The following is a 72,089-nucleotide window of genomic DNA, read 5'->3' as shown; positions in this document are numbered from 1 at the left end:
TTATTTGTTCCTGAAGAAATTATTGGGCTTTCCCCAATTTCTGGTTCATAATAAAAGGAAATATTAAAAAGTCAAACAGTGTTATCCTATCTGACAATAAAAATGAGTTACACACCATGGCAGTGCACTGAATTTCAATAGAAACTTAGTATGTGCCCTGGGTTGGGGTATTCCTGATGCCATGAGAGAAATGTTCTAATATGATATAATCAATCCAGATAGACCCTAGTAGTATCTTCTAGTCATATAAATCCCAGATATCTCTTAGCCCTGTTCAATCCTGGTTGTGCATGCAAAGAAACAGGAACCCAACTAAATAATTAAGAAGCAATTTAAGACTGTATTAGAGTCATTCACATAAAAAAGTTATGTTAGATTCATAGAAAGCCATTAAAAGCTTTGAAACCCTTCTCTTCCTATCTCTCTCCAGCAGTTTATCCCACCCTCCCCAATACTACCTTAAAGTTTCTCCTATTCCTCACTACCAATGTATTAGTCAGAGTTCTAGCCAAAAGCTGATGGCACACTTTAAAAGAGTGATGGAATAACATTTAATGAGGAGACTAAAATGTGTAAATAATGAAGAGAAACCAAGAGATGATGAAGTACCCAGAAGCTAGCAACTGAGAAGCCAGTATTAGAACCACTAGGTTTGAAGGGGCATAGAGAGATAGTAGTTCCTGCAACCCCAAATGTCTTAAGAGTTGTACTAGAAGTCCACCCAGCAAGAGCTATAAACTGAGAAAATGGCAGCCACTGCCAATCCAAAGTTTTGGAGAGGGTGCGTCATAGAAATGAATACCCTTACTTTCTTTCCTCCTGACTTCTAATCTTTTGTCAGTAGTTCACATTAGCCAAATCTAATCTGAAGGACTGATGCTGAAGCTGAAGCTCCAATACTTTGGCGACCTGATGAGAAGAACCGACTATTGGAGAAGACCCTATTGGCCAGTGCAAAAAATTTTCCTTAACATTTTCCATCCTGGTGAGAGTACATATTATAACCTATAGCAATAATCATAACTTTGTACAATGTGCAACCTGTTCAAATACAGGTAGTGTTAAGTATAAAGCTGCTCTAAAAATTTAAAGTCAGAAACATCACTGACCTTTACTTTCTATGTGACTTGCTGGTAGCCACAGTATTTGCACATAACTACAAAATATAAATGGGGAGTGGTGGTGAAGTTTTTAAATTCACCTTTCAGCTAGCATATTTTTCACACGGAAGATATATATCTGCATGGCCATACATGAAGACTTAGGTCAAACCTCTGAAATTGACATTAACTAATACTGAAGGCAATGGCAACCCACTCCAGTGTTCTTGCCTGGAGAATCCCAGGGACGGGGGAGCCTGGTGGGCTGCCGTCTGTGGGGTCGCACAGAGTCGGACACGACTGAAGCGACTTAGCAGCAGCAGCAGCAATACTGAAATTTGTTTGAATATTCTGATTTTTTATTAAGCATTTCTGATACCAGGTGTACTTCATCTACTGTGAGTAGAATAATTGTAACAGTACTTGGTTTTAATACTATCCTAACAGGTTTCAGTCTTCCAAAGGATGGTAGTTGCTTAATTAATGCTTCAGTACATTCACATACACCTTCTGTGGTTGACAATTCTAAGATGACACCTAATGTTCTCGAAGTAGCCCCTCCCCTTGAGTATGAGACCTGTAAATGTGATGGAGTATCGCTCCCATTATTAGATTATGATAAACAGCACAGTTGATTGGGAAATTATCCAGAGTGAGCATGTCCCAATCAGGTGAGCACTTAAAAGGCACAGAGAGGACTTTGAATCCATATAAGATGGTTTATGCTACTCTTTCCCTGCTCCCCTTTTATAAGCCCAACGATATATCCTGGAAATAATATGAGACAACCAAATGTGAGCTCTGAAAGGTCTAAAGAAGGTGAATTGGCTAGGGACCCTTAGAATGACTGAGCAACTTCATGCTGGGGCACCTTATCACCTCTACCAAGAAGAAATGTGAGCGAAACCCAGCATTCCCTCTAAACTTAGTAACAGGAAGTGGTTCAAATGGGCTCTTCCACCATCACATCAGATAGGAATCCCACAAATACCAAATGAGCCCTGCAGAATCTAAAAGAAGGAAAAGTTGAAATCCCTGCTGACAATAAATGCCCAGATAAAGTGATTTTTCTCCCCACTTGGCCTGAGATTCCCCTTCACCACTCCCCATACACACCAGTGGCTCCTTAGCCAGAAAAAGTGATCCCACCACAAAAAGCTCACACTTAGAAAATGTTCTCCTCCTCAGAAGGGCCTGAGACTCCTTTCCCCTATCCAGAGACATTGGGCAATTTGCTGGTACCTCCACAGAAAGTTTTCAACCTGGTAAGTACCCTTCATTCTCTACAGTCAAGGGAGAACCTGCCACAAGTGCCTGGCACAGGAAGTACTCTTCATCAAGTGGTCCAGAGATTCCCTTCCCCCACAAGTTGCACCAAGTGGCCTATCCTGGGGCAGCTGCTTCTGACCCCATAAGCAGCATGAGAAGGGACAAGAAGTAACTCCACCTGCACAACACAAAAGGTACCTTAAAGGTTCTGAAAATTAGATTATCATGGAACCATGGTCCACAAAAGTTGAGGAACTATGTGCCAAACCTATAAAAATGAAAGGCCTGCTAAAATGAAAACAAAACAAAACAAAGAAACTTTAAATAGGGACCAAAGTATCCTAACATAATAGCTAAAATGTCCAAAAAACAATAAAATATCACTACTCATATCAAGAACCTGATATATAACAACTTGAATAAGAAATGACAAATGATACCAAATCAGGATGAGGTAGATGTTAGAATTATCTTACAAGGATTTAAATGCTGATTTCGGACCTTTAAAACCTTGAACAGAGAACCAAGCCACTCCATGGCAGTATCCCAACCTACAGAGCTGTGAGCTATTAAAGGGGTGTTGTTTTAAGCCACAACATTTGTACTAATTTCTTATGCAGCAAAAGAAAACTAGGACAATGTCTTATCTAGGATCCATCCTGCACCCAGAAAATGATTATGATGAGTCCGAGAGGGTCACAAAGAGTCGGACACGACTTAGTAACTGAACAGCAACAAGACAAGTAAATGCCTTAAGGTCTTAGTTGTAGGCCTATTATGACATTATAATCTACCATTTTTCCCGAGAATGGAATCCCTAATTCCTGCTACTGAAGCTCTTAAAAGACAATACACTTCCTGTTCAAACAACCACCAATACCTCATAGCTCTAACTTGACTTCATATTACCCTCACTCATTCTACCAGTGTATGCTGCTTTTATCATAAACATAACTTAACACTCTGACTTTCAAACTACGTAGCCACTTAATTTGTCTCAACACAGTTGCTGAGTAGTATTATTAATATAATAATAATAATTATTATTATATATTGATCTTCCAAATCATATTCCTTTCTATCTGCCCTGACAAATCAGAAATTAAGATTTATACCAGAATCACCTGAGCTCCACCTGCCCTGTTGTTTCCATTACAGTGTATCAGTTTAATACACAGCATCAATCACTGTGATTGTGAACATTAATATTTCTATCTTAAGAATTTTCTCTGTATTTTCTCTCTAGGTTTTAAAATATTTATTTATTTTGGCCTAATTCCAAAAACAAACTAACAATCTTATCTGAATAACAAATTCTTTTTGAAAGTAGTTGTAGCCTATGGATAGGTTTTTGATAGAAATATTAAGTATAAGTGTGTGTGTATGTGTGTGTGTATATATATATATATATATATAGGCTAACAATGAAAATATTTGTCCTCTCAATCTTCCATGAAGAATTAAGGTACAAAATATTCTTCTGTAAGTGTAAACAAGCCTGAGCACTTAACAATATGAACATCAAAACACTGCATGTATTGGAAAGTTCACAAAGAAATGGAATGTTTCTATTTAGTACTATTACTTGTTTTCAATATACTTTAAGATTTTCAGTATTTTCATTTTTGTTAATCTTCTTTACTATAATTAACCAAACATTTCATGTCTTTTCATTATTTGAGAAGTGAATGTGTAGTCCCTTCAATGAGAAGTTTCCTGGTATGAGAATTTCAAGTGGAAATGTGAACTGTATTTCTTTTCTATGACTTCATTTAAGATTTGAAAATTCTTTCTCATCCTAATTCTTGCTTTTTCACTATGAAATCAGAGGCTCTCCTTTCTGTCACATTCAAAACTATCCATTTTTAATCATCAAGCAAGCATCTTTAACCTCACTGCAAAAAGTAGGGATTTGGAAAAGCATTTTGAGGAAATTTCTTTTTCTCTCATGCACCATTCATACAGGACAGACACTAGTAATCAGCCAATTCTGGGTTCTAGGTTATACATTCTGACATCACTAGTCACAACACAGCTATCCACCACCACTGCCCTTGTCATCGTCTATTCTGGCAGTGTATTTTGTTTTTCTTTAGTAGCACTTGTGACTATCTAAAACATATTTCTTTATTAATCTTGTGCATGGTTACTCTCCAAAACGTGAAAGTGAAGGTGGATCAGTCGTGTCCGACTCTTTACAACCCCATGGACTATAGATTTCATGGAATTCTCCAGGCCAGAATACTGGAGTGGGTAGTCTTTCCCTTCTCCAGGGGATCTTCCCAACTCATGGATTGAACTCAGGTCTACGCACTGCAGGTGGATTCTTTACCAGCTTAGTCACCAAAGAAGCACAAGAACACGGTCGTGGGTAGCTTATCCCTTCTCCAGCAGATCTTCCTGACCCAGGAATTGAACCAGGGTCTTTTGCATTGCAGACGGATTCTTTACCAACTGAGCTATCAGGGAAGCCCCTATCCAAAATAGAAGCTTCTAAAGGTTATTTTTTCATGACTATTACATTTCTAAAGACTAGAACAGTTACTAGATACACACACACACCACACATTTTCCAAAGAAACTTCTTAGTTCAGCTTCAGAATTTTGGGCCACTGGGAGCAAGCTATACTTATTTTTAATAGATTAGTCTGCAAAAGAATATTCATTTTAATATTGTTACCTAGAATCCTGGATGTGATCTATTTCAGCCTACACCTCTCTCACATATTTAACATATTTGTATGGGATTTCTTGCCTATAAAGATATAATATCTGCCAACCCCATTCTAAACCCATTTCATGCATTCAACACTTACCTAGAATGTGCCACACCCAATGCTGGGTGCTAGGGTTATAGTTAAGAACTGTAGCACTTATTTTTAAGAAATGTATTGAATTTTAAAGAAGGCAGGTGAATAAACATACAATGACACACTGTGTGATGGACATCCTGACAGAGCTTTAAATACAAGATATAATGGAATGATCAAGGAGGAGTAATCTAAACTAATAAGTCAAAACTCATTAACGTTGGGTTATGTCTGAGTTATATACTATCTGAGTTATATAACTATCTGAGCTATAAAACTATCACACAATTGCATTCACATGCTATCAAGTTCAGTTCAGTTGCTCAGTCATGTCTGACTCCTTGTGACCCCATGGACTGCAGCACACCAGGCTTCGCTGTCCATCACCAATTCCTGGAGCTTGCTCAAACTCATGTTCATCGAGTTGGTCATGCCATCCAACTATCTCGTCCTCTGTCATCCCCTTCTTCTCCTGCCTTCAATCTTTCCCAGCATCAGGGACTTTGCTAATGAGTCAGTATTTCGCATCAGGTGGCCAAAGGATTTCAGCTTCAGCTTCAGCATCAGTCTTTCCAATGCATATTCAGCACTGATTTCCTTTAGGACTGACTGATTTGATCTCCTTGCTGTCCAAGGGACTCTTAAGAGTTTTCTCCAACACCACAGTTCAAAAGCATCAATACTTCAGTACTTAGCTTTCTTTATGGTCCCACTCTCACATCCATACATGACTACTGGAAAAATCATGGCTTTGACCAGATGGACCTTTGTCAGCAAGTAATGTCTCTGCTTTTTAATATGCTGTCTAGGTTGGTCAGCTTTTCTTCCAAGGGACAACGTCTTTTAATTTCATGACTGCTTTCACCATCCGCAGGGATTTTGGAGCCCAAGAAAATAGTCTGTCAATATTTCCATTGTTTCTCCATCTATTTGCCATGAAGTGATGGGACCAGATGCCATGATCTTCATTTTTTGAATGTTGAGTTTTAAGCCAGCTTTTTCACTCTTCTCTTTCACTTTCATCAAGAGAATCTTTAGTTCCTCTTCACTTTCTGCCATAAGGGTGGTACCTGAGGTTATTGATATTTCTCCCGGCAATCTTGATTCCAGCTTGTGCTTCTTCCAGCCCAGCATTTCTCATGATGTACTCTGCATGTAAGTTAAATAAGCAGGGTGACAATATACAGCTTTGTCATACTCCTTTCCCAAATTGGAACCTGTCAGTTGTTTCATCTTAAGGTTCTAACTGTTGCTTCTTGCATGTTTTTTTTTTTTTAATATGCAGGTTTTTTGTTTTGTTTCATGTCATTTGGGGGAAAGCTTTCTCCAAGGGGTGGCAAGAAAAATGACCAGTAGCAACTCTATATATTATCAATTTAATTAACCCAGGCAAAGAGAGAGACTTTATACAACAAGGGGTCATATCTCAGCTTGATCGTGCATTGGATTGGATCACCATCCTTGGACCACCACTGGGATCACCATCCTTCCTGGCTTCATTGTTTTTGCCTGCAATCCTGTTCACTTGGATTGTACTCTCTAATTAAATAATGGCACATAGACTCTTGGCCTAAGGCTCTGCTTTCTGCGGAACCAAGGCTGAAATATAGCTGGTAAGCCACAGCACAGAATGGCAAAGAGGAAACCTAAAAAACAATTTGGAGGAAAGAAAGAATACCAAATAAAAACAGCAATTAGACTGTAGCAATCTTCTCATCAGTAACAATAGATGCCAGAAGATAACTGAAAGACAGCATCCTTAAAGTGCTAATGGAAAAATCACTCTTAACCTAGAATGTAACGCTTAACTTACCATATTAAAAAATGAAAGAAATGACATTTTCAGACAAAGAGAGAAATGTCTACCGAGAGACCCTCAATAGTAAAACTTCTAAGGAATAGGTTTCTTAGTGAAGGAATTAAATGCACTCTGAAGAAGTGGAATTAAAGAACAACACTGAGGAAAGAAACTGATATACACATTGATAAATCCAAGAAAGATTAACTGTTAAATACAGTAAAATTGTGTGACTAATTTGGAGGCCAATAAAAAATAAAGTGCAATTAAAATATAGATGATAATTACATGGAGATGACATAAAATACAATCAGAACCAATGCTTTGAATTTATCAATTTTGCTTTCTGTCAGGGACAGAGCTATTAAATATAAGACTGTGATCACTCAAGTAGGAATGTTAGCCCTTTGATTACTAAAAGTCTAAAATTCCAAATCTTTTGAGGGGAAAAACATAACACTGAATGAAAAATGCAAGTTAGAATAGGAAATATATTATTTATGCAAGTTCATAATATAAACAAAAACTAGAATATTATTTCTAACTGTAAACAAAGGTCTTAATTAATAAAAATATTGATGTTAAAGTATAGTCAAACTTTAGACATGGTGTAACTAAGCAGTAAAAAAAATGCCATGGACTTAGAGGGCTCTCAAGTATATCTATAATATTTTATTCTAAATCAAAAATATACCAATCACATATGGAAAAATCATATCTTGAACCTGGAGTTTCGGATATACTAGTGATTCTATACTGTTTTGTTTTGTTTTGTTTTGTTTTATTTTGTTTAGGTTTAAATAGCTGTAAATGGTAAAAGTTAAAAGAATTATAATGGATCAGTGCCCTTTATTAAGTCCTTGAATTTTAGGCCATGCTTTCTACTCCTCCCTGAGGGAGTCCTTCTCTCTTCCTCCTTTTCCTTGCATCTCTAGTACATAACCTTGTACATGGATCATAGTAAGTACACATTAAACATTTGTTGATGTGGATAATTCACCTGAATGAGCTTTGCAAACTAAAGCCATTATCATAAATATAAACTCCTCACAAAATAGCACGTTTTCCTTCCAAGAAGTGAACCACCATAATAAATTGTGTAATGTTCTACAGAGTACCTCAAAATTTAAAAATGTGAAACTAATATATACCAAATTTAGAAATCTATCTTAAAGAACCGTAAAAACTAAAGGAGCAGTTAACTAGCATCAGTGTATTAGGTAAAACTTGTTTTGTTGGATGTCTTTCCAGAAAATTGCTTAACTACAGAAGATTTTAGACTGGAGGATTTTCTAAATATGATTCTGACATGAATCCTGTAGACTTATTTTTACAAATAAAAGTTTCTATAGAAAAACTGACATCACATAACACTGGTGGAACCAAAGCATTTATGAATAAAGGATTTACTGGTGCATAGCTAGGTGGGAGACTATTAAATACCTAGCCTGCAAAGGTAATCTATTACTCTATGATTATAATTTACTAGAGAGGTGAGAGTAGACAACCAATTTGTATGATAGCATAAATGCTATCAGAATTGCACTTGAGATAGTATTATAAAGTAGTATACTCACTGGGACAGAAGAATAGATTTCTGAAGAATAGAAGGGGAAAGAATAATTAAAATTTTAGCTTTTTTAACATAAAAGTATGAAATACACACATTAGTAGTAAAAATGAAATTACAAAATATTAGTTTTCATTAAAAATATTTTCTTTCCAGTTACTAGGTCTTGCAAGAATACTTTTATTTTTTTTTATTTTTTATTTTTATTTTTTTTATAAATTTATTTATTTTAGTTGGGGGCTAATTACTTTACAATATTGTAATAGTTTTTGCCATACATTGACATGAATCAGCCATGGGTTTACATGTGTAAACACGCAAGAATACTTTTAAACAGATCATTTAATTTTCATTTCAATACAATCAATGTATCCAATTTGGTTACAGTTTCTAAAATAAATGTGTCTCTCCCCATTGTAATATTAAACATGATATAAAAATAGAATATTCGGTAATATTACTGTGAGATTAAGCAAAACCTATAATTATTCAGTATCCTCATAATGAGATTTCATAGTATAAAAAGAACAAAACATAATTGAAGTGATGTATGAATATCCATATGTTACTGTTAGCTCAACTTGGGTGACACATTATATAATAGTTTCCTTGAAACTAATTAGAGATAAATGGTCTCAGGAGTTGAAAAAAATCCCAATTTAAAGACATTAATCTACTCTAGTATTAATTTTATCACAGTCCTTTAAAAATACTGTGAACATTTCTTGAAAGACTAAGCTAAGCCAAACTCTCTTTCATAGTCAACTATGATTTCTCTACATTTATTCTATGGACTCAAGGAGAGAACTGAATGCTGATATCAGAATGTCCCTTGTAACCACAGAGAGACTCACTGAGAATAGACTATACGTGTAATGGGCTTCCCCGGTAGCTTAGATGGTAAAGAATGCACCTGCAATGCAGGAGACCTGGGTTCGATCCCTGGGTTGGGAAGATCCCCTGGAGAAGGGCATAGCAACCCACTCCACTATTATTAACTTGGAGAATCTCATGGCCAGAGGAGCCCGGTTGGCTACAGTCCATGGGGTGGAAAAGTGTTGGACATGACTGAGAGACTAAGCACACAGCACACATACATGTAACAAAGAAGAAAATGAGATGATACTCACTACACACAACACTTTTGCTATTCAGACATACATTGTTTTCTTCAAATTGATGTTCCATGGATCTCTGGTATAAAATTATTTATGGAAAAAAGATAAAATATTAAAAACTTTCAGTTCAGTTCAGTTGCTCAGTTGTGTCCGACTCTTTGCAACCCCATGGACTGCGGCACACCAGACTTCCCTGTCCATCACCAACTCCCAGAGCTTACTCGAACACATGTCCATCAAGTTGGTGATGCCATCCAACTATCTCATCTTCTGTCATCCCCTTCTCCTCCTGCCTTCAATCTTTCCCAGCATCAGGGTCTTTTCAAATGAGTCAGTTCTTCACATCAAGTGGCCAAAGTATGGGAGTTTCAGCTTCAACATCAGTCCTTCCAATGAACATTCAGGACTGCTCTCCTTTAGGATGGACTGGTTGCAACTCCTTGCAGTCCAAGGGACTCTCAAGAGTCTTCCCCAACACCACAGTTCAAAAGCATCAATTCTACAGCGCTCAGCCTTCTTTATAGTCCAACTCTCACATTCATACATGACTACTGGAAAAACCAGAGCTTTGACTAGATGGACCTTGGTTGGCAAAGTAACGTTTCTGCTTTTTAATATGCTGTCTAGGTTGGTCATAGCTTTTCTTCCAAAGAATGTCTTTTAATTTCATGGCTGCAGTCACCATCTGTAGTGATTTTGGAGCCCCCCCCCAAAATAAAGTCTGTCACTCTTTCCACTGTTTCCCCATCTATTTTCCATGAACTGATGGGACCAGATGCCATGATCTTCATTTTCTGAATGCTGAGTTTTAAGCCAACTTTTTCACTCTCCTCCTTTCACTTTCATCATGAGGCTCATTAGTTCCTCTTCACTTTATGCCATAAGGGTGGTGCCATATGCATATCTGAAGTTATTGATATTTCTCCTGGCAATCTGGATTCCAGCTTGTGCTTCATCCAGCCTGGCATTTTGCATGAGGTACTCTGCATGTGAATTAAATAAGCAGGGTGACAATATACAGCCCTGACATACTCCTTTCCCAATTTGGAACCAGTCTCTTGTTCCATGTCCAGATCTTCTTGACCTGCATACAGATTCCTCAGGAGGCAGGTAAGGTGGTCTGGTATTCCTATCTCTTGAAGAATTTTCCACAGTTTGTTGTGGTCCACACAGTCAAAGACTTTAGTGTAATCGATAAAGCAGAAGTAGATGTTTTCTCTCGAACTGTCTTGCTTTTTCGATGATCCAACAGATGGTGGCAATTTGATCTCTGGTTCCTCTGCCTTTTCTAAATCCAGATCGAACATCTAGAAGTTCACAATTCACACACTGCTAAAATCTTTACAGCTTCATAAATACACATATGCTGATAATGTCTACAAGCAATTAACCCAAATTTTTAATTTGTATTTTATTTTTTGCATTTTTGTGAGAAAAGTATCAAACTCAGAGAAACATTGAAAAGCCAGTGTACTGAATTAATGTACCAACTATGAATGTACAAAATTCCATGGACAGAGTAGCTATAGTTCATGGGTTCATAAAGAGTCAGACATGACTAAGTGACTGAGCACAGGACAACACATCAGTGTACCACAAGGCCAGTTCTCTCTCTCTCCACAAACACACACACACATGCCTATCTCTCTGTTATCAAACAATCTGATGTTAGCTTGAGAATATTATATTTTACCTCTAAACATTTCATTATGTCTCTCCCTGTAATAGGATACAAACCCATATCAACCCCACCACACTTACGAAAAGTAACATTAATTCAATTCTATCATCCATTATACAAAATAGAGCAAAATTTTTTACCTTAAATTATGCATCTTTGGCTTAAGAATTATTTTAAACTGGTTATTTTAAAGAAAGAGCAGTCACAGAAGAAACTCAGAAAACCAAGTAGAAGTTGTGTGTGTGTTTGCACTGTGTGTTCAGTCATGTATGAATCTTTGTGACCCCATTGACTGTAGCCCATCAGACTTCTTGGTCCATGGGATTCCCCAGGCAAGAACACTATCATGGGTTGCCATTTCCTTCTCAAGAAGCAGAAGTTACCCTTTTGTAAATGACATTTACATTCATACGGGCAATCTCCATTTCTAAGGATGTCTCCCCATCTATATCAGAAAAGGAAGGATGACCTTAACGCTATAGAAACTCTTATCAATAAAGAGGACAATGACTTAAATCTACATAATAAACATATCCTTATTTACTGTGCTTTGCCTCGTGTGTGTGTGTGTGTGTGTGTGTGTGTGTGTGTGCTCACTCCTGTGCACACTTTTGCGATCTCATGGACATAACCACCAGGCTCCTCTTTCCATGGAATTTTCCAGGCAAGAATACTGGAGTGGATAACCATTTCTTACTCCAGGGGATCTTCCCAACCCAGGGATCCAACTGGCTTCTCTTGCATCTACTGCATTGGCAGGCAGATTCTTTACCACTATGCCACCTGGGAAGCTCTCTCTGCCCAGTAACTTCCCATAACTGCACCCCACACTGAACATCTTCATTGTCTCTAGCTCAAGGTAGTATATAAGATGGTGGCTCGGGTCATTTTGGGGAGAAACTCAGTTTTCCTGGGACCTCCCACATATACAGGAGGTATGTTGTTGTTTAGTCGCTAAGTCGTGTCAACTCTTTTGCGACCCCATGGACTAGAGCCTGCCAAGCTCCACTGTCCATGGGATTTCCCAGCAAGAATACTGGAGTGAGTTGCCATTGCCTTCTCCAGGGGATCTTCCTGACTCAGGGATCAAACCCACATCTCCTGCATTGGCAGGCAATGCCTTTATTACCACTGAACCTTTACAGGAGATATACCTGTTATTAAAACTCTGTTTGTATTCCTGTTACTATGTATTTTTCTACCTCAAAGTATGTCTTTTTGGCATAAAGATTATTTTGGCCTAAAGGCAATCAAAACCCAACATATTCAGGAAAAGTCCTTTACCTCCCCCTCAACAGCCTAAATTTTACACTGGAACAGGAACCTGTACTAGGAAGAGAGCTATTAGCAGAGATAACCTTTTACCTATGAAACTTATTTGCATAACAGGACAAATTTTGGTTTCTAAGCACGTCCTCTAACTTCCTGTGAATGGCTTTCCTTCACTTTGCATCTTCAGACCCCTAACTCCTTTTCTTAGCCCAGGATGTTATATAAACTTCAATTACCTGACTGTCTTTTGTGTATCATATTTTATGGGACTCTCATACGACTGAGGTGGCACTAGTGGTAAAGAACACACTTGGGGGCGGTCCTAAGATCGCAGAGGAATAGGACAGGGAGACCACTTTCTCCCCCACAAATTAATCAAAAGAACATTTGAACACTGAGCAAATTTCATTAAACAACTTCTGAACACTGGCAGAGGACACCAGGCACCCAGAAAGGCAGCCCATTGTCTTTGAAAGGAGGTAGGACAAAATATAAAAGATAAAAAGAGAGACAAAAGAGTTAAGGACAGAGACACATCCCGGGAGGGAGTCCTAAAAGATGAGAAGTTTCCAAACACCTGGAAATCCTCTCACCGGAGGGTCTGTGGGGAGTTTTAGAATCTCAGAGTGCAACACAACCAGGAGGAAATATAAATAAATAAAACCCATAGATTATGTGCCTAATGGCAACTTCCAGTGGAGAAGTAGCCCAGACTCTTGCATCTACCACCAGCAAGAGGGGGCTGAACAGGGAGGCACGGGCTGCATTGCTTAGGGTAAAGACTGGGCCTGAATGCCCTGAGGGCAATATGAGGGAGCTAAGGTGAGATGGCAACCCAAACCCTGGAATAGCCAGAGAGAGAGAAAAAAAAGAGAGAGAGAGAGAACTTTCTTGCAAAAAGCCCTAACCTAAGGCACTGTAGGGCTCGCTCACAGAACAAAGGACTGAGCGAATACCAGAGGAGAGCTAGCCGGCAGCAGACTGGCCCATCCCCCGCCAGAGACATGGAGGTAGGTGGGTGGCAGCCAGAACCAGAAAGGGGCAATCTCGGTCCCAGAGACGGCATCCTCTACCTAACTGCGAGCAGGCTCTCAACTGATAACCAAATCTTCCTGGGATCCTGGATGGTTGACATCTATCTGGAGGTTTGCAGTCAGAGATCAGCTCCCCAGAAGAGACACACAGCACACCTGAGACGGTGCTCCCACTGCACACCCAGGAAACTGAGCGGCTGGGATGGGGGAGGCAATAAGACACACCGCACCTGGGGAGTGTGCACTTGCCAAGCACCTAGTTGCCTGAGCTACTCGGACCTGGGAAGGGCACAAAACGCAGGCCCAACCGAATCTGAGCCTTTGGGGAGTACCCAAGAACCTGAACTTGAGCGGCTTAGACCTGGGAAGTGCATGCTACCCACAGCCCACTTTTGACAGTTCCCCTGCAGAGCAACCTGGAGCCTGAGCTATGTAGACTGGGAAAGCACACACGCAGTGAGCAGAGGCAAACCCCGTGTGGCCGAGACCCTGCAAGCACTCCCCACACATGCCAGTGATATTTGTTTGCGGTATTCCTCCCTCCCCACAGCACTACTGAACAAGTGAGCCCAAATAAGTGACCACCTTTGCCCCCTTGTGTCAGGGCAGAAATTAAACACTGAAGAGACTTGAAAACAGAAGAAGCCAAAATAAACGGAGGGAAAACGCTTAGGAAGTCACAGGTGTAACACAGTAAAACCCTGTAGTTAGCACCAACTACATTGGAAGAGGGCCTATAGATCTTCAGAAGTATAAGCTGGAACAAGGAATTATCTGAAACTGAACTGACCCGACACTGCCTGCAACAGCTCCAGAGAAATTCCTAGATATAGTTTTACTATTATCATTTTTTTAATTTTTAAAAATTTCTTTCCTTTTTAAGTTCTCTATTACTCCTCTAATTTTCATTTTTATAACCTACTATTACTGTGCAAAAAAAAAAAAATGACCCTATTTTTAAAGCAAGCTTCATATACACTTTTTATAATTTTTGTGATTTTTTTTTTAATATTGTATCTTTGAAAGCCTAACCTCTACTCTACATTTTTAATCTTTGCTTCTTGGTATTTGTTATCAATTTTGTACCTTTAAGAACCCAATCTTCAGTACCCATTTTTACTTAGGAGTGTGATTACTAGCTTGGTTGCCCTCTCCCCCTTTTGACTCTCCTTTTTCTCCCCTAGGTCACCTCGATCTCCTCCCTCCCCCTTCTCTTCTCTACCCAACTCTGTGAATCTCTTTGGGTATTCCGGACTGTGGAGAACACTTAGGGAACTGATTACTGGCTACATCTGTCTCTCTCCTTTTGACCCCCTTCCTCTTCCTGGTCACCTCTATTTCCTTCCTCCCTCTTCTCTTCTCTATGGAACTCCGTGAACCTCTCTGGGTGTTCCAGGCTGTGGAGAGCACATAGGGATTTCATTACTGGCTAGATTACTTTTCCCCCTTTTGATTCCCCGTCTTCTCCTCCTGGTCACTTCTATCTCCTTCCTCTCTCTTCTCCTCTCCATGTAACTCAGTGAACCTTTCTGGGTGTCCCTCATTGTGGAGAATCTTTTCTCCATTAATCTAGATGTTTTTTCATCGGTGCTGTATGGATGAAGAAGTCTTGAGGCTATTGTAAGAATAAGACTGAAAAACAGAGGCAGGAGGCTTAAGTCCAAAACCTGAGAACACCAGAGAAATCCTGACTCCAGGGAACATTAATTGATAAGAGCTCATCCAAAAGCCTCCACACCTACATTGAAACCAAGCTCCACCCAAGAGCCAACAAGTTTTAGAGCAAGACATACCATGCAAATTCTCCAGCAATGCAGGAACATAGCCCTGAGCTTTAATATACAGGCTGTCCAAAGTCACACCAAACCCATAGACATCTCAAAATTCACTACTGGACTCTTCATTGCACTCCAGAGAGAAGAAATCCAGCTCTACCCACAAGAACACCAACACAAGCTTCCTTAACCAGGAAACCTTGACAAGCCACATGTCCATAAAAAATGTCCTTAAAAAACTGGACATAGAACTGCCATATGACCCAGCAATCCTACTGCTGGGCATACACACCAAGGAAACCAGAATGGAAAGAGACACGTGTACCCCAATGTTCATCGCAGCACTGTTTATTATAGCCAGGACACAGAAGCAACCTAGATTTCCAACAGCAGACGAATGGATAAGAAAGTCATGGTACATATACACAATGGAATATTACTCAGCCGTTACAACGAATACATTTGAATCAGTTCTAATGAGGTGGATGAAACTGGATCTTATTATACAGAGTGAAGTAAGTCAGAAAGCAAAACACCAATACAGTATACTAACACATATATATGGAATTTAGAAAGATGGTAACGATGACCCTATATGCAAGATGGCAGAAGAGACACAGATGTATAGAACAGTCTCTTGGACTCTGTGGGAGAATGTGAGGGTGGGATGATTTGAGAGAATAGCTTTGAAACATGTATATTATCATATGTGAAACAGATTGCCAGTCCAGGTTTGATGCATGAGACAGGGTGCTCAGGGCTGGTGCACTGTGATGACCTTGAGGGATGGGATGGGGAGGGAGATGGGAGAGGGGTTCAGGATGGGGAACACATGTACACCCATGGCTGATTCAGGTCAATGTATGGCAAAAAGCACTACAATGTTCTAAAGTAATTAGCCTCCAATTAAAAAAATAAAGGAAGAACACACCTGCCAAAGAGGAGATGTAAGAGACGGGTTCGACCCCTGGGTAGGGGAAGATGCCCTGAAGGAGGGCATGGCAACCCACTCTAACATTCTTACCTGGGGAATCTCATGGACAATGGAGCCTGGCGGGCTACCCATGGACAGAGGAGCCTGGTAGGGTACAGTCCATAGGGTTGCACAGAGTCAGACACGACTGAAGCAATTCAGCACGCACACACAAAATTATGCTAAAGATATTTAGAAATTCTTTTAGGAAATAAACTATTGTTTAAAGTGAAATCTGAGCTTTACCTGAGCCACATATCTTGTTGTTGTCTTGTATCTATGGATTACATACATAGCATGTGTTGTAAGAAATTTTAACTAATTGATTTATAAAGTCATAGTTCTAGTAATTTTAAAACCTCAATTAGATGTCAGTATTAAAATTACCAATTTTAGAAAGGTAATCTTGGAATTTAAGTGCAAAATTTTTTGTCATAAGACATTAAATTGGAAAAAAATATGACCCCATCCTAAAAATGTATTCTATCTTATTTGATGAACTGTTTTTCAAGCATAGATTTAGGTTGAAATAAGAAAAATGACATTAGAATAATATTATAAAGACCCTAAGGTTTTCCTCATTTTATATTTTCTTATTTGTATTTTTCTGTGTGTGTATGTGTGTATACATATGTACTTATATGCCCTGCTGTAATTCTTTGTCAATATATCCTAGTAGATTGAAAAAAAGCAAAACAATCCAAAACAACCAATATGAAATAAATTTTAAAATCTCATTAAAAATATAACATAAATTTGAAATGAGTCATGCCTCACCACAGAAAAATATATAGATTGGAAAACAAGTCTGTGAGACTGTGCAAGTATGATAATCAAATTTTCCATTATCTTTTGCATAGAAGAAGAAAATGGATTCTATGTCATCTCATGGCAAATCTAAGGGCTGCTTACCATCAAGTTCAAATCTCATCTGTTTTCAATTTCACATTTCAAAAAGACTCTGGAAAAAATTTCTAAATGACTGTGAACGCTCGTAACATTTGTTAAACCACTTTTGATACGTCTAAATTATCAAATCAATGCAAGGCAGTGCTTATTAATGTTACCCACTCCTTGGAAATTTATTTTTTCATAAGTATTCATTTTAACTAAAGTAAATATGATCTGTTAAAGCTCCTGGGAGGAAAAGATTTTTATTTTCCCCATAAGTCAGTGAAACAACTGCAAATAGAAGCAATATTATGACCTAATATGACCAATGATCAGAGTATTCAGTGTCCACAAGTCTCCATTTACTTAGCAATAAACCAGTGTAATCTACACTGTAATCTATGGTGTTGCTGTAGTAACAGTAAAAGCTAAAAGGCTAGCTTTGTTCCTTTTGCTAGATTCCTTAATTAAAAGATGAAATATAGTGCTTTAATGGTTTAGTAAAAGAATGAAAAGAGATCAAATTTAAATTGCCCCATGATCAATTTTGAATGTTTTATATTTAGAATTCCTTAAGGGACACAAAGGGGACTTCCACAAAGAAGGGACCACCACAAAGGTGGTGTTATTGGTAAAGAACCCGCCTGCCCATGCTGGAGACTCAGGTTCAATCTCTGGATGGGGAAGATCCCCTGGAGGAGGGCAGGGCAAGTCACTCCAGTATTCATGCCTGGAGAATCTTCCTGGACAGAGGAGGCTGGCGAGCTACAGTCCATAGGGTTTCACAGAGTCTGACACAACTGAAGCGACTTAGTATGCATGCGAGGGACACAAAAGCTGCATAGTACTTGGACACAGAACACTTATTCACTTGGATTCAGCAAAAAAAAATTTGAGATTCTATTATAATAAAGGAATTGGGCTAAGTATTGTGGAAATGAATAAAAAGGTAAGAATCTTGCCTATATAGTGCTCATGGAAGAGTATGTTAGAAAAGTATACGTAAAATGACTCTCAAGCAAAGTTTAATGGGATAAGGGCTATGGAAGAATCTCAAATTGCTAATATAGGCAGATGATAGAAATATTTATTTTGCCTCCAGAAACTGCAAAAGAATTCATAAAAAAAGGTGGTACTTAAGGGATCTTTCAAAGACTGAAAACACTTTGACAGGAGTAGAAGAAACAGCTATGTAAAAAGATACATTTTAAAGTATAATTACTAAAAGGTACAGGTGTTTTCAGAACATAGTGAGTCATTCTCTATGCCTAGATTATCATGGGAAAAATGAAAAACAATGTTTGTAAGGCAGATGGCACATCACATTTAGAAAATGGCAATTAATTGTGTATAGAGTAATGAGAAAGCAATATAATTCAAGGAAGAAATGGATATTATCAGAATCCACCTCAAGATTATTCTCACACTAGTGCTTATGGAATGATGATATGAAAAGTAAATCCATTCCCCAGCAAAATAATCATAACTGGTGAAAATGATTTTTTAAAAAAACCATTTAAAGTCTCTACTCATAGACAGAGGCCTATAACAAAAGAAGCATAAAATTTATACTCTGAAAATAACATTACATTGCTGAAAGAAATTAAAAAACTAAATAAATGAAAAGACATCATGGGTCAGAAGACTTCATATTTTTAAGGTAGTAATACTCCCCCAATTTATCTTTACCTAAACACAATATCCATCAAAATTCCAGTTAGTTTTGCAGAATTTGACATACTGATCCTAAAATTATATGGACAGTCAAGAGACCCAGCATAGCAAAAACAACCTTGAAAATGATAAAAGATGGAGGACTCGCACTCTCATACTTCAAAATGTAAAACAAAACTAAAATAATCAAGCAAGTTTGGTACTGGCATAAGGCTAGACATATAGATCTGTGGAATATAATGGATAGTCCAGAATTAAATCTTCATATATACAGTTAATTGATTTTCAACAGCACTGCTAAGTCGATGGGGGAAAGAAGAATCTTTTCAACAAATCGGACTGAGATGACTGAATATTCATATTCAAAAGAATGAAGTATGACCCACCTCTCATATTATATAAAAATTTAACTCAAAATGGAAATGTAAGAGCTAAACTCTTATAAGAAAACATAGGGGTAAATCTTTGTGATGTTACATTAGGCAATAGCTTCTTAAATATGACACAAAAATCACAGCACAACCAACAAAAGAAAAAATAAATAAATTGGACTTTATAAAAACTTTTTAGAAAAGATTCATGCTTCAAAAAAATCATCAGGAAAATGAAAAGGCAATCTACAGAATGGGAGGAAATATTTACAAAGCATATACATATAATAAAGGGCCTGTAATCTAGAATATATAAAAAATTCTTATAGATTAATAAGACGAGCAATACAATTATAAATGGGCAAAATATATGAATAAATATTTTTCCAAAGGAGATATACAATATAAGCTCATGAAAAAAGATGTTTACTCTCATTAACCATCAGAGAAATGCAAATTGAAACAACAAGATACCACTTCACACAGACTTACATGACTATCATCAAAAAGACATAACAAGTGTTGGTGAGGATGTGAAGAAATTAGAACCCTCACAGACTACTACTGGGAATGCAAAATGGTGCAGCTACTTTGAAATAATCTCACAACTCCTCTAAAAGTTAAACATGGAGTTACCGTATGACTCAGAAATTCCATTCCTGGGCATATACCCAAGAGATACAAAAATGTATGCCACATAAAAAAGTATATGCAAATGTTTATAGCAGCCTTATTCACAGTAGAAAAATAAAATATTGTATATCTGCAATGGAATACCATTTAGCAATAAAAAGAAATGAAGTGTTGATATATGCTACAACATGGATAAATCTTGAAAAGATCATGGTAAGTGAAATAAACCAGTCACAAAAGACCACATATTCTATGTAATCATTTATATGAACTATTCAGAATGGGCAAATCTACAGACAAAAAGATCTGTGGTTGTCAAAGTCTGAGGGAGTTGGGGGTAATAGGGAGTGACTACTAATAGGTACAATATTTCTTATAGGGATGATGACAACATTTTAAAATTGATTGCTATGGTAGCTGCACAACTAAGTGAATACACTAAAAGCCATTGAATTGTTCACTTTAAATGGGTTAATTATATGGTATGTGAATTATAATCAAAATAAAGCTGTCATTTAAGAAAAGAAGAGTATATTTACATCAATATAGAAAGTGGAGGGGTACAAGCTTGACATAAGAGAGGCCGTGAGGATAATAGTATATATATTTTTTCTGGTGAGACATACTGAAAATCTGATCCAGGAAAATGGAGAAAAACTAACATGTATCAGACTTATATTTCTAAAAAGATAAAATATGTTTCTTCTTTAAGAAATCAGAAATGAGTTTTACCTTGGTATTTTCCTATAAAGTAAGTAAGTGTTACTCGCTTAGTCGTGTCCAACTCTTTGCAACCCCATGGACTGTAGTCTGCCAGGATCCTCTGTCCATGGAATTCTCCAGGCAAGAATACTGGAGTGGGATGTCATTCCCTTCTCCAGGGAATCTTCCTGACAGGGATCAAACCCTGGTCTCCTGCATTTCAGGCAACTTCTTTCCCATCTGAGCTATCAGAGAAAGAAAGAATCTGTGCCTCTCATGATAGTTCAAAGCTGAATTTCATCTTTTAACACTTTAATTTCTAGAATTCACAAAGTTTTAGTCTGTGATTATCGCATTATGATTCTGATGCTATAAAGTTTGAGCTTCACACAACACAGCATCTTGGTTGTGTTTCCTTTTTCAAGTTCAGGAATGAATCTAAAATTTCACAGTTAAGTTCTTTTCATCTGAATATTCAAATAAAATATGAATTTGATATTTCAGCAAGAACAAACTTCGCATTGTTTCCATAGTGAAAATTAAGGGCAAAATTAGATGAAATTGAAGTTCAGAAAAGATGAACGGAATGTTGTATGCTTGGAATGATTTATAAAGAAATATTAAACAAGGGAGACTAAATTTTGGAAAACTTGGAAAGCAGACGACTAAGTGGAAGCATAATTATATACAAATATCTGATAGATGTCAAAGGAAAGAAAAGCGACACACAGAAGCCAAGAATATACAGAAATAATTAACAATGCCATGTTGATTTAAAAACAGAAAATCAAAATGAAAACTAAAAGAGGAGGATAGTACAATAATATGATATTGAAAAGGTTAGCTAGATAATAAGATATCAAAAATGCTATTGTTATGTGTTGGTATAAAGAACCAAAATTATGGTAACGATTACCTTTGAGATACAACATTAACATTCTCCCTAATACTTTAAGAAACAAATAATGGGGCAATTGAGCAAAGAGATGGGACTCTACACAGATAATCACTTTTCAGAAATAGACTTTTTGAGATATTTTCAAACAATCTCAGCAGGTGTATTTTCAATAGCCTTATCTCTTGATAATTGACTTCCATGACCAGAGTAGGATGGATATAAGATGTTGATTTTCCTACCATAAAGTAATCTCTTTCATTTGAGTGAAGGGAGTTCTGAAAGCATTATTTCAACCACATGATGTGGATTTATTACATTTCAGTTGATAACTATAATAATGGGTGTGTGTAATTTCAGTTGTACATCTCTCCTCATATGGAAAAAGTATACACCATATAACAAAGTGGGGAGATAGTGAACTTTCAAAGGTATTTGAATATCAGATATTTCATAACTGGCCATTGACTGTAGCCAATTTGCTAATCATTTTTTCTTCTTTAAATGAAAATGGCATGTTGTCCTTGACCTAAGTGGAGATAAGTCTGCCTGTGCTTCATATAGCAGGGAATAATAATACCAGCTACAAGCAATGAGCACTATATTAAATCAAGTTCTCATTGAATGATGGTCCCATAAATTTTTATTCCTTTGCTTCATACTTTAAGCTTCTGACACACCAATCAGGTCATCCTGGTTGTGCTGACACATTTAACTCAACTGTATTGATTTGCAATCTTAACCTGCCCCACTCAAAACTTACTTAGAAAGAATATACTTCAAGGATGAAACTTGAACAAAATCTCTGAAATAATTCATATGACAAAATTTATTTCATCTGGCAAAAAACGATCAAAATTTTATTATAGGAAGTCATAGTGTTTGTATCTTTAATTGCAATAGTTTGAGGATACAGCAAACTGTCTGACACAAAATGGGAACTTAAGAAATGTGTGCTGAATAAATGAATCAATGAAAAACAGATTTTAAGATACAAGTTGCAGCACGGGTTGAAGAATCACATCTACTATGTAATTTGTGTATTGGAGTATTATTGACTATGGCAAAAGAAGTGCTATGCTGCACCAAAATTGTAAAACATCTAATTTTGTATGCTAAGGAGTTTAGTATTTATTTCATGGATTTTAAAGTAAATAAATATCATGAGTATTAGGGGAAAAAGAAAAATAGAATGGTATGATGTTAAGTGACAACTCTGTTTCAATAATGTAAGTGTGATCTATAAATTCTAATGATGGAGATCAGTAAGAATATAATAAGGCACAGATCTTCCTCAACATATGACAGGATTATGTCCTGATAAATCCACTGTAAGTTGAAAACTGTAAATCAAAAATGCATTTAATAGATCTAACCTACCAAACAGCATAGCTTAGCCTAGCCTATACCTTAAGCAGACTTGGAACAGTTACAATCATATTAGCCTATAGTTGGGCAAAATCATCTAACATAATGGCCTGCTTTTAAATAAAGAGTTAAATATCTCATGTAATTTATTGAATATTATACTGAAAGTGAAAAACAGAATGGTTTATGGGTACAGAATGGCTTTAAGTATACCAGTTGTTCACACTCATGATCGCATGGCTGACTCAGAGCTGTGCTCACTCCAGCTGCCCAGCATCATAAAAGAGTATCATATCACATATCTCTAGCCTGGGAAAAGATAAAAATTCAAAATTTGAATATAGTTTCTGCTGAATGTGTTCTACTTCCACACCATCACAAAGTTGAACCATGGTAAGTCAGGGACTGTCTATACTTGATGGTCTTTGGTGACCTTTGAGAAGCTACTAATAGACTGACAAATTGGTGGAGACAAAGCAAGAAAAGATAAATCATATTTTCTGTTCTGGCCAAAACAGAGTAACAGGGATAAGTGTTACCCTCTGGAACACCTTTAATTTTTTTTAAAAAAAAATTTAATGGTATGGAAATAATACAACAGTTTGCAACACACTGGGCATTATGGAGCAGAAACTGATCTCTGAGAGGCAGGAAACAAATGATGTGAGCCTAATGATTACTTCATATAACCTGAGTTTCAAGGCTGCAGCTCAGGGACAGGGATTGTAGGCAGACCAGCAGTCTCACTAAATTGAGGAGAAAGGGCTGAGAGAATCTAGAGAACAAAGTGGGTAGAGTTCTCAAGATAGAGTATCAGAGAAGAGAATGATTCACAGAGTGGGAACTCTAGAATTTTGCACCTCCACAACTGTTCACCCAATTTGTTGTTGTTCAGTAGCTAAGTTGTGTCTGACTCTTTTCGACCCCACGGACTGTAGCCTGTGGGATTACTGATCAGCTTATGTCTGTGAACACATTACTAGAGGCCAGGAAAGGAAACACTTAGATGGATTATAGAAAACTGACTTTTCCTATCAGCCAAACTGTAAAACCAATATTAATAAGTCAGTGGATAATATACATGGAAAGGTCTTGCCTCAGTGGTTAATATTTAACCATTTATAATTAATAATGCAACAACATTTTTTAACCATATAACAGGAGACTGTTATATTTGTATCAAATCTTAAAAAGGACCTAAAAGGATCAAACCGTTTCAAAGCAACTTAACAATACCCCAGAGAAAAGGTAAAAAATATTTGTAAAGATACAAAATTATCCAGCACCCAAAGTAAAGTTTACAAAGAGGCAGTAATCTCCCTTGTAATAAAGAAATGAAGCAATCAAAGCCAGCTCATAATTGACACAGATGTTAGAATCAACAGAAATTACCATACAACAATCCTATAACTATACTCAAAATGTTCAAAAAGTTAAGTTAGAGACATGGAATGCATTTTTTAAAGTCCTAAATCAAACTTCTAGAAATGAAAAAATTCAAAGTGTAAGATGAAAAAAAGAATGCAGCAAATGGCATTTAATGACATATTAGACACTGTAGATGATTAGTGAACTTAAAGACTAAGCAAGAAATAATAACTAAAATAAAACACAAACAACAAAGAAAAAAAAATTTAATGAGCAGAGCATCAGTGAACTGAAGAAAACTTTAAACAATCTAATCTCTAGATTAGAGACTCTAAAGAAGAGAGAGAAGGCAGAACAGAAAACATGTTTGAAGAAATAATGGCAACTTTCCCCCAAATCTGATGGAAACTATAAATCCCCAGATCCAAGAACTTTGACACAATTTAAGCAAAAGAAACATAAAAAATGGCAAATCATATCATAAGCAAATTGTTCAAAAATGATGATAATCAGAAAACTTTTAAAAGAGCCAGAGGGAACAAAGACACATTACATACAAAGAAACAAAAATCAGGATGAAATCAGACCTCTTATCTGAATAAAGCAATTAAGAAAACAGTGGACAGGCTTCTTAAAGAAAGAAAGGAAAAAAAAAAACCGGTCAACTTAGAATTCTATACACAGTGAAAACACCTTTTTAAATCAAGGAAAAAATAGGGATTTTTTTTTTAGTCATACAGACTATGAACAAATTCATTACCAGCAGACATAAAGTATCCTTAAAAGAGTAGAATGATTTCATTTAGGAAGAAAGAAAATTATACCAGATGGAAATAAGTGTTTAAAGGAATAAAGAGAAGTGAAATTGATAACTACATGGGTAAACACATAAGATTTCCTATATATTAAAATCAGTGCTGATGCAGTATTTAAGCAAAGGTAATTTTTTTTAAGTAGTGTGAAATTTAAAAGACATTTAAGAGCAAAATTGATATCAACAGTAGAACAAAATTGGGAGAAGAATTCAAACAGAAGACAGGAAAAAAAGGAGATAAATCAATGAAAGTAAAAGCTGATTCTTTAAGACCAACAAAGTATATTAACCTCAAGCCAGTCTAATTAGTGGGGGGGAAAAAAGACTATTAAAATCAACAATTAAAAAGGTGACATCACTGTACAGATTCCACAGATATTTAAAGGACACAAGAAGTAATACAAATACTTTGACTAAAAGTTTGACAAGATAGATGAAATAGATATATTCCTTAAAATATACAAACTAATCAAGTTCATTCAAGAAGAAATAGAAAATCTAAATAAACTTATATCTATTAAAGAAGTTGAATTCTCCTTCAGGTTCATCAATATTGATCAACTATGAGACCAACATTCATATACACTGTTCTCACATTTTTGTAGTACTGTGAGAATTATACTGTTATATATCAATTAGTGATGAAAATGAAGCCATAAATAAAAGCAGAATTACTCTTAAAAAAAGAAATGATCTAGTTAAGTCAGTACACCATGGGAGGAATCTCAAAATAATAGTGCCAAGGAAAGAGAATTGTATAGCTTCACTTACTAAAATTGTAGTGAAATAATTATGACAATTATGTTGTTAACCAAAAACTGAAATTTATAGTCAAAACAATGTTAACTCTCCTTAATAATGAAATTATCTCCCCTTTTAAGATTCCATCGAGCCCTCCAAAACCAAATTGAAAACTACTTCCTTAAATTATAGGTAAAACTTGAGTCATGCCAGTTTATCATATCTCCTAACTGAATATACTTGTTAAATTTTACAATATTGATAATAATTTACCACAAAGGAGTCGCTCCATATTATATAACACAGATACAGAACAGCAGGCTGCTTCAAGTCCCTGGCAAATCTAGTTTGCAAAATACATATGTGAGCAAAACTACAGAGCCACATCAAATATCCTCACAAATCTATTCATATTCTTTGCATTTCATGAATAGCAATTTAAAATTCACTCATTAATTTAATATAAGAAATCAAGCAACTCCTTTACATTTCCAAAATAACAATTAAAACTGTCTGGGACAGGAAAATTTGTAGCTAGGAAAATTTATAGTGCAGATCTAGAATGTATTTCTGCTTCCATTACTGGAGGAATTCATCTATAAATGGAAGTGTATGTATATATTTCATCCTTATACAAGAGGACATCTGTCTATGTGCAAATTTTCTATTTCAAATGAAGTTTGCCTGTGACCATCAGGTGCCTGAAGAACCAGGTCTTTTCTATATAGTTTTGTAAACCAAAGCCTAGAATTTCTTTCTAACCTAAAATTTCTTATCATAACCTTAAATCTGTATCACTGTTGTATCTTATTTACACAATGATTTCCAAGTTAGTCTCTCTTCTTAAGCATATTTTTCTAACATGCAAATCTGATCAAATGCATATGCTTATTAATTCTCCAGGCTCATCTAAACTTACCCATACGCAGAAACACATCTCTCTCTCACACACACAGAGCCAGATTTCAGTCGACATGTTCTTTTCATACCTCTCTGGCTTAGTACATGATCTTCCCTATTGTTAGGACTTCACTCAGACCACCGTGATCCTGTTTAAATGCTCTTTCCTTCAAAGCCAATTTTATGGTTGGCTTTATTAAGATCCTATATTTTTAGACAAGGACTCTCATTCGCCAGTTGTCTTCTACTAAAGAACTCACTCTAATACCCTAGAGAAATGAGTGACTTCAAAATCTAGAAAATTGCCAGACTTATCTATTCAGACATCAAAGAGGGCATTATGTCCTCTGGCTCAGCATTACCTGGTTTCTGTGGCTTTCCATTCAAGCCTTGGACATTCTGTTCCATAAAATCTGCTTTTCCACATTTTGGTTAAGTGACCTTACATTTCACAGAACACGTTTTCTCATCTATAAAATGAAAATCACTTCATCAAACTCAAATTTTGGTTAGAATTAAATGATTACATAAGTGCCAAATATTACAAGCATCACAGAACGATTTGTTGTTTGTCACTGTTTAGTTCCTAAGTAGGGTCTGACTCTTTGCGACCCCATGGTCTGTAGCCCACCAGGTTCCACTGTCCATGGGATTCCCCAGGCAAGAATACTGCTGAAAGTGAAAGTGAATGGTGCTCAACCGTGTGCTACTCTTTGCGACACCATGGAATTCTCCAGGAAAGAATAGTGGAGTGGCTAGCCATTTTCTTCTCCAGGGGATCTTCCCAACCCAGGGATCGAACCCAGGTGTCCCACACTGCAGGCGGATTCTTTACCCTCTGAGCCACCAGGGAAGCCCAAGAATACTGGAGTGGGTAGCCTATCCCTTCTCCAGCAGATCTTTGTGACCCACGAATCAAACCGGGGTCTCCTGCACTGCAGGTGAATTCTTTTCCAGCTGAGCTACCAGGGGTTGCCATTTTCCTCTCCAAATGATCTTCTGACCCAGTGATCAAACCCACGTCTCCACATTGGCAGGTCGATTCTTTACTACTGAGCCACAAGGGAAGCCCTCATAAGATACTCAGCATATATTTGTAGAAGAGTGGAAGGAAAGAGAGTTCTAAAAAGGAAGAAAGGACCCAAGACACAAAAAAGTGTTAATGGTGTTTATCCCATGTGATAGCCATCAATTAAAGCTCAATCTCATCTATCAAGATGAAAATAATGTATTAGCAAAATGAGAGTCACTAGTAAAGCTTTCTTTTGATTATCGGTGATGGCTCAGTTCAGTTCAGTCGCTCAGTCGTGTCCGACTCTTTGCGACCCCATGAATCGCAGCACACCAGGTCTCCCTGTCCATCACCAACTCCTGGAGTCTACCCAAACCCATGTCCATTGAGTCGGTGATGCCATCCAGCCATCTCATCCTCTGTCGTCCCCTTCTGCTCCTGCCCCCAATCCTTCCCAGCATTAGGGTTGTTCTCAATGAGTCAACTCATCACATGAAGTGGCCAAAGTATTGGAGTTTCAGCTTCAACATAAGTCCTTCCAATGAACACCCAGGACTGATCTCCTTTACGGTGGACTGGTTGGATCTCCTTGCAGTCCAAGGGACTCTCAAGAGTCTTCTCCGACACCACAGTTCAAAAGCATCAATTCTTCGGCACTCAGCTTTCTTCACCGTCCAACTCTCACATCCATACATGACTACCGGAAAAACCACAGCCTTGACTAGACGGACCTTTGTTGGCAAAGTAATGTCTCTGCTTTTCAATATGCTATCTAGGTTGGCCATAACCTTCCTTCCAAGGAGTAAGCGTCTTTTAATTTCATGGCTGCAATCACCATCTGCAGTGATTTTGGAGCCCCAAAAAATAAAGTCTGACACTGTTTCCAGTGTTTCCCCATCTATTTCCCATGAGGTGATGGGACCAGATGCCATGATCTTAGTTTTCTGAGTGTTGAGCTTTAAGCCAGATTTTTCACTCTCCTCTTTCACTTTCATCAAGAGGCTCTTTAGTTCTTCCTCACTTTCTGCCATAAGGGTGGTGTCATCTGCCTATCTGAGGTTATTGATATTTCTCCCGGCAATCTTGATTCCAGCTTGTGTTTCTTCCAGCCCAGCGTTTCTCATGATGTACTCTGCATATAAGTTAAATAAGCAGGGTGACCATATACAGCCTTGACGTACTCCTTTTTCTATTTGGAACCGGTCTGTTGTTCCATATCCATTTCTGACTGTTGCTTCCTGACCTGCATACAGGTTTCTCAAGAGACAGATCAGATGGTCTGGTATTCTCATCTCTTTAAGAATTTTCCACAGTTTATTGTGATCCACACAGTCAAAGGCTTTGGCAGAGTCAATAAAGCAGAAATAGGTGTTCTTCTGGAACTCTCTTGCTTTTTTGATGATCCATTAGATGTTGGCAATTTGATCTCTGGTTCCTCTGCCTTTTCTAAAACCAGCTTGAACATCTAGAAGTTCATGGTTCACGTATTGCTGAAGCCTGGCTTGGAGAATTTTGAGCATTACTTTACTAGCGTGTGAGATGAGTGCGATTGTGCGGTAGTTTGAGCATTCTTTGGCATTGCCTTTCTTTGGGATTGGAATGAAAACTTGCCCTTTTCCAGTCCTGTGGCCACTGCTGAGTTTTCCAGATTTGCTGGCATATCAAGTGCAGCACTTTCATAGCATCATCTTTCAGGATTTGAAATAGCTCAACTGGAATTCCATCACCTCCACTAGCTTTGTTCATAGTGATGCTTTCTAAGGCCCACTTGACTTCACATTCCAGGATGTCTGGCTCTAGGTGAGTGATCACACCATTGTGATTATCTGGGTCATGAAGATCTTTTTTGTACAGTTCTTCTGTGTATTCTTGCCACCTCTTCTCAATATCTTCTGCTTCTGTTAGGTCCATACCATTTCTGTCCTTTATCGAGCCCATCTTTGCATGAAATGTTCCCTTGGTATCTCTCTAATTTTCTTGAAGAGATCTCTTGTCTTTCCCATTCTGTTGTTTTCCTCTATTTCTTTGCATTGATCGCTGAGGAAGGCTTTCTTATCTCTCCTTAATATTCTTTGGAACTCTGCATTCAGATGGGAATATCTTTCCTTTTCTCTTTTGCTTTTCGCTTCTCTTCTTTTCCCAGCTATTTGTAAGGACTCCTCAGGCAGCCATTTTGCTTTTTTGCATTTCTTTTCCATGGGGATGGTCTTGATCCCTGTCTCCTGCACAATGTCACGAACCTCCATCCATAGTTCATCAGGCATCCTGTCTACTTCCAGTGAAATAAACTTTCCTTGGAGATATTATGTGGGTTTTTTCATTGCTGTAATTATCTGTATTGGTATTAGTTATCATATAGAAATAAAACAAGAGCAGTGTTTGATTTTTTTTGGATTTATTTATTTACTTAGCATCAATGAGACTTTAAAAAATAATCTGACCTCAAATCTGTAGTTTTTAAGACAGAGAAATCAGGAGAGAGTTATGTATCTGTGTCAGTGTAGCCTTCTAAAGTTTTCAAAGCCCATTCACAATCTTTGATTTTTTTTTGAGGTTTACAATATAGAGAAACTCAAAATTATTGCTATCATTTTTATAACTGAGAAAACTTCATATAACTTGAGTTACCTTAAGTGTGAAATCCAAGTCAATGTCTTCTAATTGTGTATGTTATTTCCACACTGACATTCAGCAATATAATGAAAAATGAAATATTCATCTTGAAACCTTGGACCCTAACCACTGAAACTAGGGTAATAACATATGTACCAGAGCCTCTAATAAAGGAAAAATAAAGATATACTTTGATTTTCTAGAGCAAGTTGTACTCTGCTTTTCCACCTTGCCTGTTGTAGCAATCACCACTTGTAAAAAGAGTATGCAAATTACAGGCAAATGAAGTCACACAGTATATGCATGTGGTGACATCTCAAATTTGGGTACTGACTTTTACCTTTTCAATATAACAGTTCATCAAATGACAGTATGGTGTTAAAAATATTTTAGTTATAGGCTATTTTCAAGAGGCAAGTGTTTTGGGAATTTGTCTCATTTAACTGTTCTTTAGCATAATGTATCCCCTATGGCTCATTTTCCTAGTTAATGATCAACAAGAGAAATATGTGTTTTTAATGTGAATATGAAATTTGCGTTCTGCAAGATGATGATGGCAGAAGATAGCAACAAGCTTTTCATTTATTTGTTTATTTTTGCTAGCCTTTTTTTAAAGTAAAGCCATCTCACCAAGAGTTTAAAATTTTTATTATTTAGAGAAAGAACCTTATTTATTTATTTCTGGGTAAATAAAGGAAAAAAACTAAAGTTCTTAAAATTGTTGTCTAATGAACTCTCGGAGAAGTCGATGGCACCCCACTCTAGTACTCTTGCCTGGAAAATCCCATGGACGGAGGAGCCTGGTAGGCTGCAGTCCATGGGGTTGCTAAGAGTCGGACATGACTGAGCGACTTCACTTTCACTTTTCACTTTCATGCATTGGAGAAGGAAATGGCAACCCACTCCAGTGTTCTTTCCTGGAGAATCCCAGGGACGGGGGAGCCTGGTGGGCTGCCATCTATGGGGTCGCACAGAGTCGGACACGACTGAAGAGACTTAGCAATGAACTCTAGTTCAAAAATGCACAATAATGCACCAAAGATTTACATGCCGAAGTCCTTACAAATACGTAACCATGAGTTAAATCAATTAAAAGAAATAGAGCTGCAAAGACAAAACTGACTACATTGAAAATATAATGTTTCTGAAAATGTTTGTCCATTCTGTTGGGTAAAAAAGTTACTGCAGTAAGCAAATGTGTTTTTTCCTGTAATTTGGCAACAAAAAGTCAATATACAAGTAATACAGCTTTCTACATTACAAAGGTATAGGAAGCTTTTACAAAGCTATTTCTGTGGCCCACTTTTGATCTAATCATAAAAAATTTTCTACAAGAAATAATCTTACATACTGCTTTTTAGACCCTGTAAACAGTCTCCATACAGACAGATCTTGATTGAATACTTTTTCTCATAATAGTGATAAGGAGGGAAGCTGAATAAACTTAGTCAAGCCTTTCTGCACTACTTTACTTGGCATCCAAATTTCACGATTTTAAATGAATTCATTTAATATCATTATAATCATCTAGAGAAAAGACAACCAAACTCTAACTTGTCACCAAAATAAAAATGTGAAAAACTAGTTTTGAAATCCTGGAGAAGGAAATGATATGGGGCAAGGAGGAATAAATGATATTCCCTTGCTCCTGTTTTCAGAAAGTATTTATTATATTTATTTAATACAAAGATATTATAAATTTATAGAAATACACATTAAAAAAAATTTGATTATAAAAAATGTTTTTTCAATGCCATATATTCTAAAGTAGCATTGTTCCATTTCTTAAACTGCCCTGTGACTGAATATGTTAATTCATAAATATTTTTAGCAAAATAAATCTGAAAAATTCTCCTTACAAAATCACTTTAGGGTTGCCTAATGTCCATGAGTTCATTAAATGCTGTTTATAATAAAGGATTCAAGAAATAAATTTAATATTTTTAAAAACAATGTTTCCTAACCCATTTGATATCAAAAAATATTTTTTTTCAAGTAGTACCTATTAAACTCTCATAGATCAAGTGGAACATCCTTCGGGAAAAAAATCAGATAAGCAAATATTTTCTGTATTTACAATTCAGTTTAACCAAGTTATAAAGGTTAATAATTTGAAACTAACACAATATTACAATTATATAGTATAAATAAATAATTAAAATACTATTTCTATATTTGTATATTGAGTATATAAACTAAATAATGCAATGAATCAGGCAAATGGGAAATAAAATTGAGGAAATATTACAGAATGTTGAACAAAATGTAAAGTGATTAAATATATGATGCATAATTAAGAAATGTGGTGATTAAGTCCAATACAAAACTAGCAAAAGTTCTAAAATCAGATAACATATGAAATAGAGAAGAAATCATCAGAGTCATTCAGTTCAGTTCAGTTCAGTCACTCATTCATGTCTGACTCCTTACAACCCCACAGACTGCAGCACACCAGTCTTCCCTGTCCTTCACCAACTCCCAGAGCACATTAGTAAAATAATATTGCTGAGCTGAAGAAATATCTTAGTTTTCAGGTTGAAATAGGATAACAGAGTAGAGTTCAAAATATTATAAAAAAAGATCCATACTGAACATCCTGATGAAATTTCAGAACCCCACATATAAGGCTTTTTAAAAAGATGTCAGAGCAGAAAAACAAAGGATCTACTAAGGAAGAAGAATCAGATGTACATTGTACCCTTTACTATAACTGCTGAATACTAGATCCCAATAGAATAATGCCTGATAAAAGAGTCAAGAATTTAAAATGGAGAAAAGACAGTATTCAATAAGTGGTGCTACATGTACAAGAATGAAATTAGAACACTCTCTAATATCATCAGTTCAGTTCAGTCACTCAGTGGTGTCTGACCCTTAGCAACCCCATGAACTGCAGCATGCCAGGTTTCCCTGTCCATCACCAACTCCCAGAGCTTGCTCAAACTCATGTCCGTCGAGTTGGTGATGCCATCCAACCATTTCATCCTCTGTCGTCCCCTTCTCCTCCTGTCTTCAATCTTTCCCAGCATCAGCATCTTTTCCAATGAGACAGTTCTTCGCATCAGTGGCCAAAGTATGGGAGCTTCAGCTTCAGCATCAGTCCTTCCAATGACTATTCAGGACTGATTTCCTTTAGGATGGACTGGTTGGATCTCCTTGCAGTCCAAGGGACTCTCAATAGTCTTCTCCAACACCACAGTTCAAAAGCATCAATTCTTCAGCGTTCAGCTTTCTTTATAGTCCAACTCTTACATCCATACATGACTACGGGAAAAACCGTAAATTTGACTAGATGGACCTTGGTCGGCAAAGTAATGTCTCTGCTGTTTAATATGCTGTCTAGGTTGGTCATAGCTTTTCTTCAAAGGAGCAAGCATTTTTAATTTCATGGCTGCAGTTACCAAGATTTTGGAGCCCCCCAAAATAAAGTCTGTCACTGTTTCCATTGTTTCCCCATTTATTTGCCATAAAGTGATCGGACCAGATGCCATGATCTTTGTTTTTTGAAAGTTGAGTTTTAAGCCAGCTTCTTCACTCTTCTCTTTCACTTTCAAGAGACTGTTTAGTTCCTCTTCGCTTTCTGCCATAATGGTGGTGTCATCTGCATATCTGAGGTTATTGATATTTCTCCCGGCAATCTTGATTCCAGCTTGTGCTTCATCCAACCCAGCATTTCGCATGATGTACTCTGCATATAAGTTAAATAAGCAGGGTGACAATATACAGCCTTGACGTACTCCTTTCCCAATTTGGAACCAGTCTGTTGTCCCTGTCTGGTTCTAACTGTTGCTTCTTGACCTGCATACAGATTTCTCAAGAGGCAAGTGAAATGGTGGTATTCCCATCTCTTTAAGAATTGTCCACAGTTTGCTGTGATCTACAGAGTCAAAGGCATTAGCCTAGTCAATAAAGCAGAGGCAGATGTTTTTCTGGGACTCTTGCTTTTTTTATGATCCAATGGATGTTGGCAATTTTTCTAAATCCATACATGAAAATAAACTCACAATGAATTAAAGACCTCAATGTAAGACAGGACACTATAAAACTCCTAGAAGAAAACAGGCAGAACACTTTGATATGAATCAAAGTAATATTCTTTGATAAAGTACTTTTGATAGATTTTTTTTCATATGAATGCATGATAGGAAAAAATTTTACCATATTTCTCTTCTTTCACAGAATTGGTCTTCTGACAGGATATAAATTGTTGGTATAAAATAATTTTCATCAGGCATTATTCTAATGACATCTAGTATCCAGCAGATTTTGGAGTACAGGTCTTTTGCCTCCTTAGGTAGGTTTATTCCTGGGATTTTATTCTTCCTGGTGAGATAGCAAATTAGATTGTTTTTCTCTTTCTGACATTTCTTTGTTAGCATATAAAAATGCAACAGATTTCTATATATTAATTTTGTACCCTGCAACTTTACCAAATTCACTGATGAACTTTAGTGGTTTTCTACTGGTGCCTTCAGGATTTTCTATGTATAATAGTATCATGTCATCTGCAAACCCAATTTAGATTCCTTTTATTTATTTCTTCTCCAACTGATATGGCTAGGGCTTTCAAAACTATACTGAATGAAAATGGCAAGAGTGAGCATCCTTGTCTTGTTCCTGATCTTAGAGGGAATGCTTTCAGTTTTTCACCTTTGAGTATGAGGTTAGCTGTGGGCTTGTCATATATGGCCCTTATTATGTTGAGCTAGGGTCCATCTAGACCTACTTTCTAGGGAGTTTTTATCATAAATGAATGCTGAATATTATCAAAAGCTTTTTCTGAATCTATTGAGATGATCATATGACTTTTATGTTTCAATTTGTTATTAATAATATGGTATATCACACTGATTTTATATATTGAAAAACCCTTGCATCCCTGAGATAAATCCCACTTGCTCATGGCATATGATCTTTTTAATGTATTGTTGGATTCAGTTTGCTAGCATTTTCATAAGACTTTTTGCATCTATGTTCATCAGTGATATTGGGCCTGTAATTTTCTTTTTCTCTGGTACTTTTGTCTGGTTTTGCTATCAGAGTAATGGTGACCTCAAAGAATGAATTCAGAAGTGTTCCTGCCTCTGCAATTTTTTGGATTAGTTTCAGGAGGATAAGTATTAACTCTTCTCTAAATGTTTGGTTTCCCTGGTGACTCAGACAGTAAAGAATCTGCCTGCAATGCAGGAGACCTGGGTTTGATCCCTGGGTTGGGAAGATCCCCTGGAGGAGGGAACGGCAATCCACTCCAGTATTCTTGCCTGGAGAATCCCCATGGACAGAGGAGCCTGGTGCGCTACATACAGTCCATGGGGTCACAAAGAGTCAGACACAACTGAATGACTAAGCACAAATGTTTGGTAGAATTCATCTGTGAAGCCACCTTGTCCTGGACTTTTTTGTTAGGAGTTGCTGGGAGTTTCTGTTTGTTGGGAGTTTTTAATTACTGATTCAACTTCAGTACTGGTAAGCAATCTTGGGGATTTTACCTTTCTTAGAATTTAAACATTTTTTTCTAGCTTGTCCATTTTATTGGCATATAGTTGCTCACAATAGTCCCTTATTTTCTGTGGTGTCTGTTGTAACTTCTTTTTCATTTCTAATTTTATTGATTTAGGCCCTCTCCTTTTTTTCTCTTGATGAGTTTAACTAAAAATTTATCAATTTTGCCTATGTTTTCAAAGAACCAGATTTTAGTTTCACTGAACTTTTTTTTTCTTTGGTTTATTTCTCGGTTTATTTCTGCTATATTTTTCGGATCCCTCTCCTAAAGTAAAGAAAATATAAGCAAAAATAAACAAATGGGACCTAATTAAACTTAAAAGCTTTTTCAAAGCAAAGGAAACCATCAACAAAATGAAAAGACAACCTAATGAATGGGAGGAATATATTTGCAAATGATATGATCAATATGGGATTAATATACAACATATATATATATGTATGTGTGTGTGTGTGTTACGGAGCATTTAACATTGTGCTGTTTTTTGATCTGTCATTATTTCTCTCTTCCTTATTAATCCTTGAGGATCTGGCAAGCCGCTCCCAGGGACTGAGGAATGCATGCATTTCCTTCGTTATCTTTTCCACATGGTGAAAAGTAACTCTTTATGACCCTCTTCCTTTCTGATATGGAAAGTGTTAACCTTATGTTTCCTTGATAATTTGTAAGATTTTTTATCCTTATCTTTGCTGAAAAAGATACCTTGTAAGACAGTATATACACCCACACTATGTTGAATAAAACACCCTTGTTCCATCAGAGCTTGGGTCCCCGTGTCTTTCTTCATCTCTCTCTCTCTCTCTCTCTCTCTCTCTCTCCTTCAGGCTAGTTCTCTGGAGCACAGAGGCCTGCTGTGCTTACTTACTTGCCCAGGCTTTCAAGACCTCCACGAGAGGGCACCCTGAGCCTATGTAAGCAGTGCAAACCCTTTGTCTTAGGGTTTTATCGGTTTTCAGCATAAACCAGGGAATATCAGCCTCTTTCTTTCTTTTACTTTCTTATCGTCGACTCCGTACCACCAGGTTCCAGTCCATTAAAGGACCCCAACATACATACATACACACACACACATATATATATATGTATATATATACATATATACATATATATATATATATATATATTCATCATGCAATTCCACATCAAAAAGCAAACAACCCAATTTAAAAAAAGGGAAGAGAACTGAAAAGATATTTTTCCAAAGAAGAAATGCAGATGGCCAACTGGCACATGAAAAGATGCTCAATACCACTAATAATCAGGGAAATGCAAACAAAAACCACAATGAGATATCACTTCATACCTGTCCAAATGGCTACCATCAAGAAAGTTGATAAGTATCAAATGTTGGGAAGGATGCAGAGAAGAGCGGAAATGTAAATCTGTGCAGCCACTGTGAAAAGCAGTATGGAGGTTTCTCAAAATACTAAAGACAGAACTACCATATGACCCAGCAATTCCACTCCTCAGTACATACCCAAAAAACAACAAAAATTCTAATTCAAAAAGATACATGCATCCCAATGTTCATAGCGATGTCATTTACAATTGTCAAGGTATGGAAGCAACCTAAGTGTCCATTAGCAGATAAATGGATAAAGAAGATGTGAAATATATATTTATATATAGACATATATATATACACACACACACACACACACACACGGAGAAGGCAATGGCACCCCACTCCAGTACTCTTGCCTGGAAAATCCCATGGACGGAGGAGCTTGGTAGGCTGCAGTCCATGGGGTCGCACAGAGTCGGACATTACTGAAGTGACTTAGCAGCAACTCAGCCGTAAAAAGAATGACATTTTGCCATTTGCAGCAAAACTGAGGGACTTGGAAGGCATTATGCTAAGTGAACTAAATCAGAAAGATAAATATTGTATAAGCAGAAACATTATACTGCTTATATGTATAATCTAAAAAACAGAGCAAACTAATTAGTGTAACACAAAAGAAACAGACTCACATATACAGAGAACAAATTAGTGGTTACCAGTTGGCAGGGGGCCGGGGTTGGGGGGCAGGGGAGATATAAATGTAGGGATGGAAAAGTGGGAGGTACAAACTCTTGGGTGTAAGATAGGCTCAAGAATGTATTTCACAACATGGGGAATACAGTCAATATTTTGTAATAATTGCAAATGGAAAGTAACCTTTAAAAATTCTGTAAGTTTTTAAAAATTTTAAGTATTTTAACAAAATGATTTTTAAATGAAAGAATAATATGAGAATTTTAAATAGTGGTGACATCCTATGATCTATAAGAGAAAAATAAAGCACCAAAGAAATAAAAGTAAATACATTAGATTTTGAAAACTGAGACATTTTCCTCTTAAGCAGGAAACAATTAACATCACAGATTTATATTTTTTACTATATAGATTCAATTTCAATCCTTGATTTTTTTCATGAATAGTATTAGTTGGATTTTTATCTCTTTTACAGTGCTTACAACAATGCCTGTGAAAAGCTGTTTTATAAAGATTAAATACAGGAAAATTCATCTTGGATTATTCCTTTATCACACTATCTTTCATGACAGAATTAGTTGTTATAAACACATTTATTAACTTGTCAAGGAAATATTTATCTTTTCCTTTGTTAGATGTGGCTGAATGATGTTTTTTACCATTAGCAGTAAGTATCCTTTAGTTCCTCCTTGTGAATGAGGCATGATAAATGCCTCTTTTGACTCTGGTTCCTCCTCTGTAAACTGGACACAATACATATTCTTTATATAGGGATATGCCTTAAAGTCTCAAGATAATTAGTAGATTTCATGATGTTTAAATAGTAAGACAATGTTTTCATAAGAGTATAATTTTAGCTTCCTTCGTTAGAAAAGTTCTAAGGAACTTGTATAATATTCAATGTTTCAACCATTTCTTTTGATAATATGGCAAACCACTTCAGCATTCTTGCCTTGAGAACACCATGAACGTATGAAAAGGCAAAATATAGGACACTGAAAGATGAACCCCTACCAGGTCAGTAGGTGTCCAATATACTACTGGAGTACAGCAGAGAAATAGCTCTAGAAGGAATGAAGAGGCTGAGCCAAAGCAGAAACAACACCCAGTTATGGATGTGTCTGGTGTTTAAAGTAGAGTCCGATGCTGTAAAGAACAATATTGCATAGGAACCTGGAATGTTAGGTCCACAAATCAAGGTAAATAGGAAGAAAAGCTATCACAAACCCAGACAGTGTATTAAAAAGCAGAGATATCACTTTGCCTACAAAGGTCCATATAGTCAAAGCTATGATTTTTCCAGTAGTCATGTACAGATATGAGAGTTGCACCATACAGAAGGCTGAACACTGAAGAATTGATGTTTTCAAACTGTTGTGCTGGAGAAGATTCTTAAGAGTCCCTTGGACAGCAAGGAGATCAAACCAGATAATCCTAAAGGAAATCAACCCTGAATATTCATTGGAAGGACTGATGCTGAGGCTGAAGCTCCAATACTTTGGACACCTGATGCAAAGAGCTGACTCATTGAAAACAACCCTGATGATGGGAAAGATTGAGGGCAGGAGGAGATTGACCAAAGACGACACAATTGTTGAATGGCATCACCGATTCAGTGGACATGAGTTTGAGCAAACTCCAGGAGACAGTGAAGGACAGGGAAGACTGGTGTGCTGCAGTCTATGGGGTCACAAAGAGTCATATTCGACTGAGTGACTGAACAGCAACAACAAAGCAAGTTAATATGGGTATTCACTTATCTAAAATATCCTAAAGTTCAATTGGGCATATTCAAAATTTTTCATATTACTGTTAAAGTTTATTTATTGCTTGTATCCATTTCATTTACTTGCCAAAAGAATATACTGTAGAAAGGATTTATATCTAGGATACATAAAGAACTCTTAAAACTCAACAATGAGAAAACAAGCAACCTAATTTATAAACACACACACACACACACACAATCTACAAGAATAAAAGGAAGAAAAATACAAATATACATATTTTTACCAAAAAAGGTATACAGATGGCAGATAAGCATATGAAAAGATGCTCAGCATCATATGTCATTGCATGCATGTTCATGTATACTCAGTCATGTCTGACTCTTTATGATCCCATGGAGTGTAGCCTGCCAGGCTCCTCTGTCCATGGAAATTTCCAGGCATGAAGACTGGAGTAGGTTGCCATTTCCTATTCCAGCATATGTCATTAGGGAAGTAGAAATAAAACCACAATGAGATCGCTACACAGAATAGCTAAAATCCTAACAGAATAGCTAAAATCCGATAACTGACAATACCAAATGTTGACAAAATGCAACAGGAGCATACATTCATTGCTAATGGGAATGTAATGACACACTTATTTGGGAAGACAGTTTGATAGTTTCCTGTAAAGCTAAGCATAGTATTACAACAGGATCCAGCAATCATGCTCTCCAGTTAATTGAAAACCTATGTTTACACAGTCTAAAGGTACTGAAAGCATACAGAGTTGGTTCTCTTTTCATTGTGGTATTATGTTAGAAATCAATATCAAAAGATATTTGAAAATAACACAAAGGCCTAAACACAAATGTTTATAACAGCTTTATTTATATTTTGTCCCAAACTGGAAATAATCATATTATCCTTCAACAGGTGAATATATAAACAAACTCGGTATTTGAGACAATGGATACTTCAGTAATAAAAAGGAAGAAACTATAGAGTCACACAACAATATGGATGAATCTTAAATGCATGTTGCTAAGTCAAAGATGCCTGATTCAAAAGTCTACATGTTGTATGACTGTTTATTTGACATTCTGGAAAAGAAAAATTATAGAGATGGAAAACAAATCAGCATTTGTCAGGGGTTGGGAGAGATTGATTACAAAGTGGACTCAGAGAATATTTTAAGTTGATGAAACTGTACTGTACAGTACTAGGCAGAAGATACATGACTATGCATTTATCAAAACACATAGAATAGTACATCACAGGGTGAACTTTAATGGGCATGTGTGTATATGCTCAGTCGTGTCTAACTCTTTGCAACTCCATGAACTGTAGCCCACCAGGCTACTCTGTCCATGGGATTTCCCAGGCAAGAATATTGGAGTGGGTTGCCATTTCCTTCTCCAGGGAATCTTCCTGATCCAGGGGTCAAACCTGCATCTCCTACATTGGCAGGCTGATTCTTTATCACTGAGCCACCTGGGTAATATATGCATTTTTTAATCAGAGTATCCTGGAAGGAATGCATACTCTGACAGATAAATTTAACTGTATTATCAATATATGATAAAATGGCATTGAGTGGGATAGGGAAAAAGGAGCTGACATAAGTGACTTTGGAAAATGATGTTTTGATTGGGAAATATAAGATGAGGCACAAAAATAACTGTACATAAACACAATTTTAGTTTGTAAGTTTGTTTCTCACAGGAGTACAGTTTAAAAATATGAACACACATTTACACTAGGACAGAACAAATAAGAGAATAAAGGGTAAACAATTTGGGCTTCCTGATGGCTCAGCGGGTAAAGAATCTGCCTGCAATGCAGGAGCCGCAGAAGACTTGGGTTCAATCCCTGGGTCTGGAAGATTCCCTGGAGGAGGAAATGACAACCCACTCCAGTATTCTTGCCTGAAAAACCCCATGGACAGAGGAGCCTGGAGGGCTATAGTCCAAAGGGTCACAAAGAGTCAGACATGACAGCACATGAGCACAAGGTGAGTCAAGGTTTCTCACTGTCAGTAAAAGTAGTTACATACAAGTAAGGGGCAAAAGCTAGAATGAACTATGTGATATTGGATTAGCGTCTCAGACATTAGTATGAACTCATGTTTAGTTTAATACGTATAGAGACAGACACCTACAGAAATGATTATAGATGTGTGTACATGCATATATTTCATAACTGTCTGCAGAGCAACTGGAAACAATGACACCAAGTAGCAACAAATACATCTAGCATCTAGGCCTTAGTTTCTAAACATGGTTCTCTAAAATAACAAAAACAAAACAAAAAGCAGACATCCTTGGAGAAATGACTAATTCTAGGGCTAGGGCAATGAAACCACAAAATGAGTCTGGAGCATTATGTACCGCCAGGAAATAAGGAAACACTCAAAAACAAAAGGAAGGAAGCAGATCAAAGGAACATAAGAACTCAACTGAAGCAGCACCGGATGGCCTAAGCTGAAACAATTAGAGTAACAAAATTAATTATACTTTAAATTTATAGGGAAATATAAAATAAATATTTATGAGCCTATACTGATATAAATAACTGAATACATAGATAAATGGGGGGAAAGGTACAAATTTTTCTCACAAAGAATTTCAAATAACGTATATAAATCCTCTTCCCTCCAGGAGATGGGGCTTTAAAAATCCCTCTCAGGAGTGTGGGATGGATTCCAAAAGAAAGAGTATGGAAAGGGAACAATAGTAACTTCACAGTGAAGACATCTGGCAGACTTCATCTTAACCAAGTGATCAAGGCTAACATCACCAGTGAAAACCCATGTAACCCTTTGACACAATGTGATGAGAAAGACATTTCACCTCTACGGTAATCTTCCCCCAAACCCTCGTCTAATCATGAGAAAATCACCTAATAAAGCCAAATTCAAGGCCATTCTACAAAAGCCTGGCCAATATTTCTCAAAACTAATAAAGGTCATAGGAAACAAAGAAGGCTGGGAACGTGTCAGAGACCATAGAAGAGAAATTACAGCTAAATTCAATGTGATATACTGGATTGGATCCTAGAACAGAAAAAAGACATAATTGTAAAAAAAAAAAAAAAACTGATAAATCTGAAAAAAGTCTAGAGTTTAGCTAAAAATAACACAACCTTCTTTTTTAGTTTTCATGTATGTACTATGTAAAAGATTAACATTAGGAGAAGATGGGTGAAGAGTACATGAGGATTTTCTGTACTATATCTGCAACTGTTTGATAAATCTACTATCCCCCAAAATAGGTTTAGTTTTTTTAAAGTGCATATTGCATTAAAATGAATAAACACAGAATAAATATTAAGCATAGTAGAGAGAAATAAACTGTAGCTCCTGTAAAATGCAGATTGTGGACACACCCTCTCCATTTAAATTGCATCTGAACTTTCTAGAAATAGAACCAAGAATCTGCCTTTCACATAGTCTATAGATGATTGTTACACATACCAAAATCTGAGGATTCCATTGCTAGAGCCCTGTGCCTTTTGCAGGCAGAAAAGGCTCTCAAAAGCTTTAAAAACCAAAGTAGTAGTGGTATTATCCAAGGTAACCAAATTTGGATAAAATCAAAATTCAACATATGCAAGACAGGAAAGGAAAAGTACTATGTATATAATTGGTGGGTACACAGGAGTACGTCAAGGCTGTATATTGTCACCCTGCTTATTTAACTTATATGCAGAGTACATCATGAGAAATGCTGGGCTGGAAGAAACACAAGCTGGAGTCAAGATTGCCGGGAGAAATATCAATAACCTCAGATATGCAGATGACACCACCCTTATGGCAGAAGGTGAAGAAGAACTGAAGAGCCTCTTGATGAAAGTGAAAGAGGAGAGTGAAAAAGTTGGCTTAAAGCTCAACGTTCAGAAAACTAAGATCATGGCATCTGGTCCCATCACTTCATGGCAAATAGATGGGGAAACAGGGTCAGGCTTTATTTTGGGGGGCTCCAAAATCACTGCTGATGGTGATTGCAACCATGAAATTAAAAGACGCTTACTCCTTGGAAGGAAGGTTATGGCCAACCTAGATAGCATATTTAAAAGCAGAGACATTACTTTGCCAACAGAAGGCCGTCTAGTCAAGGCTATGGTTTTTCCAGTAGTCATGTATGGATGTGAGAGTTGGACGGTGAAGAAAGCTGGGCACCGAAGAATGGTGCTTTTGAACTGTGGTGTTGGAGAAGACTCTTGAGAGTCCCTTGGACTGCAAGGAGATCCAATCAATCCATCCTAAAGGAGATCAATCCTGGGTGTTCATTGGAAGGACTGATGTTGAAGCTGAAACTCCAATACTTTGGCCACCTCATGTGAAGAGTTGACTCATTGGAAAAGATCCTAATGCTGGGTAGGATTGGAGGCAGGAGGAGAAGGGAATGACGGAGGATGAGATGGTTGGATGGCATCGCCGACTCGATGGACGTGGGTTTGGGTAGACTCCGGGAGTTGGTGATGGACAGAGAGGCCTGGCATGCTGCAATTCATGGAGTCGCAAAAAGTCGGACACGACTGAGCGACTGAACTGAACTGAACACAGGATAATGGAGTCATGATAGTTTGGCAAGTATCCAAGTGGCAGTTGAAAGACTAGAAGTGGAAGCAATTTCCTTATTCAAATAACCCTTCCTGGGTTGAAGAAAAGTGACATCACTATGAAGTGCAGAGGAACTACAACTGGCTTATTCAGTCAACAGGCAATAACTACCTTAGCATGAACTGATATTCCAAAAATGAATACTGCAGTACTGACAACCAAAAGCAACACCACCAAGCTAATAAACAAATGCTCAAGCAAGCTGAAAGGCTCTGACTGGAATATTATATAATGAATAGATGAACAAGGGCATGAGAATAAACTATGAAAATCAACATGATGAAACTCACTGGTTAAATGAAGCCTAGTTGGTCTCAATTATGATATCCTGTGTGTCTCTGCCTAATCTTAGTCACTTACCACATTTACTATGGCACACTTCTTGCTGTGAAAGTGCTACACTCAATATGCCAGCAAATTGGGAAAACTCAGCAGTGGCCACAGGACTGGAAAAGGTCAGTTTTCATTCCAATCCCAAAGAAAGGCAATCCTCAAGAATGCTCAAACTACTGTAGAAATGCACTCATCTGACACGCTAACAAAGTAATGCTCAAAATTCTCCAAGCCAGGCTTCAGCAATACGTGAACCGTGAACTACCAGATGCTCAAGCTGGTTTTAGAAAAGGCAGAGGAACCAGAGGTCAAATTTCCAACATCCACTGGATCATGGAGAAAGCAAGAGAGTTCCAGAAAAACATCTATTTCTGCTTTATTGACTATGCCAAAGCCTTTGACTTTGTGGATCACAATAAACTGTGGAAAATTCTGAAAGAGATGGGAATATCAGACCACCTGACCTGCCTCCTGAGAAATCTGTATGCAGGTCAAGAAGCAACAGTTAGAACTGGACATGGAACAACAGACTGGTTCTAAATAGGAAAAGGAGTACATCAAGGCTGTATATTGTCACCCTGCTTATTTAACTTATATGCAGAGTACATCATGAGAAACGCTGGGCTGGAGGATGCACAAGCTGGAATCAAGATTGCTGGGAGAAATATCAATAACCTCAGATATGCAGATGACACCACCCTTATGGCAGAAGGTGAAGAAGAACTAAAGAGCCTCTTGATGAAAGTGAAAGAGAAGAGTGAAAAAGTTGGCTTAAAGCTCAGCATTCAGACAACTAAGATCATGGCATCTAGTCCCATCACTTCACGGCAAATAGATGGGGAAACAGTGGAAATAGTGACAGACTTTATTTTTGGGCTCCAAAATCACTGCAGATGGTGACTGCAGACATGAAATAAAAAGATGCCTACTCCTTGGAAGAAAAGTCATGACCAACCTAGATAGCATATTAAAAAGCAGAGACATTATTTTGCCAACAAAGGCCCATCTAGTCAAGGCTATGGTTTTTCCATTAGTCATGTGTGGGTGTGAGTGTCCGACTATAAAGAAAGCTGAGCACCGAAGAATTGATGCTTTTGAACTGTGGTGTTGGAGAAGACTCTTGAGAGTCCCTTGGACTGCAAAGAGATCCAACCAGTCCATCCTAAAGGAAATCGGTCCTAAGTGTTCATTGAAAGGACTGCTGTTGAAGCTGAAAATCCAGTACTTTGGCCACCTGATGCAAAGAACTGACTCATTGGAAAAGACCCTGATGCAGGGAAAGATTGAAGGTGGGATGAGAAGGGGATGACAGAGGATGAGGTGGTTGGATGGCATCACTGACTCAATGAACATGAGTTTGAGTCAACTCTGGGAGTTGGTGATGGACAGGGAGGCCTGGAGAGCAGCAGTCCATGGGGTTGCAAAGAGTCAGACACAGCTGAGCGACTGAACTGAGCACCCAATGACATATTTTTTAGGAAGGTATGAAATTTAGATAAGTTACAATAAATATATAGACCTAGAGATTTCCATTTTTGTCCTTTGCACCAAATAGCATAAAATCACTATTCTATATCCTGGCTGAGTATCAGAATCACTTGTGGCACTTCTTAAAAGTGCAGTTGATCCTTGAACAACATGAGTTTGAACTATGTGGATTCACTTATCATATAGTACTACTTAATCAGGGGTTGACTGAATATGGAGATGTGGAACCATAGATAAAAAAGGCCAACTGTAAAATCATACCTGTATTTTAGACTGTGTTGGGGTTCACACCTATAACCCCAAAGTTGTTCAAGGGTCAACTGTACATATGCCAGGGTTTAACCCTGGACCTGCTGAGAAATTGAGAATTTCCTCAAATGACTTTGATTCACAGCCAAGAGTTGAAATCCTTGGGCTTAAAATCATTTGACCACAGTATGTGCAAGAGGATATAGTCCAAGATCACCTTTTTAAAATAAAAGGCTTAAGATTAAGGGAAAACAAATCACTTATTCAAATTCTCAAAAAGGTTAAGAATGAACAGTATCAGACTAATATTTTTTTCACATTTCTAGAAAGTATCTTTTATTTTCCTATATAGAAATTTCCAGAAAAAATACAAGTGGTGTTCCTATCACTCAGTGCACATAGTGTATGCATATTTTATCATCTGATCCACAGCTCCAGTTAATATTGATTATTTCCTGAATATTATAATCTAACAGAGGCAGCTCTATTTTCTAAGGTAGTTCAAGCCATGTACACATGAAATTATCTGGTATCTCTAATTTTCTTGAAGAGATCTCTAGTCTTTCCCATTCTATTGTTTTCCTCTATTTCTTTGCATTGTTCACTTAAGGCTTTCTTATCTCTCCTTGTTATTCTTTGGAACTCTGCATTCAGAAGGGTATATATCTTTCCTTTTCTCCTTTGCCTTTCACTTCTCTTCTTGTCTCAGCTATTTTAAGGCCTCCTCAGACAACCATTTTGCATTCTTGCATTTCTTTTTCTGGGGATGGTTTTGGTGACCATCTTCTGTACAATGTTACAAACCTCCATCCATAGTTCTTCAAGCACTCTATCAGATCTAATCCCTTGAATCTACTTGTCACTTCCACTGCATAATCATTAGGGATTTGATTTAGGTCATATCTGAGTGGCCTAGTTGTTTTCCTTACTTTCTTCAATTTAAGCCTGAATTTTTCAATAAGGAGCTCATGATACGCAAACATAGAATACAATTTTATCTCACTGAGAAATAGATCATGTAGTTCTCTTCCATGTTTAATGTATGATTCTAACATTAAAATCAACTTATCAAAAAGACATTGTTATTATTCTATTTCTTTACAGACTCAACAATTAAATGCCTCTATAACTGCTTAAATAGGTTTACAATGTGACATTGGGTATTTGATCCTTTGCTTCCTTCATAAGCGATTATAGGATAGCATGAGTTTTCTAAGAGAAATAGAGACCTTCTCAATAGGTAAGTTAATCAAAGCCATTGTAATAAAACCTTAAGTGAAAACAACTATGTTATCCAAACTAAAGCCGTCTCAGAGCACTTAGAACAGTCCATCACTCGATCTTGTACCTTGAGAACAGAGATCATGTTTGATTCTTCTTTGTATCTCCAGAATCAAACAGTGTCTGACACATAATTGGAATATATAAATGGCTGTTTAATTAATGTGATGCACAAATAAATTAATTACAAATACCTAGATTGGTCTATGTCTCCTACTATAATATCCTTAACTTCTAAGAAAATATATTGACCTTTTAATTTCATATACATGCATAATATCTTATATGTATTTACTTGAGACAATAAAGAAAGAAAAACAGCAGTTTGTTTTGTTTGGTCTGCTTCACTGGAATACAAATCCCATAGGAACAGACTCTTTGTTACTAATATATGCCCAAATCCCAGATCAGTGCCAGGGGCCACATTAGGTAATCAATAAATATTTGTTGAAGGAATGAATGAAAGACAATTTGAGATCAACGGTATTTCCTACCACTGTGGCTCATTCCGTACAACATAACTGAGGGGTTAAAAAAATGCTTGCTGAATGGCAGTGAAAGGACAAATGAGGCTGGAGGGGGTGAATATATCCACATGTGCTTTCTTTAAGAATGCATCTAAGTCTTTTGTTTTCTGACAGAGAAAAGAGAAGTTTGCACTTACCCAAGAGGAAGGAAATTGGTAAGTCAGGTGAAAGGCTGGGTTTCTAGGACTGTGCTGAAAGATTAAGAGATGAGAGAGAATAAAGGGAGCATAGATGAAGTTCAAAAAGAGTGAAAGCTGCAGAGGTGCAAAGATTCACTGAGACTCTGGAGGTGGTGCTCCATTGTCAGACAAGTGTGAACTTGACCAGAAACAGAAAAGTGGAGATCACTGGGGTTAATGAGGTCCAGGAACCCAATGAAGAACCTATCAGAAGTGTCATTAGTATGGGTGTTGAAGTCACTGAGGAGAGCTGCCTTCAAAAAGAGCTCTGTAATAGAAAATATAACCATGATACCAGAAGAGGACTGTTTAATGAAACAATCACATTAGGGCACCATTCAAATAAGTTGTGCAAAGAAATCACACACCTGATTAACTCCAACTGGTTGCACTTATATTCGTGAATAACATTTTAAAATTATACAAGCCAGACGCTCAGCCTAGTCTCCCCGCATCACCCAGGCCTGGATGGAACCTGGAACACCGCGCTCGCACCCTTCTGTGACCCCAACGGATTCTCTCCGGCTTCCGACCCCTCAAAAACGGACTAGCCTTCCAGTCCCATGGCGGAGCCCACTGCCTAACCCCAAAGCCCACCCTGGGAGCCTCGAAGATCCCATCACCGCCCTCGCTGGGAAAGCTCCGAGGCGGCGGCTGCCTCCGTGCCCGCCGCCGCCCGACCCGCGGCTGAAGCTTCCCCTCCGCTTTCGCCGTGGCCTTCGCGCCCGCCGCGCCCAAGCCGCCAGCCATGATGCCCGCTCCCTTGCAGGTGCGCCAGAACTACCACCCAGACTGCGAGGCCGGCGTCAACAGTCAAGTCAACCTGCAGATCTACGCCTCCTATGTGTACCTGTCCATGGCCTTCTACTTCGACAGGGATGACGTGGCCTTGAAGCGCTTCTCCCACTTCTTCCTGCGCTGCTCTCACAAGCATAAGGAGCAGATCGAGGGCCTGATACACCTGCAGAACCATCGCGGGGGGCGCTTCTGTCTCAGAGACCTCAGAAAGCCTGACCGCACTAACTGGGAGAGCGGCCTTCAGGCCGTGCAGTGCGCCCTGCACCTGGAGAAGAGCGTCAACCAGAGCCTGCTCGACCTGTACCAGCTGGCAATTGACAAGAACGAACCTCACCTGTGCCACTTCCTAAACACCCGCCACCTGGACCAGCAGGTCGAGTTCATCAAGGAGCTGGGGGACCATGTCAGCAACCTGCGTAAAATGGGAGCGCCAGAAGTCAGCATGGCAGAGTACCTCTTTGACAAGCTCACCCTGGGCAATGGTGACAAGGAGGACTGAGCTTGAACTGGGCTTTTTTTTTTTCTTCCAGTTTCACCAGGTCTTCAAATAAAGTTATTGGTTCTTCAAATAAAGTTATTAGTTGATGTATAAATAAAGGTCTCTGATTCAGGTGTGCAAATCTCTCCTTTTAACTTTTAAACAGGTATCCATGAGTCTCTCCACCCACGCATGCCCCATCTGTGTGCAGCTCAGGACTTCCATAGAGGGAAGGCCTTACATGGGCCCTTGGAAAACACAAATCAGTCTTCCTGTTATAAACAATGTGGGTATACGGGGTAGACTGGGGTGGGGTAGGATGGAGTGGGGGTGAGGTAGGGTCCTGGTGAATGTGGGTGCATGTGCATAGTAAAAGGATAGAAGCATACATAGCCTGAAAATCATGATTGCAGATGCTTCTGTCGAAGAACTGAAGGGAATGGGATTGGGCAGGGGGTAAAATAAAGGGAGTTTTCAGTTTCATCTTAACTGTTTATATTCATTAAAGTGTACTAATGTTATTGGTTAAGTATGAGTAGCAAGCCCTGGAGAAGGAAATGGCAACCCACTCCAGTATTCTTGCCTGAAAAGTTCCATGGACAGAGGAGTCTAATGGAGTTGCAAAGGGTCAGACACGACTGAGCGCTATCCACACACACACATGAATAGCAAGATGGAGGGTTGAGAGGATGACTTGGGAGTCCGAATGGTAGAGAAAATCTCTATGACAAGTTCACTCTTGACAACAGTGATTATGGAAAAATGAGTGTTAAGGCTGGCTTACCCATTAACATGGGGGTGACTTCCCATGGTCAGCAGTGCCTGGCATGCATGTTGCAATAACTAAACTTCCACTTATGTATGTTTTCTTCTCTTTGTATCATACGTATATATGTATGCATGTCTGTGTGTATATATATGTATATACATTTTTATTCCAACCAGCAGTAGAGTTCATTTTAAATCTCTAGACTAGATTCTGAATGTTTGTTAAAGAAGATGCCCTTTGTTGAAAAGCAGTTAGGTGATTACATTACTGTAAATGATATAGCTGCTTCTGAGACCTTTCTTGAGCCTGGCTGTATTTCTGCCCTTGGGTTTTATACATCTAACTTGATTTAGTTTTTATTTGCTACCAAGAGAACTTGATAATATGTCTTACTATCAAGACACCTTTACCAGCCTCTGCTGTAATTATCTGCTGCTGCTGCTAAGTCGCTTCAGTTGTGTCCGACTCTGTGCGACCCCATTGACGGCAGCCCACCAAGCTCCTCTGTCCCTGGGATTCTCCAGGCAAAAATACTGGAGTGTGTTGTCATTTCCTTCTCCAGCTGTAATTATATACAGTAGAATAAACAGCTCTTCTAGGGTAGTAAATGACGTTTTTCTTTCATCCTTACCACAGAGTCTACTGAAAAGAAAAAGGATCAAAGGATGGAAGGGATCAAATGAAAACAATTGCCTGAATGGAAATACAAATACCGAAGGCTGCTACCACCTGTATCCCTTCTCACTCGGAAGTGTTTCCCTCATAATTTACAGAATTTTAATTCCTTAGACCAACCTTCCAAAGAATGTGTTCAGCATCAGGCAGTGCCACAAAACATTCACAAGTGTTCAGTGAAAATTTTTTATGAATCAAAGTAAAAGGATTTGGGTTTTTTTTCACTTTTTGTTTACTCTAGGAATTTTATGAATGATGTAAAAAATATGCATTGTGAGTTTATAACACAGGGATAAGGTATTCAAGGTTTCCCAAACATTCTGATCATGGGAGCCAACTTCTACCAAACCTCACAGAACAGTATTCCAAAGAAAATAGCTTTGGAAAAAACATTAAAAAGCTCCCACCATATGTTGTTCCAGAAGCAATCAGTTCAGTTCAGTTGCTCAGTTGAGTCCGACTCTTTGCAATCCCATGGACTGCAGCACGCCAGGCCTCCCTGTCCATCACCAACTCCCGGAGTTCACTCAAACTCATGTCCATTAAGTCGGTGATGCCATCCAACCATCTCATCCTCTGTCATCCTTTTCTCCTCTAACCTTCAAACTTTCCCTGCATCAGAGTCTTTTCAAATGACTCAGCTCTTCACATCAGGTGACCAAAGTACTGGAGTTTCAGCTTCAACAGCAGTCCTTCCAATGAACACTCAGGACTGATTTCCTTTAGGATGGACTGGTTGGATCTCTTTGCAGTCCAAGGGACTCTCAAGAGTCTTCTCCAACACCACAGTTCAAAAGCATCAATTCTTCAGCACTCAGCTTTCTTTATAGTCCAACACTCACATCCACACATGACTAATGGAAAAACCATAGCCTTAAGTAGATGGGCCTTTGTTGGAAAAGTAATGTCTCTGCTTTTTAATATGCTATCTAGGTTGGTCATGACTTTTCTTCCAAGGAGTAGGCATCTTTTTATTTCATGTCTGCAGTCACCATCTGCAGTGATTTTGGAGCCCCCCAAATAAAGTCTGTCACTGTTTCCACTGTTTCCCCATCTATTTGCCATGAAGTGATGGGACTAGATGCCATGATCTTAGTTGTCTGAATGCTGAGCTTTAAGCCAACTTTTTCACTCTCCTCTTTCACTTTCATCAAGAGGCTCTTTAGTTCTTCTTCACTTTCTGCCATAAGGGTGGTGTCATCTGCATATCTGAGGTTATTGATATTTCTCCCAGCAATCTTGATTCCAGCTTGTGCTTCCTCCAGCCCAACGTTTCTCATGATGTACTCTGCATATAAGTTAAATAAGCAGGGTGACAATATACAGCCTTGACGTACTCCTTTTCCTATTTAGAACCAGTCTGTTGTTCCATGTCCAGTTCTAACTGTTGCTTCTTGACCTGCATACAGATTTCTCAGGAGGCAGGTCAGGTGGTCTGATATTCCCATCTCTTTCAGAATTTTCCACAGTTTATTGTGATCCACAAAGTCAAAGGCTTTGGCATAGTCAATAAAGCAGAAATAGATGTTTTTCTGGAACTCTCTTGCTTTCTCCATGATCCAGTGGATGTTGGCAATTTAATCTCTGGTTCCTCTGCCTTTTCTAAAACCAGCTTGAGCATCTGGTAGTTCACGGTTCATGTATTGCTGAAGCCTGGCTTGGAGAATTTTGAGCATTACTTTGTTAGCGTGTCAGATGAGTGCATTTCTACAGTAGTTTGAGCATTCTTGAGGATTGCCTTTCTTTGGGATTGGAATGAAAACTGACCTTTTCCAGTCCTGTGGCCACTGCTGAGTTTTCCCAATTTGCTGGCATATTGAGTGTAGCACTTTCACAGCAGCATCTTTTAAGATTTGAAATAGCTCAACTGGAACTCCATCACCTCCACTAGCTTTGTTCGTAGTGATGCTTTCTAAGGCCCCCTTGACTTCACATTCCAGGATGTCTGGCTCTAGGTGAGTGATCACACTATTGTGATTATCTGGGTCATGAAGATCTTTTTTGCATAGTTCTTCTGTGTATTTTTGCCACCTCTTCTTAATATCTTCTGCTTCTGTTAGGTCCATACCATTTCTGTCCTTTATTGAGCCCATCTTGGCATGAAATGTTCCCTTGGTATCTCTAATTTTCTTGAATAGATCTCTAGTCTTTCCCATTCTATTGTTTTCCTCTATTTCTTTGCACTGATCCCTCAGGAAGGCTTTCTTATCTCTCCTTGCTATTCTTTGGAACTCTGCATTCACATGGGTATATCTTTCCTTTTCTCCTTTGCTTTGGCTTCTCTTCTTTTCACAGCTATTTGTAAGGCCTCCTCAGTCAATCATTTTGCATTTTTGCATTTTTTTTTTCTTGGGAATGGTCTTGCTCCCTGTCTCCTGTACAGTGTCATGAACCTCCATCTATAGTTCATCAGGCACTCTGTCTATCAGATCTAGTCCCTAAATCTATTTCTCACTTCCACTGTGTAATCATAAGGGATTTGATTTAGGTCATACCTGAATGGTCTAGTGGTTTTCCCTACTTTCTTCAATTTAAGTCTGAATTTGGCAATAAGGAGTTAATAATCTGAGCCATAGTCAGCTCCCGGTCTTGTTTTTGCTGACTGTATAAAGCTTCTCCATCTTTGGCTGGAAAGAATATAGTCAATCTGATTTTGGTGTTGACCATCTGGTGATGTCCATGTGTAGAGTCTTCTCCCGTGTTTTTGGAAGAGGGTGTTTTTTATGACAAGTGCATTCTCTTGACAGAACTCTATTAGCCTTTGCCCTATTCATTCTGTACTCCAAGGCCAAATTTCCCTGTAATTCCAGGTGTTTTTTGAGTTCCTACTTTTGCATTCCAGTTCCCCATAATGAAAAGGACATCTTTTTTGGGTGTTAATTCTAGAAAGTCTTATAGGTCTTCATAGAACTGTTCAACTTCAGCTTCTTCAGCATTACTGGTCAGGACATAGTCTTGGATTACCGTGATATTGAATGGTGTGCCCTGGAAACGAACAGAGATCATTCTATCATTTTTGAGACCACATCCAAGTACTGCATTTTGGACTCTTTCATTGACTATGATGGCTACTCCATTTCTTCTAAGGGATTCTTGCTCACAGGAGTAGATATATTGGTCATCTGAGTTAAATTCACCCATTCCGGTCCATTTTAGTTGGCTGATTCCTGAAATGTTGACATTCACTCTTGCCATCTCCTGTTTGATCACTTCCAATTTGCCTTGATTCATGGACCTAACATTCCAGGTTCCTATGCAATATTGCTCTTTACAGCATCGGACTTTACTTCCATTACCAGTCACATTCACAATTGGGTGTTGTTTTTGCTTTGGCTCCATCTCTTCATTCTTTCTGGAATTATTTCTCCACTGATGTCCAGTAGCGTATTGGGCACCTACTGACCTGGGGAGTTCATCTTTCGGTGTCCTATCTTTTTGCCTTTTCATACTGTTCATGGGGCTCTCAAGGCAGTAATACTGAAGTGGTTTGCCATTCCCTTCTCCAGTGGACTACATTTTGTCAGAACTCTCCACCATGACCTGTCCATCTTGGGTGGCCCTACATGGCACAGCTCATAGTTTCATTGAGTTAGACAAGACTGTGGTCCGTGTGATTAGATCGGTTAGTTTTCTTAATTACCAGAAGCACATACCTGGTAACCAAACCTCATTCTCGTTCACTTAGAGCTCATTATGAGAAACTGGAACCTTTGCTAAGAAGGTTCCAGGACAGTAAGTGTAATGCAGGGCCCTCACCATGAGAGTGGGTAGATATCACACACATCCATTTTGTTTCTTGATAGGCAACTCCTATCAGGAAATGGAAATTCTAATTTCCATTTCTAAATAAATGGCTTCTGGGAATGATGACATTGATATTTCTCCAGCACTTCTATTAAAGTCATGAGAAAGTCCAAGGCTACCAAGTAGCTTATATTATTCACCTCCCTCTCCCTATGTATTCATCTCACCAGCAGCAGAAGTATTCCTTTATTTTCCAAACTAGACAGCCCAATTTTGGTCAATAATACATTTTTTGGTCAAAATACATCTGTGCCTGCATCTTTTTGAAAATAAGATGACATTTCCTCTCACCAAAGCATGCTGACATTTCTCAGAAATCAAACATTTAAGCATAAGAAAGAAAAAAATAATAATAAGGCGTACATGCTACAAAGCATTTTATTAATAAATTCCAGGATTGTTAAATAAATAATGAGTAATGTGCTTAATATGTAGCATTTTTTCCTCCAATAGAGATGATCAACATTATCCACATCATTATTTGATTTTTGAATGAGCATCTTATTGCAATGCATTTCTCTTCAGGTTCAATAGAGGACTTATCAAGTTTCTTTCCAGTACTAAAATACATGATACAATTTTGTAAGTTGAAACTGCAATATTCCCAAATAATAGTGGGCATGAGACATTATCAAAAATATTGCCTATATTTTTATTTAAATATGTTCCCACAACTACTCTCAAGTATCAATTTTCATGACACCTCCAATGAATTTGATAAGGTGTATATTTTATTCCCTGGCAGATTCAACATAATACAAAGCCATTGTTTTCTCAATATGGAAAATATTCTATCACTTTAATAGATGATTATATTCAGCTCAGTTCAGTTCAGTTCAGTCGCTCAGTCATGTCAGACTCTTTGCGACCCCATGGACTGCAGCACGCCAGGCCTCCCTGTCCATCACTAACTCCCAGTGTTTACTCAAACTCATGTCCATTGAGTCGGTGATGCCATCCAACCATCTGTGGAGATACCGCATGTCCAAGGTCAGAGAAACCCCAGTAAGACGATAGGCACTGGAGCGGCTGTGAGGAGATACCCCACGTCCATGGGCAAAGGAGAAGCCCCAGCAAGACAGTAGGAGGGGCGAATTCACCTTTAGAATCAAACCCCATTCCCACCAGTGACACTCAGAGGGCTCAAACAAACCTTGTGTGCACCAAGACCCAGGGACCCCCACAGAGACTGAGACAGAACTGTGTTTGAGCATCTCCTATGGAGGTACAAATCAGCAGTGGTCTGTTGCAGGGACAGGGGCTCTGGGTGTGGGTGAAGGAGGAGACGGTAGCGCCTGGACTCCATCTTAGGCCTGTTCAATGCTGGTCATGCTCGGCCGCCTTTTCCATGGACTCTGAACTCTGTGCTCAGTGCCTATGGAAACGACATACCAACAGAAGGATAAGACCCCCTCCGGACAAAGGAACCTTGAGAATTGTATCTAGGTTACTCATCACCTAAGAGAAAACAAATACTAATCACCCCTGTCTCCGGACAGGTCATAAATTTTTTTCTGTAGTTATCAGAGTGTAACCTCAGGCTTATTGATTAATGGCCAATTGTTTAACTGTTTAAGCACATGACACATGAGTGATGGGGCTATTGTGATTGTATCTACCCTTCTTTGTTTATGCAAGTTTCAAGGAATTTGGGGAGATGGGTTTGAGCACATACACATAGGGTATAAAAGATTTTCACAGAAGCTGGTCAGGGTCCTTGGCTAACAGGAGACTCCGCCTTGGGCCCACTGGTGTAATAAACTGCTCTTCACTATCTGCATCATTCTTCTGAGTGAGTTTGTTTCCCAGAACGCATGGCTACAACATGGGTATGGCATAAGTCCTCTTGGAGGAGGTCGCCATTAACCCCACCATAGAGCTGCCAGAACTTACACAAAACTGGGAAATAGACTCTTGGAGGGCACAACAGAATCTTGTGCACCAAGACCCAGGAGAAAGGAACAGTGACCCCACAGGAGACTGTCCCGGACTTCCCTGTGGGTGTCCAGGAGTCTCCGGTGAAGGTCTGTGGTGGCCTGCTGCAGGGTTGGGGGCATGGACTATAGCAGTACATGCATGGGATCTTTTGAGGGAGGTCACCATTATCTTCAGTACCTCCACCATAGTTTAGCCCCAGGTAAATAGCAGGGAGGGAACACAGCTCCACCCATCAACAGAAAATTGGATTAAAGATTTACTGAGCATGGCCCCACCCATCAGAACAAGACCCAGTATCCCCCTCAGTCAGCCTATCCCATCAGGAAGCTTTCATAAGCCTCCTATCCTTCTCCATCAGAGGGCAGACAGACTGAAAACCACAATCACAGAAAACTAACCAGTCTAATCACATGGACCACAGCCTTGTCTAATTCAATGAAACTATGAGCCATGCCATGTAGGGCCACCCAAGACAGACGGGTCATGGTGGAGAGTTCTGACAAAATGTGGCCCACTGGAGAAGGGAATGGCAAATCACTTCAGTATTCTTGCCTTGAGAACCCCATAAACAATATGAAAAGGCAAAAAGATAGGACACTGAAAGATGAACTCCCCAGGTTGGTAGGTACACAATATGCCACTGGAGATGATTATATTAGGTTGGAAAATAACAAGGTGATTAAAATAAGCTTCTCAACAAGAAGAATATTTCAGTCTGGTCCATCTTACTAACCACAGCTTTTACTTGTCTACTGTTTGGCAGCTTAATTCAAGTTAACAAACATTTATTTTTAATAAATGAGTTTGTGTTGGGAAATCAAAGTTAAATAAGACATGTACTCACTTGGTCCAGTTAAACTAAATATATTAGCATTTTGCCAATTTTCCAAGAGCAAAATGCAAGTACATATGATATTAAACCAAGACTATAGCTAGGGAGTGTTTTTGTTTATTAGTCTCCATTTTATCTTTATAAAGGGGCATGCTACCCAGATGTTCAACAAATTCACAAACGGGAATGCAGCAATTCCTAATAAATATGAGGAATAATGTAGGCCAGCTCTTCTTCCTCTCAGACTGATGGACTTTAAACGAATTTAAAGCATTATCATAATGACAATCATTTGCTTAAAATATGCTGTTGAAATAATATGTTAAGGAACTTCCTCTTCTTAATAATGAGGAATGTTACCTGATGGAGAGAATTCAAGGAAGAGCAATAATACAAAATGATTAACAGATTAAATTTTAGCAAATAAGGTCACTCATTTGTTTACATATTTTACACTGTTGTTGCCTAAAAACAGAGGAGCACCTGTTGTACTAGTGTGGATCACTTTGGAGTCTTCTAAGGACTGGTTTTAAATCATCTTTCCAGAGCTAATTAAAAAAAAAACAAAAACGGTTATTTCCACTGTAGATTTGAAACTGTGAGTGATCTGCAGGTAAAGGTAATCTTAAAAAAAAAAATTAGGGCAGCCTTAATGGCAGTTTGTTTTATATAAGAAAGAAATACACATACTTGCTGAAAGCTTTCACAGCGTCAGTAGCTTGCATCTGCTAATAAAAACAGCCTACACTTCCTGAGAGCTCACCATATATTAGGCATCAGGTTAAGATATTTACATGAATTACCTCATTTCTGTCTCATAATAACATGATGTAATGCTATTATTACCTGCGTTTTACAGATAATTACAGTGAACCCAAAGACACATTAATTCCCTGATGTTGCACAGCTTAATAAGTGACAGAACTTTAAACACAAGGACCTGGGCATTTAAACATTAGTCTATATGATAATGAGTAAATGAGTTTACAAGCCCTTAGAATTATGATAATGTGACAAAATCTGCTGTGAGAATGTAGGAGGGGAGAGATCCTACAAGCCTGGTTTAACAGTAATCTCACTTCAGTAAAGCACATCTATAACAAGATCAATCAGTTAAGTATCAGTAACACAAATTGATATGGCCCATGGTCTTGAAAGTCAAAGAGATTTCTGAAGTTATTCTAATAATGACAGCAAATATGAAGATAAAGCATTCTGCTTTGTATTAATGTGACTGCACAGGTACAAAAAGGCGAACCATTGCTTGATTGGGCAGAAGGCAGCTGCTGGGATCTTTTGAAGAAAATCATTAGAGACAGGAGATAAAAATAGAAACATGAAATGTAAATAGGAAGAATTTTAAATGGCTAGTCGAGTGAGCACATTTAACCAATCAATATAATGTTTAGTAAGAAATAAAATTACGTGAATGAACATTGATTTTCCAACCCAACATTCTGTGATTAGTAACAAAGTATGATTTCTTTGTTGCTCCCAATCTGAACTTCATATTTTAAGAAAAACTATTCAATCCCTTTTACCTCTCTAGAGGCTTCTAATAAAGTTCTAGGAAATAGAATCTGTTTTTCTATATTCTCCCAAAGTTTGCTTTTTCTGTTTCTAAACGTAGAAAGAGTGGGAGTGGCAAGCCCCAGTAGTCATTGTCATCCAATGAATTAGAAAAGGATGAATTTGTTATAGAATATATTCACACATTTAAGTGTTTTCTCTAAGAATTCACCTAAACCTTTTGTTTTCTGTCATAGAAAGTGGAAGCTTAAACTTAAAAGAAGGAAATTGGCAAGCCAGGTTAAGGGGGTAAGGAGATTACTGAAACTGTTTATTTTGGCACCCAGATAGGGCAAAAAGAATGTGTTTCTAGGACTGTGCTTAAAGATTAAGAGACTGTAGACAATAAAGAAAGTAAAGAACAAAATGAAAAAGAAGGAAAGATAGAGAGCTGGAAAGACTAAGACTTTGAGATGGCATTCTGCTGTCAGAGACGTGTGAACTAAATCATGAGCAGAGGGAGAAAATAGAATTCACTGGAATAATAATGGTCTAGGAACTGAATGAGGAGATTATCAGAAGTATCATTAGCATCAACATAGACTCTTCCCTGTATACCTAGGTGATTTGCTTTGTTTTATGGATTCCACATGTGCAGTATGCCAAGACCTTAAAATAATATAAAACATAATCATCTACATTTCCATAACACCTTATAATGTAATATCCCATGGTGGTCAGTTTTTCTTATTTTCACTTCACATAGAGCCCTTTTTATTATAACTACAAAATTCATTCAGACATTTTCCTTCTTATGCCAAAACATCTTAAGACTATGAAAGATGAAGAGGTCAAGGTGTTAGGTGTTAAGACATTTTAGAATTGGAAAATTTGACTATGATCATGTCCCTTAGGTTTAAGAAAAGCCAGTCTGAAATGTGTTCAAAACACATAGGATTTAGCTGATTTGAGGCCTAACAGCAGTCAGAAAGAACAAAGGGGACATATAAAATATATATTCAGGTTGTTTAAAATATATATACAGGAGTTCAGGAATTAGGCTTCACTTGCCTTCATATGGCTGCCGTGAAGTCATCTGGAGAACAAATATATACATTTGTCTTGGGTGGTTAAGTTCATTAAGCTATGGAAGGTCAGGTGTCAGTATGGGAAATAATTGAGCTTCCATGGTCAAGCAACATCAATTCAGTGGCTCTGAAAGGTGAAAGGGAAGTGACATGTATGTGTGCCAATAGGACTCCAACGCCACATGCTCAAAGCTAGCTATGTCAACATATCTTTCCCCAGCTGTATAAAATACCCTAGTACTACTGATTTATTTTTTCTTTTTTTTAAAGGCACATAAAATTCTGTATTGGTTGAAGTTTAAAAAAATCCATTGATGCTTATCAAACTATGAGTTGTTTTGTGCACTAAAGTTATAAAATGAGCAAATTTATATTTTTGCTTCCTACTTTATAATAATATACTTGCTATCTCATTTTTGTTGGAAGAGACTAATATATTTAATATAAAATAAAATAGAATCTAAAGTGCATAATGGGAACTTAAATTATTCGAGTTTGAAGAATGGGGTGATATTTGTGAAATTACAGCTATTTATCACTGGACTTCACGTTAAAAAATGTCTCTTCTGATGGTGATTATAATTTTTGTGTGTGGATGTGATTGAGAAGCAAATATGTGATCAGAATTTTAAGGTGATCATTTAACTTTTTTACCAACATACTATTTCCAAAGTTCTATTAGCAAGTGTCCTTAACTACAGAATTAATTAGATATTTCTAAAATATCTCATATCTTTTATTTATTGTTTAGAAAGGAATGATTGAAAGACTCAGGAAATTCTCAAATCTAGATAGTGAATAAATCAAAAGTAAAAGTAAAATCTCCTTTCTTCCAGCCAAGTTCTTGAATATAAAGTTGACAAATGTTTCCTTAAAGCAACAAAATATCAGACTGATCAAATCACTACTGCTCTATGAGTTGGGGTGTTTTTCTTTTAAGGGTGTTTCAGTGTGACCTTTTGTGTCTTCTCATACTCTCCCCCTTTATAGTTTCAGTTTGGTCTGTTGAGGTGTAACTCTACCTATGTTTCACTTCTATCATATATGTGTTTCTAATAGTGAAAATGACTGCTCAAACAAACTCAACTAAAACCAAAGTGAATTACATTCTTGTTGCCTTAAATACCAGTCCTAAAGTGAAAACTTGCTCTAATCTCTCAGGTTATTATGCCTAAAAGATATTTTTTTAGTGTCTGACTAACACTGACATGTAGGCCCTGTCTCAGTTTTAGAAAGATTTGAGCCTTTTAAAAGAGGGAATCCATAATTGCTATCTATATTCAAGTTAATCTGTCTGCTCCTGTAGGTCTACTTTATGCCCCAGTTCTAGTAACTTGACTTCTTGAGATGAAGTCTCACCTTATGATTCATGATTCAGTTTCCTATTGGACTCTGTTATTAGCCCTGATCTGATATTACTCCAGCACATCAATGACTTCAGGACTGGGATTCTAATTTTCTCATGCCTCCATCCTTGCCTCTTGAGATGTGATTCCAAACTTCAAACCCCATGTTTTAGATCTGGCTTCCTGTTTCCAAACTCTTAACATGTCTGCTTACCACATACCTCAATATATCACTTTCTTGTAGGCCCCTCTTTTTTCTGCCCTGTATACTACATAGCTCCTCAGGCTTACCAGGTACCTTTCAGTTTCTCTCAAGATAACTGAATATCCTGTGTGAATGGACTTCATCTGATCAGCAATTTTTTTCCCTAGTAAGTACATCTAGTTCCAAGTCCAAGCTCTCTAGGACTGGCCCCATGTCTTGTAACCAAAACTTCTGTGGTGAGCCATTCAACAGAGAAAACTGAATTTTCCCATATACTAGGAATTTGTTCAGAACTTTCCACAAATCTTTTATTCTCTCAGAAAATTACAAGATTCCTATCTCCAAAATTCACTAGACATAAGAGCTATAAAGATTTAGATAAAATATGCATGTTCTTTAAAAAATATCTCGTTTTACCCCATATAAAATATATCAGAAAAAGTACAGTAACATTTCTGTTTAATCTATTACAACATAACTATTTAAATGAGTTATCACAAGCTTGTCATGTAGAAGATATCAATTTAAACACTACAAAAGAAAATGAGTGGCTTCATTAATATGACATTTAAATGAGTAGATGAACTACAGAGACAAAGAAAAACCATCAGAACTGCAGAGAAGAAAAAGTATGACCTTGTTCTTGCTTCTTTTAACATCAATAGATTTTTTTAAATGGAGTTAAGTTGAACTTATTCATATATTCAACTTGTGCCTGAAAATATTTTATCTAGAAAAATGAAGCCTTTTTTCACATTAAATCCCTTAACCTATGTCAGCTTCACTTATAATCTAGCCTGATGAAGACATATTACTTCCTTAAATACACCTCATGTTATCTACTCAAAGTTTATCCATTAACATCATTTGATATAAGACTTGGGAGGTAAACACATAATAATGTGGTTAAGATGCACATTTCTATTTCTGAAACAGTAATTTTTATAATGACACAAAGAAAATAGTATCAAGCAAAATATAAATTGTCAACAGAAGCCCCCCAATTTCTAAGAACACACTCAAAATCAGTAACTCTTTTTGAGAGGCACTAGATCAAGGATTTTAAGAATTCGAGTCAGACAGAAATGGGTAAAAAAAATTTGGTTCTACATTATATTTGCTGTATGACCTTTGACAAGTGTTTCCTCCATTTCACCATCTGTCTACATAAGCCTATTTTTAAAATATTAAATGAGTTAATTTATATAAACTGCTTAGCAGTGCCTAGTATGCAGAAAATATTTAATAAATAATAGCTAATATTACTATCATCTTATTATTACTAATTACTATATTCCTATAGCTCTTTACCTTTATTTTCATTTAACTTATTCTGAAATGCCTTTGATGGCACTCACTTATAACACTTTTATCACAGACCATATGTGTGGGAATTTTTAATATTTCATCAGGAAGTGATATTTTGCTTTTTCAAAAGGGTGTGTTGAGATATGTAGAAAAGACAAATGAGAACATTAAAAAGGTGCATTTTAAGTAGTTTGTTTCTTGACAATACATTCAAAGCACAGAAAAATCTATTCTTTCATATGCATTCTTTTGAAACCGCTTGCCCAGAGAGACTGCAGGATCATCCATCATTTCCTACTGTTTCTACATCCATCACATCTTTTCCCTCTGCTTTCCATATGACCTCTTTAGCTTTTCTGATTGTAGCAGCAAGCAAAACTAATCATGAACAAATTCAGATTTGGGACAAAGGAGAAGCACAGTGGCCAGATTTGACCTTAGGTCTCTGCAGCTCATGGCCCTCAAGGTATTCTTATGTATCAAGAGAAAGAGCTTATTACATCCCAGCTGTGTACAGGCTAGGGTGAACATTAGAGAGAGCAAGTTAAATGGGCATGATCTGCTAGCTCTGACAGGCATCTTTAGGTGTTGATTATGTAGCATTTATCAAATGTCTCCTTTGCTGTCTCTGTCAAAACAAACCAAGGGTTCTGCTTTGAAAAACCTTGTGTCTTAATAAGATCAAAAAGAAAATAGCCAGAGTAGATATATACAGGAGACACTGGACATATATACATATATATTACTGTAAGGAAAGTAAACAAATAGAATATGATGCTCTTTCTCTGATGTAATACTATGGCACTGGTATCACTGAGTTAAAATGTTGACAGTAGAGAGAAATTCATGATAATATGGTGGTAGAAACTATTGCAAAAACATCCCCATTTCACCTTTTATACAGAAGCTCCCTTTTTAGATCTCATTTTCTCTGCAAATCAGAAAACTTGCATTAAGCATATGTAATATTTCTAGAATTGTGCTCTTTGGGAGTGAGGTTCAAAATAAAGCAGAATTCCTCTTCAAAAATCTAGGAATTCTTCATCTTTAGGGACAGGAGACATATTTACTTAAAATAACCAGCAAACAGTCTTAGTAAAATACTAAATTCTACATATTATCAAACAGACAACAGAGGCAGAATGAGGCTGGAAAAGAAATTAGAGAAAACACAAATAACTTAAAAATTATGGATTCAATTAAACTGTAACTGAAGTTTTAGTGTCAAATTTAAAACACTGTTTATATAGAATTGTTATCTTTATATTTATTCTTAATTTTTTCTTTAAACTAAAGAATTAAGAGATAATACTCAAGACTTGCAAATGCTGTTTAAATCCAAAAAACAAAGTCCATTCCCTCATAAAATAATGAAGAAGAAAAGAAAAGAAAAAAAAAAAGGACTTTTGCATAGATTGATGCACTGTCTTATTCTAGGTGACAAAATTATAAAGGCAGTGATTTATTGATGATCTCTGGAAAAACCCCCAATTTAAGGCTCAGACAGAGGAAGAGAATCCAGAAGATAAGCCAGAGGCAGAGTGGTTGCAATGGTCAGAGGAGAGACAGGAATATAGAGGCCCAAGATATTAATTTTCTACTGCTTTTTTGGAAATTTTGTTGTTATTGTCATTGTTGTTGTAAGAGCACTTAACAGAAGATCTACTCTTTTGATAAAACTTAAAGCATTCAAATGCTGTGTAACAAACTACAACAAATTCGGCAGCTTAAAACAACATCCACTTATCCCATCACAGTTATATTGGTCAGAAGTCCAGTCAGGGACAAGATCTCATGGCCAAAATCAAAGTATCAGCCAGCTTGATCTATTATCTGGAGACTCTGGGGAAGAATCTGTGTACAAGCCTATTCAAGTTGTTGGCAGAATTCAGTTCTCTATAACTGTAGGCCTGAGGTTCTCATCTTCTTGCTCACAATTGTCCAGAGGCCAACTTAAGGGTGCCCACATTCTTTCACACATGCTGCCCAAATGTCCACATCTTAATCTTTGGTGAGTTGATTCCTTCTTACACTTTGAATCTCTCTGACTTCCTTTTCTTCAACCAGATGGAGAAAACTCTATTTTAAAGGGCCCACCAGAATAATTTACATATTTTAAGGTCAACTGACTTGAGACTTTAACTACATATGTAAGATCCCTTCACAACAATTCCTAGATTGTTGTTTGATTGACTAGTCAAAGGAGAGGAATCCAGGGGTGGAGACATCTTTAAAAATTTTGCCTACCACATCAGCAAACAAAGAAAAAAGATTTCAAGCACAGATAGGGGTAGGGGATTAAGAGAAACAAACTACTAGCTGTAAAATAAGCTACAAGGATATATTGTACAACATGGGAAATATAGCCAATATTCATAAAAACTAGATGAATATAACATTTAAAAATCATGAGTCACTATATTATACACCTGTAACTTATACAGTATTATACATTATACTTCAATTTTAAAAAAGAAAAAATAACAAATGGATAAACAAAGTATAAGTAGCTGTGGCAGGTTAAAGAACGTCAAGTACTAAGAAAAAGACATTGTATTGTTAACCTGGTGGATCATGTTGGCTTTTGAGTGAGCTAATCTGGCAAAGTGATGAGGTTGAATAGAGTATCAGAAGAGTGATGAAATTATAAGGAAACGAAGATTGAATAGGTGGTTAAAAGCATAGACACTAAATATAGCATAGTAAAGAAGAAATACAAATTGATTCCTAGATACATCTAGAATAACACTGAAGAACCATAAAGATGAATAGAAAAATTTTTAAAGCACTTATAAAAGACAGATTACTAGAGAGAAATGAGAATTAAACTAACAAAAACAAAACAAATGAAAAAAAAATTAAAAACTCAATAGCAATAATGCAAACCAGATAGAGGAATATTATTTTCAAATTGGTGAAGAAAAAAGCTATCAACCTTACAGTGTGTGCCTGGCAAAGCTGTCTTTCAACAAGGAAAACAAAAACATTTTAATATACATGAAAAGAGATTTTACCATAAATAAGCCTGCTTTGAAGGAACTTCTAAAGGATCTGATGAAAATGCTTAACACTGAGGAAAATAAAAGATTAAAATGTAGGCATGTCTAACAAGTACTTTCCATATAAAATAAGAATTGTAACAAAATAGCAATAAAAATTCTAGTATGTGTAGCTCAAAAAAGGGCAGATACTTAGCACAATAAGACATTGTCAAAACTGGGATGATAAAAGTTAAAGAATTAAGGTTTTTGCATTGGTCGGTAGGTATCTATGGGGTCGCACAGAGTCAGACACGACTGAAGCGACTTAGCAGCAGCAGTAGGTGTTTGAATTGTTAACTTTAGACTGTGTTAAATATTCAGAATAAAATACCCACTATAACCAGTAAAAGAAAACTGCTGTAATTTTTTTTCAAAACTAATGAAGGAAAAACAGGTGAAAGAAAACAAACATAGCTCCATCAATCCCCACATAAACAAACCAAAAAAACAAGAAAGGAGAAAAGAAGTAGCTCAGAGAAAATGAAACAAATACAAAAGGAAAAGTAAATTTATAGAAACAAATCCAGGCAGTATCTGTATTATCCCTGTTGTCATGTATAAATAAAATCTATACGGCTAGAAGCCCACACACTGCACACACTTGTAGTATTTATTCAGGAAACCCCATGGAAATAGAAGCAATAACACATGTGCAAGTCCTCTGTTGCCCACTGAATTCTTGGGCAATGAAGAATATTTCATGTTAGGCCTCAGACTCTGGGAGAAGGTCCTCAACACATGAGCTATGCATTTTTAAAGCATCATTAATCCATGGGAAGCATTAGTTCCTCACATGGTTAGATCAGCAACCAGGCTACGATAGCAATTTGACAAGGCAGAATCTTGACTCCAGCCCTGCCTTGCAATCTCAGCATTCGTGGTAGGTGGGTAGCATTATCTCTCCCTTCTACTTCAAGCCATGTGATTACAGCCATGCAATATATCAATACAGCAGCAAGATTTGAAGTGTTCTCTTCCTATGATCAGGAGCTGAGGTCCAAACCTTATTATGTACCAGAAATGATTTTCTTGGTCAGCAGGCCATAACTCTTCTCCACAGAGCTTTAAAGGAATATGTGAACACAACTTTTGTTTCAGGGGACCAACCTGCGAGAGACCAGTCTGGGGAAAGCTAACCTTTACCTTTCAAGAACATATGAACTAAACTTATTAATTAAGAGGTATATTTTCAGGTTAAACAAAAATATCAAATTTCAGCTATATGCTTTTTATAATACATGCACCTAAAACCCAAAGCTAAGTAAAGATTAAAATTAAAGCAGTTAATAAATATATATCAGGCAAACACTAATGAAATTACAGCTGAGCCAGTTATACTAATATCAGAAAAAATAAACCTAAGCAGAGTGGATTTAGTATATACTAAATACATATTTATATGAAGAAAAGCATCAGTTCTCTAAGAAGATGCTGTGCTGTGCTGTGCTTAGTCACTCAGTCGTGTCCGACTCTTTGTGACTCCATGGGCTGTAGCCCGCCAGGCTCTTCTGTCCATGGGATTCTTCAGGCAAGAATACTGGAGTGGGTTGCCGTGCCCTCCTCCAGGGGATGGTCCCAACCCAGGGATCGCACTCAGGTCTCCCACATTGCAGGTGGATTCTTTACCAGCTGAGCTACCAGGGAAGCCCCCTCTAAGAAGATACTTAAATGCTAATTCCTGTACATGATAAAATATTCTTACAATATGTAAAGTAAAAGTGGCCAGAACTACAAGTTGAAGTAGACAAACTCAACAACATAGAAGGTTTCAACATAACTCTGTTTCTGGCTAGTCAAGCAGACAAAATAATAAGATACAGAAAATTTGGACCACAAAATGTGAACATACTTTACATAGTGGCCATAAGTAGAACTCTATGGGAACAAATGGAGAATAATTTAGGCATATATTATACATTTAGAAAAATGGACACCTAATCCATAAAACAAGGCCTGGAAAATACCAAAGAAGCAGTATGATACAAACTACCTTTAAATAACTCATTGATCAAAGGAGAAATAATAGAGTTTTTTTTTTTAAATTGGAAGCAACCAATAATAAAGTGCTGTATATTAAAAAATGACAGTGTAGAACATGAAAATTTTTTAAAATATCAGATATCTAAAGGCTAAAATAAAATTGTACAAGTATTAAAATATGGGTGAATTCCTTTATTATCTATAAAATGGTTTTAAAAAATGCCTTACTGTGATCCAAAATTTAGAAACAATAAGGGAAATTCTTGATAAGTGTTATGACATTAAAAATGTTGTTGTTGAGATGCTAACTCATATCTGACTCTCTGCAACCCCATAAACTATAGTCCAGCAGGCTCTTCTGTTCATGGGATTCTCAAGGCAAGAACACCGCAGTGGGTTGTCATTTCCTTCTCCCCCAGGGATCTTCCTTACCCAGGGATCGAACCCACGTCTCTTGCATTGCAGGCAGATTCTTTACCACTGAGCCTCCAGGGAAGCCCATTAAAAATGCGTATGGTATAAGTAAAGAAGAAGGGGGAATTCCCTAGTGGTTCAGTGGTTAGGACTCCATACTTCCATTGCAAAGGGCATGGTGTCAATCCCTGGTGGAGGAACTAAGATACTGAAAGTTGTGTGGCATGGCCAAAAAATAAAATACAAAGAAGGAAGAAAGGAAAGAAGGAAGTGACGGAGGGAGGGATAAGAACAAATGTCATCTTGTATCACATATAGAGGGCAAAAATTGTTATTATATAAAGAACCTCTAAAAAAGAAAAAGTCTCAACACTTTAAAGAAGAAAAAAATTGGCAAGTGCTATGGGAAGCAGTTCACAGAAAAAGAACCAACAATGGCCCTTAATTATCTGAGGTGATCAGACGTATAATAAGAGAAATACAAATTGAAACTGCATTGAAGTATGATTTCTAACCTTGGCAAAAACAGAAAACTTTGACAATATATTCCGTTGTTAAGGTTGTGAGAAACAATCACTTTCGTACATTGCTAGTGAAAGTCGCTCAGTTCTGTCCAACTCTTTGCAGCCCCATGAACCATACAGTCCATGGAATTCTCCAGGCCAGAATACTGGAGTGGGTAGCCTTTCCCTTCTCCAGAGGATCTTCCCAACCCAGGGATTGAACCCAGGTCTCCCGCACTGCAGGTGGATTCTTTACCAACTGAGCCATCAGGGAAGCCCTCATACATTGCTAATGGAAAAGCAAAACCGTACTGGCTCTAAGAATTTGAATTAGCAAAATTACACATGCATTTTCTCTGAGACCCAGAAATCCCACCTCTAGGAATCTATTTCCGAGACACACTCAGAAAAATACATAAGGCTACTTCCCCACTAATTGCAAAAACAGAAAAAGAATGAAAGAAATACCTTACACTTTTTTGGGAACCTTTTGGCTAATAAGTGTGGGAATTTATATGCACACTCATACACATGAACATACACGTTTGCTAATATTTTCCAAAAGACAATAGAAGGATAAACCAAAATAGTAAATTTGGGGAAGAAGACAAAAGAGAGGTAGTGGGAAGAACAAAGATAAAAACTAGGTATTTTTCAACGTGACTTGTTGTATAGTTTTGACCTTAGCATCGTCTTCATTTTTTTATACATGTGAAAAATAACATTAAGTAAAATAGAAAAAAGTGAAGCAATCCCTAACATAAAAAATAAATTGAAACTCACTATTATTAATTTGCCAACAAAGGTCCATCTAGTCAAGGCTATGGTTTTTCCAGTAGTCATGTATGGCTGTGAGAGTTGGACTGTAAAGAAAGCTGAGTGCTGAAGAATTGATGCTTTTGAACTGTGGTGTTGGAGACTATTGAGAGTCCCTTGGACAGCAAGGACATCCAACCAGTCCATCCTAAAGGAAATCAATCTTGAATATTTATTGGAAGGACTGAATGCTGAAGCTGAAACTCCAATTCTTTGGCCACCTGATGTGAAGAACTGACTCCCTGGAAAAGACTCTGATGCTGGGAAAGATTGAAGATGGGAGGAGAAGGGGACGACAGAGAATGAGCTGGTTGGATGGCATCACTGACTGGATGGACATGAGTTTGAGCAAGCTCTGGGAGTTGGTGATGGACAGGGAAGCCTGGCGTGCTGCAGTCCATGGGGTCGCAAAGAGTCGGACATGACTGAGTGACTGAACTGACTGACTAACTGATTATTACTTTATATCGAATTTGTGGCCTAATGGCAAAGATATTTACCTCAAACATTTTAAAATGGAATGTTGACTTTATATACCTAAGTATATAAAAATGAAAATCATAGAATCTTAGGTTGCGCTATTGGGATCATTCTAAAACTCTTGTAAAGATATATACATACTCCACCATACACAGAGTAGAATAAACCATATATGCAATTACACTTATATTACTAAGAACCAAGATCTTCAGCATAAAAGACAACATCAAGATACAAATCAAACGTGAAACAGAACCCTATAATGTCCATTTAAATGTAGGAAATTAGTAATATGAAGTTAGAATGTATAGATTTACTTACTTTTGTAGAAATGTTCTTTTCCGTCAACTTTATATTTCCATTTTATGTTTAAGAGCTTGAGAGGGAACAGTTTGAGACCAGTCAGTTATCATATTCAGCACGGAAATGCTAAATAGGCACAGAGGGCGCTGCCTGCCCTCAGACTAATCTGCAACCTTGACTTTAGTAGCAGTAAACTCTTGAACTTGATAGGTCCATTCACCCTGAAGTTCCTCCTCAGTCACAGCCTTTCCAGCAGCGGCCCACTCTTTGTTTTCAATCTGCTCAGGATCTCTGTGGAAATAGAGATTAGGCGCAACCTCCTGCGAGTTCACGCGGGGAAACGTGCTGTGCATGCGCAGAATCTCTGGGTCCAACAGCCACTGCGTCGGCCCCAACTGAAGGTGTTCCCTTGTTGCTGAGTGGGGCGGCAATGTCTACATAGCCTAGAGGAGAATCTGTGTTATGCAGAACAATAGCAGACAAGTTAACTTAAGACGCCTCTGGGAGAGGCAGATGGTCAGTCCTGGGATCTGTAACCACGAGAAGTCGAGGCTCCTGGAACGCTGCCTGGATCTGGTTAGTGAAGTTTCCAGAACTGAAGTGGCCAGCAATATAGTTGACCTGAGTATTAGCTACAGATTTCAGTGTGTCCCGCTGTCCAGTATTCTTGAAGGAGGCAATGCCAATATCAGATGGATTTTCAGTGGCAACCATGGCATGAGCTGCTGGCAGAAACTTCTCCCAGGATCTCTTCACACTTAGGATGTAGATGCCACCGGTTTCCTTTTTGTAGATATAATTTCCATTTGAAAGTCAAGGTTGGTGCCACCTGAGTAGGTTCCTGTGGCAAGGAATTTAGGTACCGTCTCCTCCTTCGTGTGCACTACCGCCAGACAAGGGCTGCAAACATTGTGAATGCTCGCCTTTCTGACAGAAACTGAAGAGGATACCGTATGAACTCCTCTCCGCATAGTGTGGAAAGGTAGAATTTATTTTTCTCCTTGTAAGATAAACAAAATACATGTGTTTTTAGCTCTCCACTGAAATACCCTAGAAGCTGTGACAACACAGTAGAAACTGCAAACCTACCACCCAGATATAGTTTCCAAATATTATTTTCCACTTATAAAAATTACCAGGGTTTCTTAAAATATATCTGTTATCAGAAATATTCAAGGTGAGCCTGATCACCTTGTCACTTCTGAAATCTTTTCTGTACCTAGACTTCCTCATAGACCATGAAAGGACACAGGAGGCAACTTGAAGGGACTCTCATTAGCCAAACTTAGGACCATTTGAGCTTCAAATAGAATGAATACTGAAATACAGCAAATCTAATGAGTTGGCCAAAAAATGTGTTCAGGCTTTTCCAAACGATGGTACGAGAAAACCCAAATGAACTTTTTGGCCAACCCAACATTAAAATTGATAATTACACTTAATATCCTACTTATTTTTAATCCCTCATTTTTACTCTGTTGAGATCCTACTTAGGCAACCAGCTCATTATTCAAGGAAGTTCATACATAAGGTAAAATAATCAATAGGA

At 37.6% G+C, this 72,089-nt stretch overlaps 1 protein-coding gene and 2 pseudogenes across 2 annotated transcripts in view; 2 read left to right on the top strand and 1 right to left on the bottom strand.

The window, feature by feature from the left end:
* The window catches only part of LOC145535486 (E3 ubiquitin-protein ligase RLIM-like), a 4,153-nt gene extending 4,036 nt beyond the window's left edge, over positions 1–117 (top strand). Inside the window, exon 2 of the mRNA XM_081563926.1 lies at positions 1–117. This exon is cut by the window's left edge and continues 1,767 nt beyond it. The gene's annotated coding sequence lies outside the window, so the exon portion shown is untranslated.
* Positions 118–48,782: 48,665 nt separating this feature from the next.
* On the top strand, positions 48,783–49,642 carry LOC145535449 (ferritin heavy chain pseudogene; annotated as a pseudogene). The gene has a single exon (XR_014075419.1). The product of XR_014075419.1 is annotated as a ferritin heavy chain pseudogene (transcript).
* A 20,945-nt stretch (positions 49,643–70,587) lies between these two features.
* LOC145535737 (small ribosomal subunit protein uS2 pseudogene) lies at positions 70,588–71,511 on the bottom strand (annotated as a pseudogene).
* Positions 71,512–72,089: the final 578 nt, after the last annotated feature.

This window comes from Giraffa tippelskirchi, chromosome X (assembly GCF_054371585.1).
Source record: "Giraffa tippelskirchi isolate mGirTip1 chromosome X, T2T-mGirTip1v1.2.pri, whole genome shotgun sequence".
NCBI classification, from domain to species: Eukaryota; Metazoa; Chordata; class Mammalia; order Artiodactyla; family Giraffidae; genus Giraffa; species Giraffa tippelskirchi.
Note: the sequence above shows the minus strand (reverse complement) of the source record. Positions and strands in the feature narration are given on the sequence as shown.